Genomic DNA, 72,089 nt, shown 5'->3' with positions numbered 1-72,089 from the left:
TCAAGGAGAATAAACAAGAATGGAAATTTGGCCTAGTGATGCATTTTGTATCAGTCAGTGCCTCTGTATGAAACAAATAGCATATTTCAGGATACTTTGAAGATTTATTAACAAATAACCTTAGAAAAACAGACTATTTACAAATGCATCCACTGGGTTTAAAGAAACCACAAGAGACAGTGCAGTGACCCAGGTTAAGTAGCAGGGACTCTGTGGTAACAAAAGGATGAGAGGAGAAAGTAGTTCTTAGATGCAAGGTGGAAAGATCCATGTAGAAAAAGCTTCTTTGAGAAGAGTAGAACCCTTCTGTTGAAGAATACAGGCAGCCTTAGTAAACCTTGCTGCGAGGTAGCTGCAAGTATTAATTTTCCCACCTTCTTTTTTCCAGCTATGACTTCCAAACCATACAGGAACAAGAGAATTGCACCTGACAACTTCCCAAGGCAGAAAATAGAGTAGAGAAGAAAGAATAATACATCTGGAAAGTAACAGAAAACAACCAGAAGACCATATGTATGAAAACAATTATGCATATAATTACACATCACAACTGCCTAGCTTATTAAGGCTTATAAAAAGTGCTGTAAGAGGTTTGAATAAAATGTTATTAGAGCAGAAGCATGCTGTCCCTTTATTCAGATCCTTCTTAGAATGTCTTCTTACTAGAGAATTGGTTCCCCTGCAGTGCAAGAGAATTAGAGTAAGATCAGTTTCCAACTTGGCCAACCAAAAACTGACCGATATGCAGGTGAGCCAATGATACACAATGTTATGGATTGAATTATATTCCCCCAAATCCATATGTTGAAGCCCTAGGCTCCAAAGTGACTATATTTGGAGATAGGGTCTTTAGGAGGTAATTATAGCTAATGAGGTCATAAGGGTGGGACCCTAATCTGATAGGACTGGTGTCCTTATATGAAGAAGGGACACCAAATCTCTCTCTCTCTCTTTCTCCATAAGAGCACAGAGAAAAGACCATGTGAGGATATAGCAAATCAGAAATAGAGGTCTCACCATTACCCAAACCTCTAACACCTTATCTTGGACTTCTAGCCTCCATAACTGTGAGAAAGAAAGTGTCTGCTGGTTAAGCCTCCCAGACTGTGATATCTTGTTAAGGCAACCCGAGAAGATTAACACACACAGATCCTGAGATTTGTCATTATAATTTTAAAAAATTAAGTTTATTTATTTAGTCTGAGAGAGAGAGAGAGAGAGAGAGAGAGAGAGAGAAACAAGTAGGGAAAGAGCAGAGAGAAGGAGAGACAGAATTCCAAGCGGGCTCCACACCATCAGCACAGAGCCCGATGCAGTGCTTGAACTCACAAACGCAAGATCTGTCATTATAATTTTTGTCAGCCTTTGCCTGTTCCATTCAGCCCAGATCTGTAAGACTCTTGTCAGTGTGTTACACAGGTCCTCCATTGAAATAGCAAGTAACTTCACCCCTGATGCTCACCCCCGATTGCTTCTCCACTTTCATCCACAAACCAGAAAATGTAGAGGGCAATACCTTTCAGTCCTTGAGCACTGCACTGTCACCAGCTGGCCAAGAAGTAGGCCATAGAAAGAATGGATTTTGTTAGTCACAGCCTAACACATTATAATGTACAGTTTCTGTGTATCTTCTTGATCACCACAATATGGCCTTTTGGCTTCTATCCTCTGAAATTATCATTTGACTCCTTTAAACATACCCTGTAGATTATAATGTTATTAAGATCATAACTTTGGAATTTATAATGTAGTCTCATGATCCACTCTCCCTACCCTGCCATGACATTATAATCTGGAAATTGGCCTCTGACTGCTGCTTTGAACATGAAAATGAGGTCTCATGACCATTCTCCTTGGACATTATAATGCAGCCTCTAGGCCAGTGTCTTAGGACATTATGTTATGGCTTTCTGGTCACCAACTTAGACATTTTAATTCAGTCTACTGGCCATGGTCCCTGAAATTTAATTTTAATAAACAGATGAATACCTGGGGTTTAATTTTGCCTATTTCTGGCTTGCTCTCCTCTCTCTGTGCTCCCCCTTCTTGTCATTCCAGCAGACCTTGTGGCACAGCCTGCGTGAATTATGATAAGCTGCAAAATCTGAGACTTGAGCATGCTGGCAAGTTTGATTATGTTTTCTACAATTCCAACAAATGAGTAGAATAACAGAGTTATCTATCTGCAGGATATAGTTAGGAAATGTATTTCCTTAAAAAAAAATCAAAATGTCAGTGCAAGATAAAGCTTCTAGACTTTGTTCAATTCATCAAAATTCTCTTATTCTTTTAATTTAGAGGATGAAAATGCCAGTTGTGACCAGTGCCTCCTAGATCAATATTACACTTCAGAGCTCTATGAAGAGACGTACAGAGGCAAAATGTGACAATCCAGGGCACCTCCTTATTCTTGCACATGAGTCTCTGGTGCTGATGATCAAATCAGCAATGGTTAATAAGGAGAAGCCCATGGTGTTGCCACAAGGAGAGGACTCTACCTGGCTCCCAGGGTCTCTCCAGCCTTCACAACAACCAGGGGATGGGGAGAAGGCAGACACAACTGATCACCACTGCTCTATACCTTCAGTTAGAATTTCAGGCTTGACCGAGAAGTCTTAAAGCATAATGTCTCTGACCTTGAAGCTTCAATAAATGTCCAGGTTTTTATTTTCTAATTTCCCCATTCCAAGCATTAATTCAGGTGTCCTTGTTGAGATACAGTGGATGTCACAGAAAGGGAGCAAATCTGCATGCCCACTGCTGAAATTCAAGTATGCCTGAACATGCCATGTCATGCTCTGCTCAGGTGCTGGACTGGTTCATATAAATGGTATTTACCCTCCTTGTGAGAAAGCTATAAAAGAGCAGCTGAAGACCTGTCCTCATCCTGGGACTCTTGGACAAAGGGGATGAGACTAACCACCTTTCTCTGAACTGGAGACACTAAAGTAAACAAGAAACTACTCTCACCCCCTAACTTCCCTCCCCGGGGAGCAAGTCTTAGAAATAACAGTTTTGTCCATGATCAATAATTTGGGGCATTTTCTTTCATAGTGTCCTCAGTATTAAAGGAAGAGATTCCAGTGTCCCAGGGATAAACTGAAAGATTGAATCAGATGCTAATAATTCCTGGGTCTTCACTCTACCTTGTGGCCCAATAACAAAGCTTACCTTGTGGCCCAATAACAGAGGTGTATTCCTGGTGGAAGAGAGTATTGCTGGCCATCTCAGAAGGACAACAGACTAGCCCTTGGTAACAGAGAGCAAAAGGAGAGAGAGGGAGAGCAAGAGAGTAGGATGCTGGAGAAGAGCAATAAAAATCTCTCTAGGATAGCCGTGTGACATCAGCACAGAGTATGTGGAAGCCCCACCTGGAGTGAGAGACGGGGGTCTTTTCTTCTTGAACTTTAACCCAATTAAAAATGTGATATCAGGGGCCCCTGGGTGGCTCAGTCGGTTAAGCGTCCGACTTCGGCTCAGGTCATGATCTCACAGTTCATGAGTTCGAGCCCCACGTCGGGCTCTGTGCTGACAGTTCAGAGCCTGGAGCCTGTTTCAGATTCTGTGTCTCTCCATCTCTCGGCCCCTCCCCTGCTCATGCTCTGTGTCTGTCTCTCAATAATAAATAAATGTTAAAAAAAATTTTTTTTAATATGATATCAGATCACATCAATTTATTAGTGGTACAGTATCTATTGAAGGCCCATAGCAAATAATGCTGTATAGTAAGTGACCTTGTACTGAAACACCTTCAGGACTACAGTACAGCAGGAAGATACTAATTACCTCAATTAGAAACCATAACTGTGCTAGATCACCTGTTAGAAACAGCACCGTTTGCCTTCTTCTCTGCTGTCTCCTACATCACAAGGACCGCAAGGCTGGGGGCTGCATTTCCTAACCAGCCAGGCTCTGGTTTAGATTCTGTCCGTGAGAGGCAGTCATGTGAGAGACAGAAGGTAGAAGAGAAGCTGAAGTCATATCGTTTTTGTGGCGAATACAGGAGACACCTGGGTTTCAGCTGATGGTAGAGATGTGCCAGGGCTTTGGAATACATTTTAGCGAAACACCCACATTGGTGCTACATGCAGGTGAGGTAATTTGTGGTGGTTTCTGATTATTCTATCGTGTATTGATTTCCTAGAAGCCACTAGAAACTTTCCCTATCACTCCCCCAGTCTATCTAATGGTATAGTAATTTTCTATATGAAGTATTTCCCTGCCTGGAATCTCACAGTGTTTTCTGTTTTCCTGGCCAAAATCCCATGTGAGAAAAGGAGACTACTGGAATGAGGGTGAGGGGAATGGTTCAGGAAGAAGAAGCCATCAAGAGGAGGAAAAAACACATTTGGGGACTTTATCAACTCTTCTGGGGACATAGATCTGGAATCTTGTTGATACCCTACCCTTTCCACATATGACTTTGTGCTACTTGTCTGGGAAACTATCACTGTATTCTTGTAAAAATAATTGGTTCAACTGGTTTACATTTCTCCTCCCACCCCCTCCACCCCCCCATCCCTACTTTGTTCTTTATAGAAAGAAAGAAAGAAAGAAAGAAAGAAAGAAAGAAAGAAAGAAAGAGGAAGGAAGGAAAAAAGAAAGAAAGGGAAGGAGGGAGGGAACAAAGGAAAAAAGGAAGGAATGAAGGAGCGAAGGAGCAAAGGAACGAAGGAAGGAAGAAAACATCATTCTAGCAAAGAATCATTGTACCTTATTATCTTATAAATTAGTCCCTGTTCCTCTTTCCACCTTCACCTTTCTAAGGAATTATAATTACTTATATATCCCATCTTCATTTGGTTGTTTCCATTGATTATACTAGTTTGTTTTTTTTTTTTTCTGGAGGTTTCCAACTCTCTGGATCTATTGTAAATTATGGTAAACAGACAGGTATCATCCCAACATGAAGACACATAATAGGTATTCAATCAACGATTTGCTGAATTTAGATTTAATGACAGAAGTTGTTGGGAATCCCCCTCTTGACAATATTTCACATTTTACTGGCCTCTATGGCTAAATCAGCACATCAAACTAATGTTGCCACAAAGCACTCTATAATTCTGAGCTCCATAGCTCACTCTTGATTAAAACTAAAAGCTTTGAGCTCACTGTTTCATGCAGTTTAATCTGGGTGGTTGTGAGACACAACACTTCTACTCATCTACAATGAAGCTAATTTTTCCCTCTTCTCCCAACCAGAAGAGTCTCTAGAGAAGATAACATGTCCTGAAAACATCACAACTTCACTGAGGCCTCTCTCCTCCAGAGCACATATGGAAAAGTCCAGCTGGTCCACCTTGATGGAAGTTCCTACACACTATAAAATATACCCATTTCTCTTAGTATGCAAGGAGAGCAGATTTGTCATCAGTGAGTGGTGAATAAAGTCCTGTGGCAAACATAATCCAATGTACCAAAACATCATAATGAGTCCACACTTTCCACTTGAAGAACAGGAATTTTCTCAACTATGAAGTCTCATTTTTGTAATACTTTATGAAGGAAGCAATTTAAGTAATCTCTCTCATCTCACTTCATGATACAATGACAGAGTGGTGGACTAACTAACAAGAATCCACAACTCATTGACATTGGGATGTTTTGTCTTCTGATTATCATAATTTCCTAGAATAATGTGTTCATAATGCTCTCCATCAGTAAAATTATTTGAGCATTTTCCCAACATGTGTATGTGTGTATTTTCACACCTATGTATATCATGCATTTCTATACTAGTATGTTATGACTATTATAAAACATACACAAAAATGTAAATTTTAAAAGGTTAAGATGAAATAAAACGTATTTTTATTTTTTTAATGTTTATTTATTTTGAGAGAGAGAGAGTGCACACGTACAGGGGTGGGGCACAGAGAGAGAGGGAGAGAGAAAACCCCAAGCAGGTTCCTCAATGTCAGCAAAGAGTCTGACACGGGGTTCGATCCCACAGGGGTTGATCCCACAAACTGTGAGATGATGACCTAAGCCAAAATCAAGAGTCAGACACTTAACTGACTGAGCCACCCAGGTACCCTGAAAGAAACCATATTTTTAAATATTTTGTTTATCATGTAGGCTTTGTGCTGTCATTAGCTAATATGTAGCCAAAATATAGGCTTAGGGTAAAATTTCTCCACATCATGTTATTTTTAAAGATATTTAAGGGGTGCCTGGGTGGCTTGGTCAGTTAAGCATCTGATTCTAGGTTTTGGTTCAGGTCATGATTTCACGGTTTGTGAGTTCAAACCCTGTAGACACTGATGGTGCAGAGCCTGCTTGGGATCCTCTCTTTCCCTCTGTCTCTGCCTCTCTCTCTCAAAATAAATAAACAAACTTAAAAATAATAAGTAAATATATTTAAAATAACCTCCCAGATAATTTTTGATGTTTTTGCTTTGGCTGATTCTTCTCAGATCTTATTATATCATCACTGCTTTTGCCTTTTAATGTTGGTAACCAAGAGCCCATTCTTCAAGCGGCAATGTCCACACTGTCATCTTATCACCGTTGTCTTTTGCTTGCATGCAAGGTAGTACCTTCATCTTTACTCAACCTGCAGTTTCTTTGCAGGAATTTTTAAAGCCCTTTGTCCTTTATGGAAAGCTAGTTTGGTTAAAACTAGGTAAGTGGCAAATCCACTTAATTAGGCGCACAGAAACTGCAAAATATCACTGTATACCAAAGGTGAACAAAGGGTAAAGCTCGACTGTCAACTCTTTCCTATTTTGGAAGCCGAATAGTTCATTAGCTAAACTTGAGGTAGGATCATCTGACATGTGGACCTAGTAAAGACATCAGTGTCAGTCCATATATCAAATATTATTAAAGCTTCAGTTTTGTTTCTTTTTGATGAAATATGATGTATAATCCATTTTGGACACCACTGGTCAAGAACACTGCTTCTTACCAGGTGGTTCGTGGACCGACAAGACAATATTGTTTTGTCTTCCACCAACGGCTGACTTGGCTCACTGCCCCTTTCTGGCTCTTAAACAATGGCTGCATTTCCTCCATTCTTCCATGATATCCATTTTGAAATGTGTTCTGGCCTGAAAAATATGTTTGTAATGCACCTATGAGCCAGCATTCTATCTAGAAAATTTGTCTTTTCTTCTAAGTAGCATCTTTGAAAAATCCGAACCCAAAGGACTGTTTTGACTTCTGTGCTCAGAGGTCATTACTATGCGCCTTAGCAGAGTATGACAAGGAGAAGGTAAAAATGTGTCTTTGGGGTCAGCTGACCAACAGTGAGGAAACAGAGACAAGAGTACAAGATGGATGGCCAGCCTTGTTCTCAGAGCAGAGCCGGAAGGAGGGAATGCACACGCCTGATTCCAGGTTCCTTGGGACACTCAGACCCTCACGCTAACTGCCACAGAGTATCTGAAACTCCTCACAGGCCACTCTAATGAGCCAACCATAAGGACTTCACTCATTATGGCAGGTGAATAACACTCCTCTTCAGAACTCTCTCTTATAGTCACCGACCCTTCCATTTCCAGCTTCAGCTTTACATGGAGATCTTAAAGACCCAGAGAAGGTTAAGGGGAAATTGACACTGATACTTAACTCCCCTGTCTAGGGTGCTTGGAATTAACTCTGAGTGCATGAGTTTCACTAACATAAAAAAGAGATTTAAAACTTTATATTAAAGTCAATGAGCAGTTCAAGAAGGTTTGTGCACATGAGCATGACATAATCAGACCTATGTTTTAGAAACAACTCTGGCAGTGGCTTTCTTGAGAGAATGCCAAATGGTTAAAGTTCATTCTCTTGAAACACCCATATTTTCTGAGTCTTGCATCCCTGAGTTTAACTAAGTACCCCTTTGAAAGTAGAAGCTCTCTGGTCAGCAGTTTTAATCTTCTGTATAGCATTTGGTTTTATCTGTTGCCCATCTGTAAGGCCTTGGAGAATCACCCAGTCCTATACCATGGGCCCATATAGAGGCCCCAAGGAAAATAAGAGCTCAGGTCAAGACTCTGCGACTACATATTGAGTTCCCAGGCCTCTGGAGACTTCCCTACCACATGCCTCCTTTTATTTCCACAGGAAAGAGCCTGGGCCTGTTTTTCTACATTGACATCAGGCCTCCCAGTAATAGACTTAGAAATAGGTTCTCACAACAAATAAGGGCCTCCATGTGTGACAAGGAGGGGAAATGTGGTCAGGAAACATATTGCAGTTCCAAGAGCTTACCGTCAACAATCACAAGGGTGAAAATGAGCTGAAAAAATTTTGAAAGAGCCTGTCACTGTTATTTCAATGCATGAGTTTTGGTAGATAAAAATTCAACAGCTTGCTTGTGAAAACTCCTATCTAGATGGATATCTCTCTTAGCCATCAAAATAATCAAGGAAAGAAGAATCAAAAAGGAAGAAAGGAAGGAGAGAAGGGGAGAAAAGGAAGCATATTTTTCTGATTCCATATTATGCACCAGGTCCTGTACTGGGCACTTTCTCATATGTAATTTACTTATTCCCTACAATAACCCAGTGGAGTCAATATTCATACCTTACCAATTTTGGATAAATGTGATCATGTTAATCAAAATTGAAGAAGCTGAACATAATATGATCCAGAAAGGTAAAATTCCATTTTCCCTTTTAAGTCTTCATTGAAAAACTCTCTCCTTGCCTTATAATAGCCCAGATGATATATTCCTTCTATTTAGAAGTTGCTTCTGTTGTCTACCTCAAAATGTACCTTGATCCACTTAATGCTACTGTTCTGAAAACTGCAATCCTGAGCTACCTTCTCTCAAATAAGGCAAGACCCCCCTCTCCAGCAGTCTCTTTAGCTACACCAGGCTTTCTGGGGATATGTACTTCATTTCCCACACTCGTCTACCTTGTCTTCATGGTAAGATGCATGTTTTGATCCAAGGAGTACTGCCAAAGTAACCAAAACTGGAGAATGAAACACAGAAGGCTTTCTGATAGTCCACCCCCCCAGACACACACACACACACACACACACACACACACACACACACACACAGACATACTATTCAGGCATTACCTCCTGCTCTCCCTACACACAAATCCTAACTTCCAACTGCACTGAGCACAATGTCAGCCTTCATGCTTCCAGACTTTTCTCACAATGTTCCTGCCAGCTGAGATCCCTTACCTCATTTTTCCCTCTATCATTACAACAGCTCACACATGACTTCCCCTGGAAGCCCTCCTTAATTCCCCAGGATAGTCACACAGTACACTTCGATTGTGTTCTCACTGCATTTTTGTTGCTTTGTTCAGTAATTATTTATGTCCATGCTCATGAACAATGAGCTACTAAAGGACAGGGTACTTACTTATTTGTCTCCAGATCGTAAGGTGGCAGGACTCAGTAATATCCTCTCAATGCCTGAGGGAATGGAAAGCCACTGGGATCTCCACAGAAAGTATAGTACTGTGTACGTGAAACTGCATCCCGGGATCCAGAGCTTTTGGACACTCTCAGAGGAAGGTTTGCATTTGGTGACCTGGCTGTTGCTAAGGGAACTTCTGGCTCCCTATTATTATTCTCTGGGTAGCAATGGCAAATGGACATAAAATCCATTTCGTGGAACAGCAAACAGCAATAGGTACCTTGAGGGTCTGGTACCTCAGACCCATGACATAAATCTGACATTTTACACAACTATGTCACTGCCACAAACACCCCAACTGCCCACTTCTTTTTGAAACTCACTTCCTATTCCAAATTGTTCTCCACGATTAAGCGGACATGTAGGTTTGAATTCTAATAAACGCTCCTAAACTTAGAGAGGCCAGTAAGACTTAAAACATTTAATTTAAGAAGAAATGATGGAGAATTACCCTTTAGACTAATGACCTTCTAATAACTATGGTAAAGAAGATTAAGCAGTGCAAACTATACATAGCAGGTGGTCAATAAATTCCCATTATTCTTCTCTTATCCCCAAGAGTTTGTGGATAGTAGAAGCCATACCTGGCTATTCTAACAGGTGTCAATGCAGTTACCACAGTGACAGCAAAAAGCCATTGATGGAATCTTAGGAGTTCCAGAAATTTCCAGTGTACTCTCTGGAGAAGGGTATTTTTACTCCAGAGTAAGTGATTCAATTGTTAAAAAAATGAGAAGTCAATGTCGTTCACTTTATGATTTATAGCTCGTTTCACCATGAGCACATCCATCGATGGAAGCAAACCCTTGTCAGAAAGAAAAGAACCCCAGAACAATGGTTTTCTGGAAGGTTTTTATGGACACTGACATCAGGAATTGGGGTCTTTCTCTCAATCAGGTGTCCTGGCACCAGGCCCATGTGCATCCTGACTGCCCTCTGACTAGGTCATTAGGAAGGGAAAGGAGCGAACACTGAATATTCCACAGCTTGCATTGTGCCAAGTGTTCCCTATTATTTCTTTAAAAATTTTAACGTTTTCATTATTTTAATTTTTGAGAGAGAGAGAGAGAGACAGAGAGAGGGAGGAGGAGAGGCGGAGACACAGAATCTGAAGCAGGCTCCAGGCTCCGAGCTGTCAGCACAGAGCCTGACATGGAGCTCAAACTCACAAAGCACAAGATAATGACCGAGCTGAAGTCAGACACTCAACTGACTGAGTCACCCAGGTGCCCCCTCTATGCTTTTCCTCATCCAGGAACCCACAGCTTTGGAAATAGAAGCCCCTAAGCCATGTGTGTTTTCACTCTGGCCAATCCACTGGCTCCAGCCCAAAGGTATTTTCCCTTCTTGTGAGCACTCTAAAGTTGTTTGTGGTTCTTGTTTTGTGAAGAAGGCCACCCTCTCGTTTGGACTTCTCCGTGTAACGACGCGCTGACCTGCTCCTGCCTACACCTGAGGACTAGACAAAAGACCTCTGCGCTTATTTCTATCTCTTTGTAGTCCTGCTGTCTGCCTGTAATGGTGAGAAAGTCCTCTTGGAGGCGTTATTTGTGCAGGCCACCATCCTAAACTACCCCAGGAGCCACCACTCACATTAAAACTTCTATGAATGGTGTCCCCACTCTCTGGAGGGCTGTCACGGCAGTTCTATATTTGGGTCCCAGGACGTATAGTGATGCCTGATATTTGGACAGCACAGAGCACTAGATGCTCCTGTGCCCTCTGAAATATATCCGCCCTGAATTGTGAACAAGAATCAGGAACCAAGACTCAATAAAGACAACTGTCCCCGGGCAAGGTCTCCCTGAAAATCGCCCTCAGTTTCCTGTACCCATGTGCTCTAGAGCTATGTCATCAATCAAATCAATGTTTCCTTATTATTATATCATACATGTCACATCATACGGATGAGGAAGAAGGCAGCGTGGAGTCCTGGGAGAGGCACATGGATGGATCTTGGGAATCATCAACCCTATGGATGTCATACAAGCTGTTTTGCCTGTATGAATATATCTGAATTTTTTAAGAAAAGAAATTTCCACAGTTTTTATCAATTTCTCAGTGGGTTGTGAAACACAAAATGGTTAGTAACTAGGAGTCTAAAGGTAATTCAGCTCTCATAAGCACATTTGGACATTACAATTCATCACTGTTTGGTAGTTTATGGGGATTACCAGCTGCTTTTGTCCTCACAGGTTAGGAAGCCCCAACTATTTTTTTTTTTTTTTTTGTCTTTCTTTTACTACACTTGAATTTCTCTTTCCCCACTTCCTGTGTCCCTCTCCAGGCTTTCTATTTATCTATGTGCAAACACAGCTGCTGGCCCAAATTATCACGCAAACGAAACATTTCATTTCTCATTCTGGGAGTATTAATGGCAATAGAGTCTGTAAGCTTATCTTGTCTGTGTCCCAGGAATGTGAGACGCCTCCAACAAGGCAGGTTTTCTTTTTAAATAAAGCAACCGCACACTTGTCATATCCTTCCCTGATAGAACGGTTTATCTTCCCCAGCCTGTGTGCCCTTCATCCTCTGGAAGGCATTTGCAGCCAGGAGAAGATGCCCACAGCAGGGCCAGCCGTTGGAGTCCATGCTTCACACTGGTCTCTTTGTCACCCTTAGTAATTTACTGCAGTTTTCTGAGTACAGTAAGTGTCTAAATGGGAAGGCAAAGCCTTTACCAAGTCTCCTCACAAATGTGCACAGAATACTCTCCTGTAATAAATTTCCCAATCTGGGGCATAAAATAGTAGTATCGATAGGTGGTTTTCTTTTTTCAATTTTTTCTGCAGTCTAATTTTTTTTGTGCAGTGAGGATAGAGTAACTGTGGGCTACCAGTATAAACATTTCCCCATCAAGGCAGCAAAACCCACAAGTGATTAATTATGTAAAAAGGTTGATTAGTAAAGAATTACTAGCCCAACACTGTGATATTGCTGTATAATTTTTAGGTTTGCATAAACATTTTCAGTTGTTGATCTTCATAACAACCCAATCGGGGTGACAGAGAATAGGAAGTTAGTATCATATTATATAGGCAAAGACATCTTCAATGACGTGAAATTTACCTCCTAGGCTGATAGCTAAGAAAGACTGGATTTTCTTAAATAAAATTCCAGTGTTTATTCCATGATATGGCACTGTGTCTCAAATTTAAGAGTATACAAATTCAACATTAGTGGACCTACGATCACACTCTGACAAGAAGACTCAATTTAGTCTGCACATTTCAAAGATAAGAATGTAGGATTTGCAAGGGGCCCTGGGTGGTATAATTTTAGGATAGTTATATCATCCTAACAATCATCAGAATCTTATAAGATCTCTTTCTGAAGTCATGAATAATCAAAGTAGTTACACAAGTGAATCCATAGTCTCCTTTGCTTCTCTCAAAAGAACACAGAGAGGGGTCCAAGTAATATTTCACAGAGTTTCCTCTGATGACACTAGGGGACTCTGCACAGAAATCCCAGAACCCACAGCTACTCCACAGCAGCATCCACGTCAGGCTCCCAACATCCCTCCCTGAACTCAAGAGATGGCTCTCTTTACTTCCCTCCTTTAGACACCCTGCTTCCCCATTTTTTTCTTGTGTCCACTGACATAGACTTTCTGACTAAACACTTCTGACTTCTCTCCTAAATATCAACCCAAAGGCAACATAGAAGTAAATGGAGTGAGAAAAATAAACAAGAGAATTTTGCATTCTTTCTGGTGGCCTGTGCAATTACACTGCAGATACAGGTACGTTGCAGGGACACAACAACAAGAAAAAGAAGTATCTTTGCATGCTAATTAAAGCATTTCACTTCTCCCTCTTCTTCACCCCAAATATTCCTCAGTTCTCTATTACATATTTTATGAAATCATCTGATTCAACCAACGTTACTTAGATTGTGGTGGAAAAGAACTCTGTTTATTGAAACTAAAGTCATTTCATGGTTAATCATTTCATGTTTCATAGGTCCTTGTCCCTTCTCTATTCTAATATAAATGGCAGCACTCGTCAGTCCTCAGCACCCCAAGGACCTCAGTTCCCTCGTCTTTCTCACCCTCCAATTCCTTTGCTAATGAGTGTAAGAGAAGCTTCAACTGCCAGGACAAAGATTCTGCTGCCCTGGGTATTGATAGGCTTTAGGCTTCTGTGCAAATGCAGATGGAGAGGGAACTTGAGGGCACAGAGAGGGACAAAAAGCTACTATTCTTAGCAATTTGTAGAAAAGAACATTGAAATGGCCAAGAAACATACAAAAGATGCCCAATCTCACTGGTAATTAAAGAAATTACAATTTGAGCCACATACCACATACACACCAGCAAATCAGCAAAAATTATAAAGTATTACAATTCCAAGTAATGATGAAGGTGCAGAGATGTGGAGACATGAATTACACTGTGGACGGGAATGCGAACAGGTGCCACCACTTTAGAAACTATCGGGAAACGTTTAATAAAGGTCAAAAGTTAGATACCCTACCACCTAGCAACCCAACCAGCATATATATTCTATAGTTCATCTTAAAATGGTGTCATTAGGAGCTGTATGTAAAAATGTTCACAGCATAATAGGTAAGTAAATTGTAACATATTCACATAACAAAATACCATGTAGTACTGGAAGTAAATGACAGAGCCAGGAACATCAACATGAATAAATAAGAAGTCTTAAAAACAGAGTGTTGAAGAAAACAACAAGGCAAATTGTAAAAGAATGTTTTCAGTATAATACAATTCACATGAAGTTGGAAAACATGCAAATTAATACCACATATTCTTTATGGATACCCAGATGGGTAGTAACAGCATAAAGAAATGTATGAGTGTGACAACAGCAAATCAGTATACTGAGCACATTTTGGGGGGAAGACCTCCAAATATTGCCAACTGGTTAGGGGTATGCAGGAGCCCCAACTATGTATAAAGTTTCTCATGATTTGTTATTTTAAAACTCCCAGTGCCTTGACTGTACGTTGGACCTGACCACATTAATCACAGCTTGGCTCCTGTCACTCAGTTGGGTTCTGGAACTTGGGATCGTGGCCGTGCCACTGGTAGGATGGAGGTTGGAGTGGTCACTGCCAGAGGAAGCCAGGTGAAAAGGTCTATTAAGTTGGATATGTTCCGTTGGTCTGCCAAATAGAAGGTCAGCAATTCCTCTTAGAATGAAAAAGTCACGAATGGAAAAGGAAAAGAAGACAGGACACTCAATGTGGTTCAACATCCTCTCTGGAAGCTTAGTTGCACATCCCATTAAAGGGGAATTCACTCTGGCATAGAAACTAGTTTTCTGTGCAGATGTTTGGCTTTAATGTGCCACTTAGGCTGCAACAAGGGAGGCCACACCTAGAAGGCACAGCAGGATCCTCCTGGCTAATAGGTCCTACTCTCCATCTTAGGGGACCACAGAGTAGAAGGGGCTGTGACACTAGTTTCCAAGTCAACAATTTAGCAGTGCTTATTTCTCCACCACTACCCTTGGTAAAGAGAACTACAAATTGCATTTCTGGGGTCTTAGTGGCTCTGAAACAGGTACACATGGGCCCGGGACATGTCTCTCATCTCAAACAAGCTGCTCTTCAGCCGAGTATGAGATCCTGATCTGGAGATGAGCTACTACCTGTATAATTCAAGCAAAAGCTAGATGAAGAAAATGCACAGGAGATCACGTCAGGGAAATAGGGTGAAGGCAGAGAGGTGGGGGAAGGTTGGGGAAGCCATAGAGATACTCACCGGCTGGTGAAACACTTGTAGAGCAAAGTGTGATCATCAAGTGGTACAAGTGGAAAGGATGGCAACAGATCATTGGAGGACAAGATAAGGAACCCAAGTTTTGACTTACGGGCAGTGGCAAGTATGGGGTACTAAGCTGTGATTAAAAGGTACTATGATGAAATCATACGGTATTTGTCTTTTTCCATCTGACTTATTTGACTTAGTATAACACCCTCTAGGTCCATCCATGTTGTTGCAAATAGCAAGATCTCATTTCCTTTTTTGATGGCTGAGTAATATTCCTGTGTGTGTGTGTGTGTGATTGCGTGTGTGTTCTTTATCCATTCACCTATCAAGGAGTACACTTGGGTTGTTTCTTCCATATCTTGTACATTGATAATGTCACAATAAACAGGGATGCATATGTTTTTTTGTTTTTTTGTTTGTTTTTTTTTTTGATTTGGCATAAAAACAAAGCAAATGAACAAACAAAACAACTCTTAAATACAGAGAACAAACTGATGGTTGTCAGAAGGAAGGTGGATGGGGAATGGGTGAAGCAAATAAAGGGGATTAAGGAGTACAAAATTCCAATTATAAAATAAGTAAGTCACAGGCTTTGGGAAAGTACAGCTTTGGGAATATTATTAATAATATTGTAATAACGTTGTATGGTGACAGATGGCAGCTACACTTATTGGGGCAAGCACTGAGTAATGTATAGAATTGATGAGTCAGTATGTTGTACATCTGAAACTAATATTATATGTCAATCTAAAAAATAAAAAATAAATAAAAAGTAAAAAGGCACTACAATGAGCTAGAACTTAGAAAGATCTCCCTATGCTACATCTTTTGCTGTATTTTCCTATGCAATTCGTTTTCCTTACTTTGCCTTAACACACCTCATTAAACATCAGCATGGAACAAGTGAGCAGGGCCTAGGAATCTGCAGGGACAGCAGTCACTTAACACCCAGCGAGCAGGTCGAGGAACCAGCCATCAGGGTGGAAAGCAAAGTCACTTCCCTACAGAGGAAGACATCCATCTCCTCAGCCAATGAGTTGGATAAGCTTTGGGCAAATGACTTCCAACCACAGGGGGTTGCTGATCTGAAATGAAATGAGCCACCAAATCACTGGGGCTTTTATGATCCTGGCTAATTGGATAAACTCTCTTTAAAGGCTTTGGAAGATGCCAAGTAGTCTTCTGTTTTGTCACACTTTCAAAGAAGCAAGGACCTTCCAGCTGTTGAGAGTTGATCCCTGCTGCATCAAACCATGCCATGGTATCCTAGAGAGGTGGAACATTTCCTTCCCTAGGATAAAAGAGAAACCCAAGAGAAAAAGAAAACACAAACACTGAGTCTTCTAAATATTTAACCCAAGTCTTAGTATAAAGATTCTCAAGGGCACATTCAATATCTTCTCATCTCATCTTAGGTATTGAGGAGGGCACCTATTGGGAGGAACACTGGGTGGTGTATAGAAACCAATTTGACAATAAATTTCATATTAAAAAATAATAATAAAATAATAAAATAAAATAAAATAGAAATAGGGCTCTCATTCATTTGAATTCTGAGGAAAGAGAGAGAAATCTTCACATTCTTAACTGTAAGATTGATGTGAGTGCTTTCCCACGGAAAGCTTCTGGCTTTGAACCTCCCCAACTATAGACTGCTTTGACACAGGAGAGTAGAGAGTTTGGCACAAACTGCATAGGTTCTCAGCATGGTTCTGCCATGCTCCAATTCTATAATCCTGGACACATAACCTCCATATGACTCAGTTCCCTTATCTGTGAAATGGGGAAAGTTAATGATCCTACTTCCTTAGGGCTGAAGTAAAGATGGAATGAGTGCTGAGTGCTCAACAACAGTCTCCAAACAAACCCATTATCCAAATCATCAATGATCAGGGCGTGAGTATTTAAGGTGAAGAAAAGTGGCTTCCATTTCAAACCACAAAATAAGCAATTTAATAAACCTAACAGCAGATACGTCTGTTCCCCCTCAAATCCTTCTGTGGCTGCTAATGTTTGGAACCCCAGAGATTTGAAGTCCCAACCTTGCAAATCTAATTCTCATGCAGCTTGGGCCCATGCTGTGGTCTTCACTGTTCCTCCTCAACCCTTTCTTCCTTTGAGAAACTAAGCTCTTTCTAGCCCCCAATCCCAAGAGTCTACACCCATGGCTTCTGTTAACGTCCCCAGAAATAAAGGGAAATTAAACTAACACATTCTTTGTCTTGTTATTTTCCTACCGGGAAGCTGTTAGAATTTGGACGTTGCCCAGCTGCCTCATTTAATGTTTTGCTTTCAACCACCTGTTGCCTATTTATTTTTAAGCACTTGTTGTTTACCATTATTTGATTTTTGGTAAATTAGCTTGTTTTTCATGTTATTGTCATTATCTCATTTCCTTTGTGATTTAATATTTTTGCATCTCACAATACTTCACAATGCTATCGATTTTTAAAGAATTGTTTTCTTTTTCTTAGGCATGTTTCCTTTTTTTCTCATCTGGTGAGAGTATTGATTATAGCCTGAATCAGGACTTCCAGGATTAGCATAGAAGCAGGCATTGATTTTTGTTGTTTCAGTTTTTATTCTAAAAGTTTTCTCCTTTATATGCATTTTTCTGTTTGTTTGTTTGTTTGTTTGTTTGTAGTTTGGAAAGCTGTGACACAGAAAAAAAGTGTCCAGATTGAATTCATCCTCATTTATTATCAGTGTGAAAAGCAAACAGCCAGCATGTGTATCATCCAAACATGCACACCCTGGGCATTTGGGGAGCCTGTTCCCTTTCACTTAACTTTAACGATCAATACAAAATGTTATCTTGGACTGTTTTTCTTTTATATTTTCCTTTTAAAATTTTATCTAATTATTTCCTTTTATGCCATTTCATTATTTTAGTACTTTTCTTCAAATTTTTCATTAGCATATTCTGTATGGACCTAGTCTTTTCTTTAAATTTATTAGTAAATTTTTATTTTTAAGACATTTTCTGTTTAAGTACATTTAATTTTCTCTCTGTGTAAATATGTACCGTATTCTTTGTGTGAATATTTTCCTCTTATTTGTTTTAGCGTATCTTAACTCTTTAATATTTGAAGTCTCATAATCCTTAGAGTTTCTGTCATGTTTGTCTTACTTGCTCTTATCCTATTTTATAATTTTAATAGATTTTAATTATACATCTGCCTTTACGTGTTATTGTTACATTATATATTTCTGACCTTAGGCCATTTTATTCATTTGTATAGCAGTAACTTAAAAGAGATTTAATATTCCTACACACATAAAATATATTGAATGCTCAAAAATGTTAGTTCTCCAGGGGGCACCTGGGTGGCTCAACTGGTTAAGCATCCGACTTCAGCTCAGGTCATGATGTCGTGTTTGTGAGTTCAAGCCCCACATCGGGCTCTCTGCTGTCAGCACAGAGCCCTCTTCTGAACCTCCGTCCCCATCTCTCTTTACCCCTCCCCCGCTCATACGTGTATGCACTCTCTCTCTCTCTCTCACTCTCTCTAAAACATGTAAACATTTAAAAAGAAATGTTAGGGAGTTCCCAGGTGGTTCAGTGACTTGAGTGTCCAACTCTTGATTTTGGCTCACAAGTCATGATCTCACAGTTCGTGAGATGGAGTCCTGCATCGGTTCCATGCTGACACTGAGGAGTCTGCCTGGAATTCTCTCTCTCCCTCTCTCTGCCCATCCCCTGTGTGCATTCTGTCTCTCTCAAAAAAAAAAAAAAATTAAATTTTTTTAAATATTAGTTTTGTACTCATTCTCTCTAGCCATATAAGATCTATGTCATTGTGTCTACTTTTTACTTTTAAACCTTTAAATACTTGTATTATTTAATTTCAGTTTTATTACCTCATTTTTAAATTATATTCTATATGTACATATATTTCTTTTTCAGAACAGCCAAATCCAAATATGTCCTTTTGGTATATGCAAATATGTTAAATTGTACAAAGAATAAAAAGTTAGCTATGAGCTCTCTGCTCAGATAACCTCTGTTGACAAATAATTCATGCGGTATGAATATGAGAACATTCAAACAGTTTAGAAAACTAGAAAATAAAAAGCAAAATTATCTTCTGTCCATTTACACACCTCTTGTGAGAGCTGACCACACTCGTATCCTCTAAAACCACTTTTAACAGTAGGTTCCTATCACTCCAGACATTTATTTGCACAAATGTAGCTACAAAGACAAAGAATTTCTCTCTTACTTGAATTTAATAGGAAAAAAAACGCTAATGTGAAATTAAAGGCCTCGCCAAACTTTAAATAAATAGTTCTTCACTAAAAGAATATTACTTTTAAAAGTTTCTTTTTTAGTTTAAGAAGTAATATTATGGGGATGCCTAGATGGCTCAGTTGGTTAAGTGTCCGACTTCACTTCAGGTCACGATCTCACCATTCATGAGTCTGAGCCACAGGTCAGACTCTGTGCTGACAGCTCAGAATCTGGAGCCTCCTTCAGATTTTGTGTCTCCCTCTCTCTCTCTCTCTGCTCCACCTCCTCCCTACTGGTGCTCTGTCTCTTTCTCTCAAAAATAAATAAACATTAAAAGAAAGAGAGAGAAAGAAAGAAAGAAAGAAAGAAAGAAAGAAAGAAAGAAAGAAAGAAAGAAAGAATATTATGAAAAAAAATGAAGCTGAAGTCATCACTCATTTGTTAATAACATGTTTATGTTTGAGATTGTAGTATTTGTATCCCTAAAGATAAGGAAATTAGGTCCCCTATGCTTTTCTCCAAGGTCCTCCCAAGTTCCATGCATTAGATTATTAACCTTATTTTGTAATGATTTATAACACTTATTTCTCTTTTTGGTTCCCACTTTATTGAGATACAATTGCCAAATACAAACTGTATGTATTTAAGGTATACAATGTGATGCTTTGGTATACATACACATTGTGAAATATCATCACAAAGAATCTAATGAACATTTCCATCACCTCAAAGTTACTTTAGTGTATGTGTTGAGACTATTTAGGATCTATTCTCTTCTTAGTGCTCTCAGAAAACATTCCCACAGACAGCTGGCTCTGGACTCCTATTTGAGTCAATGCCCTAGATGCTTTTTTCTGTCAGTTTCTCTGTCCCTTCATTTTGACTCATCGAATAATTCATTAGTGCCCAAGCTTTTGTCTTGATTTCTTTCTTTAAAAGATTGTCTTTATTCAAGTTTTTTTTTACCAAAAGTTTTCTGTTCTACTTGTCTTTAATTTCTTACTGGATTAACACACTGAAAGATTTGACAGAATGTGGAAATAGGTATAGGAATGTTCCAAGTTCTTAGAAAAGGTGGGCAGTTTTTCTGGCTCTTATAGCATTTTTCAGTTCCTACTATATGTGACAATAAATGATGTGATCACCCTGTGAGGCAAAACATAACCGTAAAAGTATTTTCCCCTGGACAACCACATATCATGGGTTAAATCAACTACTAAAGTGTTAACATGATTTTCCAGAAGAGTCTCTTATGTCTGCATCTCCTCAATTCCTGTTTAGTTGCAAGAGACAAGGAAAACTAGCTAGAACTAGGTCATCTCACAAAGGACATTGAGAGTGATAATAGTGACATTTTGTAAAAATCAGTCTCAACGACAAAAGCAAAAACCTCCTTAGGCAAAACCTGCTTGCTTAGAATACCATATAACCATAGGAATTGGACACCAACTTCATCCCTGACTCTGGTCTCAATGCCACACTCAGCACTACCTGTTTACAAAAATGACAGATTTTTAATGACAGATTCTTGGATTCTATTTGCCCATATTCCAAAGTGTGAATTTGATCCCATTTGGGTTACAGTGGAGCCCTTTAAAATAAGCGTGACAGAAAAAAAATAAAAGAAACAAAATCACCTCTGATCAAGATTTGTTTAATTCACTTCCACTACGTGCAAGGTATTATGCTACATACTTGAATGTTCTTTATAACCACTAAATAATAAAATTATTTTATTACAATTATATAAGCTGCTGCAATAGATTCAGGATACTAAAAATTAGCTGCTGGGTATTAGTCTGGGGATTCAGTGAATCCCTTAGATTCCTTCCCTTAGAAGGTATTGATTTGAAAGCTGAAGAATAATTAAGGCATTGTTAGCAAAGGGTATGGGGGTGGTGAAAGGCATGTGTAGAGGAAAAAACTTATACACAGGGCCCAAGTCACAAAGAACTGTAGCCCCCTCAAATACTTGATTGTTCAAGCCAATTTGACTAGGTAACAGTGAAAAAAAATTAAAAAGTGACGTAGAAAATTGCTAGTAAGGTATATAAATCAGATACTCCGGGCTCAGTAACTTGTGTTACTAATCTTGCTTTGTAACCTGAGAGTATCAGGAAGACACTGAAAGGCCACAAGCAGGGGACTGACCTGTTGACCAGTAACCCTGTACCACACCGGCTGGGACTGAGAGCCTGGAGTGGAAGGGGCAAGAGCAGACACAAAACCATGGTAAGGACACTCATGCAGGTTGAGAGATAATGGTAGCTGGGAGGTTGTAGATGAAGAGCAGCAGAGTGATCTGAAAACTATTTGAGGTATGGAATCAAAAAGATTGGGGACTGATATCCATGAGGATTGAGATTTTAAGACTGATGAGTTTCCTGTTTGAATAACCAGATAAACTAGATGAACAATTCAGTAGATAATTCATTGAGAAGAAGGAAATTCAGCACCAGAAAGAAAATCATCTGTTTCATGCTGGTTAACCACAGATTAATGTTGATCTCATTATCTAAACATCCCACTCATTTCATCTGGTAGACCCTTGGGACTGTTCACCACCAACTGAATCTTCTCAGTTGACAGCTCTTTAATTGAGTTCTTTTCAAATTCCAGGTTGTTTCCTGGATATAATTAAAACTAAAAATGTGGATTTAGAGATCATTAGTACAGCTTAAGTTAAAGATTCTTAGTAGTACTAGAGAGGCATATTTATCTCAGAGTTGTATGAGTCCCAGGAAAATAGACTCCACTTATAAATTAGTTACCTCTTCAACCATAAATCTTCAGATCAAATATTTTAAATTAAATAAAACTTTTGGAACATATTCTTCTTCTACTGTCATTTTAAAAATGTATTTATTTATTTGTTTGTTTTTTTATTATTTATATTTCAGCTTGAGGTATAATTAACAAGTAAGATTGTAAGATAAAGTGTACACTGTGGCGATTTGATATATTATGGAAAGATCCTCCATATCAAGTTCATTTACCCATCTATCACCTTACATATTTATCTTTGGTTTTTGTTGAGAATGTTTAAGTTCTACTATCTTAGCAATTTCAATTAGGCAATACAATGATATCAACCAGTGTTACCATGTTTTACATTAGAACCTTAGACTTGATTCATCTTATAGCTGAAAGTTTGTACCCTCTTACCAGACTGTCCCTATTACCCCCACCCCCAGTCCCTGGCAACCATTTTTCTAGACTGTTTCTAAGAGCTCTTGTCCTATCTTATCTTATCTTATCTTATCTTATCTTATCTTATCTTATCAAAGTTCACCTATAAGTGATAAACCAGGTACTATTTGTCTTTCTCTGTATTTCACTTAGCAAAATGTCCTCAAGTTCTATCCATGTTGTCACAAATGGCAGTACGTTTTTCATTCTTTCTCATGACTGAATAATATTCATGTATATATTAATTCATACAAGCACTTAAGTTGCTTCCATAGCTTGGTTGTTGTGAATAATGCTGCAATGATCACAGGAGTGCAGATATCTCTTTGATATCCTGTTTTTTTTTTGTTTTTTTTAAATTTTTTTTTTTCAACGTTTATTTATTTTGGGGACAGAGAGAGACAGAGCATGAACGGGGGAGGGGCAGAGAGAGAGGGAGACACAGAATCGGAAACAGGCTCCAGGCTCTGAGCCATCAGCCCAGAGCCCGACGTGGGGCTCGAACTCACGGACCGCGAGATCGTGACCCGGCTGAAGTCGGACGCTTAACCGACTGCGCCACCCAGGCGCCCCTGATATCCTGTTTTTATTTTCTTTGGATATATCTCCAGAAGTGGATCGTGTATCATATGGTAGTTCTATTTTTCATTTTTTGAGGAACTTCCATACTGGTTTCCACAGAGGCTAAACCAATTTACAATCCCACCAGCATTACACAAAGTTTCCCTTTTCTCCACATCCACACCAGCACTTGTTGTCTTCTGTTTTGTTTGGGTTTGGGTTTTGGTTTATTTTGTTTATGTCAGCCATTCTGTTATAAGGTGATATCTCATTGTGGCTTTCATTTGCACTCCTTGATGATTAGTGATGTTGAGCACCTTTTCATGTACCTGCTGGTCATTTGTATGTCTTCTTTGGAAAAATGTCCATTCAGTTTCCCTCCCCATTTTTTAACCAGACTAAGTGGTTTGGGGTTTTTTTTGTTTTGTTTTGTTTTGTTTGTTTTTTGGGGTTTTTTTTGGGGGGGGTTGCTATTGAGTTACACAAGTCCTTTATATAATTGGATATTAACTACTTAACATACATATAAAAACTATATGGTATCATATTGAAAACAGACATATAGACCAATAGAACAGAATAAAGAGCCCAGAAATAAGTTCATGCATATATGGTCAATTAATTTACAACAAAAGAGCCAAGAATATACACTGGGGAAAGGATAGTCTTTTCAGTAAATGGTGCTGGGAAAATTGGACATTCAGATGCAAAAGAATGAAACTGGATCACTATCTTACACTATACACAAAAAATCAACTCAAAATGGATTAAGCACTTGAATGTAAGACCTGAAACAGGAAAACTCCTAGAAGAAAAGTAAGCTCCTTAACATTGGTCTCCCTAACATTGATTTTCTGGATTTGACACCAAAAGCAAAGGCAACAAAAAGCAAAAATAAACAAGTGAGACTATATCAAACTAAAAAGTTTCTGTGTAACAAAGGAAGCAATCAACAAAATGAAAAGGCAGACTATAGAATGGGAGAAAATATTTGCAAATCATATATTTGAAACAGAGTTAACTTCGTTGCCATTTTAAAGCCTTTCATGATTTAAATTGCTCTAATCCTTGCAAAATTATTTACATTTACTTACATATATATAGTAAAAAAATTCAGAAGGATATATTTTTCCAAAGGGAGACTTCTCCTCTCTCAAACCACATATCTGTCAAGTTGTGTCTACTTTTTTAGAAAGTGACATTTCTCCATACAATATTGCACATAGGAAACCGCCAAGTATCAAACAAAGATATTTTGCTACAACTCACTTTTATACAATTTATCAATTACCTAGCATTTGTAAAGAGTTTGTAAAACTCTCTGAAGTTTTTGTTGACCTCTCAATGGTTATTCATGAACAGGGAGTGGTCAGGGACAAAAAGTCATAAGTTCAAGACATTTGAGCTGTTGTCAGGTCAATGAAGGATGAGTAAAATTTTTCCAGGGCTACTGTAGGGTTACAGGGGTGCATTGCCTTATGAAGACTAATTTACACCATAAATTGTATTAGCAGTTGCTCAAATAATCAAAATCCAGGTATGGGTGTGTTTCTTTGGAAGGGATTTGTGTTTCCTAAAATAAAGTGTATTGGTCAGCTCAGGCTGAATAACAAAATACTATAGATTAAGTAGCTAAAACAATAGAAATTATTTTTCCAACAATTCTGGAGAATGGAAGCCCAAGATCATGGTGCCAGCATGGTCAGGTTCTGGTGAGGGTTCTCCTCTTGGCTTATAGTTAGTTACCTTCTTGCTGTGGGCTCACATGGCCTTTTCTTGGTATGTGCAGAGAGAGAGACAGAGAGAGAGAGAGAGATATTTCTCTCTTGCTCTTCTTATAAGTCTGCCAATGCTATTGGATTAGAATCCTACACTATGACCTCATTTAACTGCAATTATGTCCTAAATCCCTATCTCCAAATACAGTCACTGTGTGGGGGTTAAGTCTTCAACATACGAATTTTGGGGACACACACACACACAGTTAAATTCACAGAACAAGATAATATAATGAAAGGATTTCCAACGATGGTTTGAACATCTATAATTATTCAGAATTTCCACTTCCCTTGATGACAACAACAGATATGGATACTATCTAGTAAGAGGTGCTTAATTTGACTACTGACCACTAACTGTTGTTTCTCATGATCATACCATTCCTTAGCAGAAGTAAATGCATTTCTCTAGATTCTTACTAAATCTGGAATTGTTTCTTATTGGCAGTAATGACAATACAAATGAGGTATTCAAATATTCAGAAAATCATCAATTTTTTGGCTCTCTTATGTTTTTCTACCTGTAATGTGTTTAGTATTAAGGGTGACATAAGAATGTAGTTAGTTTCTGTCAGCATTTTAAAGCTGCTTTCCTGGCTTATCTTTAAAAAGGGGAGAGAGAGGGTTTAAATTTGGGGTGAGAAATCCCACATAATTTTATCATTGTGGTTCACTTATCTGTCCTGAAGCAAAACTTCTATGCAACTATACCACCTTCAAAACCAGTATTATAGGTGTACATGCATATACTAGAAACTATCATGTTCCCTTATCACTTACATTGTATTCAGTAAAATTTGTAAATGTTAGGCCCACATAATGAAGTGACCAATTCCAGTATGGACTGTTGTGACCCTCCAAAATAGGCAACTACCTTTGATTACTAAAGTGGGTTATTTAAAGTAGAAAGAAGAGAAAATTACTACTAAAATTGAATTTATTCATTAGAATATAAAGAATTTAAAATATGTGCTAGAAACTCTGCATAGGGTAAGGATGGGGTGGTAGTGGTATAAAGGTACAGACTTGGGTCTTTCTCAGAGAAATGTACCATTTCTTTTGTTCCTAAACAATCTACTCTGAGGAAGTCATAGGTAGAGTCTATGTACCAAGCTGATAGTCCTATAGAAACACTTTTTTAGGTGGGGAAACTAATGCTTTGACAGAGACAACTTCATTCCTGTCCTCATTCAATTCCAAGTCTAACTCAGAAGCAACTTAAACTCTGCATGTGTAAGGAATGTTTGTTTGTGTTTTTTCCTTTCCACACCAGAAAAATCTTACCTCTGAGGTCACAAAATATTCTATGCATGCCCCCACCAAATTGCTTCCATTTATTTAACTGCCTGACACTTCCTGCTAGATAATGTCTTTGACAACAAGGATTGTATCTTATCATTCTTTGCTATGGTGATAGGAGTCAGGATGTTAAGTCAGTTAGTAGGACTAATACCTACTGTATTAGTCTAAGCATGCCTAATTTTCTGAAGTTACATAATGGAGTTCAAAATTAGCATGCGTTTGATGCCATGAGCACAAGGTCAAAGGAGATAGAGATGTAAGGGGCTGACTTCTCAATTGAGACAAAAGTTTGACACTAGCTAATTCAGCACCCTGGATAGTACCACGGGGGTGGTTCTAACACCATCTGAGATAAGCTTTTATCTGTAAAGAGACCAGAATGATCTTCTGAAGTTCTGTGGTTGGTAAACACATGTTTATAATGAACTTTGTTCTTATGGCTCTTTGGATTTGTCCTCACCACTCCCCCCTCCCCTGCCTCCACCCTACATTACCAGCTTTTAGTAACATCTTTATCAGAAATTAAAGATCAGATCTTAGTGACCACTCCATTAAGATATCCACACCCTTGAAAGGATACAACTATTTGACAGAATGGTCTTTTACCTTTCACAGAAACATTTTTTCTCCTTTATGAGCTTTTATGTTGCTAATTTAGGAGTAGGGACCTCAGTCCTTACAGATATGAAATGGATAAACAAAGACTATTTGACTGAATTTCCATCATGCAGTCAGCCCATGAATGATCCTTCTATATGTTTCACAGGAAAGATAGTACTTGTTATTTCAATCCTATGTGCTGTCACAACCTTTGGGATTTCTAAATTGATTAAAGGAAATAACTCCAATTTTTTTCTCACTTCAAAACTTCTACTGTCTTTATAGATACTCCTCTTAGTTCCTTTCTGCTTCATAATACAGCTTTATTTCTGGTAAATCATAAGTGAGACATAGTAAATACATCATTAGGTAAGCAACTTGAGCTGAAAATTGGCTATATTTTTAAAATGCTGATGTATGGGATTTGGAGGTCTTACCTTACCTGACAGATGGCAAGGGAAAATTAAAGAAAATAGTCACAGCAGATCCCTTCCTCCACACTTCAGTGCTTTGTTAAATAAGAATAAGCTTATTTAATTAATATTGATTTAACACTGACTGTCCTTGAGATATATTACCCTTTGACACATTTTTACCTTCAAAACTGCCAAAATTGCAAAATGTATAATAACAAAATTCAAATCCATTTTTAAGCTCAGAGTTATTGTGGTTTGTTATCACCAATTTCCAGCTACTCCAGGAAGGAGCTACGTGTCTTAGCAAGTGGCAATGTCTTTATTTATGACCTCCAGTGATTAGTTAAGTTTGCCAGACATTTCTCAGAACATGGCCCAGGTCACCCAGGAGTAGGACTCTAGAGCAGGATAAAAGGTTCTGCTATACTTGGCTTATGATCCTGGCATTTGTTAGAACATGACAACCTCACTTTTATAGAAATATTAGGTAGTTATTTATTTCTAAGTAAATAAAACAAAGGAAGCGTTTGTTTATCAATGGAAAGAAGAGGGAACGTTTATTATTCTTGACACCTTCTATCTGGTCATTTGAACAATTGGTAAATAAACAGAAACTCTTGTCCACCAAACGTAAGACCTTTTTATTTGGAAAATTTGCTTATTCAGCTCTCACTCTTTTATTTCATCCAAATTTCAGAGAAAGCCTTGGGCAACAGTCTCTTCTAGTAAAACCCCACCCCTCTGTGAGGGTAGATGCATCATTAGATTCAGGAAGCTCCGCTGAGATCCCCTCCCCATTTTCAGTCTCAAGATAGTAGGCCAATCATTCTACACATAAGTTATGTTCAAATATCTTAAGTAACCAGCACCTTCCTTTGTGTCATGGTGCAGATCACAACATTTTTCCTAACTCCGACCCACCCCCCCCCCCACAATGAGTGAATGACAAGCAAGGAGGCCAAATATCCATTGAACATTTCAAGCAGACACTGATTGGAGAAGGAGACAGGAAACCACTAGTTTTAGCCCTCACCACCCTGGAAGTCATTTTCCCTTGGAAGTCCTCTGCCCAGGTCTGAGTAAAAGCCTTTGCAGCATGTTTTCAGAATAGCAGGATTAGAGGCTCTCTTCCTGGAAAAATGTGCAACCAAAAGTTAGAGCCCAAAAGTGAAAATCTCAGCTACATTCTCTTTGAATTTTCTTCTACTTTTATCTCTGGTAATAACAGGGTGCATTTGTAAATAATGACAGAAAACAGAGAAAAGTTTGGGACTATAGGAAGCCATTGCTTTATCTAGCTTAAAGGAAAATGCATGGTCACTCAGACTGCTAGGCTAAGTGATTGGGCATGAAAAGAGGTCAAGAAAAAAATCAGTTGACAGAAAAGAATGATTCTGAGTTGAAGTACAGAAGTCAGGGCTGGCAAAAATGAAAAGGCCATATCTGGAGCAAGTATCACTAGAAACAGCAGGGACAGTCCCCCTAATTAGTATTGCTGGGAGAGTGGGATTTTGTAGAAACTGCTGCCTTATTTTCCTTTCTGATAGTTTTGCTCTTTTTCTCTGCTTTAGTTTCTAGGGTAAGCCATGGCCCCTTTCTCTTGGTCACAACCCTGTTCTCCTTCTAGGCTTAACATCCATGGCCACAACTTATTTCCACACTCCCATGAAGTAAATTATCACAGAGACCCAGTGTTTTTGGTGTGTTGAGGACAGAGAAATCATGTTAAATACGCCTCTTCCTGAAAACCAATAAATTGCTCTAGCACATGGGATATTCATGTAATTATCCTAGGAAGTTACCATTTCCCATTCCAGTCTCTGTCTATTTGGCACTTTCCTCTAGGAACACAGAAAGCCACACCTCAGAAAAGTCTTCTTTACTGCAGCGATCACAAGGAAGGCTTTAGTGGAGTCTCTCACATGTGCATTGCCATCACCTTCTATCATAAAAAGGTAATTGTTATAATTCCATATGTGGGTATCTTCTAGAGATCCCTTGGGCAAATACCCGTCAGTTCTAAAACCTCTGACTCTCATCATATCTTCCCAATAAAAAAGGGCAAAATTCGGCTTTGGAAAAAATAGAAATCATGTTATGTCTGTTAACTATCTTCTCAAGTAAATCACCTCAAGATATGTGTGTTTCTTTTTTTTCCAGAAGATGTTTGATATTATTTCTACAAACATAACATGTCATGCTTGCAAAATTCACATTATAAATGTCTGCTTAAAGGTGTGCCAACATCTTGTTTAATATTTCTATGAAAGAACAGAAAGAAGGAGATGCACCTTGAATCTGCCTCAAGTGAATCTTGGAGTTTTGATTTCACATCATTGCTGCCAATCATTTCTGCTCCAGAGAAAACTATTAAAGGAGTTGGGAAAATCCCACTGTTGAAGCTTTCTATGCTTATAGCCAAACTTTTTATTTTGACTCTTCCTAAAAGACAAATATTTGAAACAGAGGAACCTTGCAAGTATTGGGAAAACTGAACCTGATGTTGGGTTATCAGAAATGGTAGTAATACTGATTGGATTGAAGAATGTAAAAGCAATCGTATAAGCTCTGAACTAAACTCTAATCTCTTTCTCTCATAAGGCCATCTCACTGTTTATTGCACACAAAGAAAAATTAGACCAAGGCTAAGAACTGGAGCCTTCCCTGATTTGAGCAAATATCTAAAAGAAGGAATAAATTCTAGGTCCTAAAAGAATCATGGGGCTTGGCACTCTGGAACCTGAGGACAAGCCTCATATTTCCCCACCTATTTGACAACCTGCAAATATCTTAGCTTTCTGAGACTTTCTACATATAAATTTTCATACTGGCCCCTTACACAACAAAAAAATGGTAAAATAAGAAACAAATACATGTGAACAATGCTCAGATGAGCTCAAGCATCTCCTGAGAGTTTCATTAGCCATCCCTGTGTTCAGATTGATTTATGGGCCTCAGGTCCATCATTTCCTCACCATTAGCCATCATTAGACCATTATGACTCCCCACAGTCCCTCAGCTTTCTGCTTCCAGGGAGGAGGTGTAATCTTACCCAGCTGTGTTGAGCTAGTTTTCACTACCACTAATTTTCTGACAGAATCTATGAGTAATGTCACATTTCATGCTGTTCCAATAAAAACATTTGCTTCTTGGCAGGGCTAGTAAAGAGCTTGATGTAGAAACTATAGAAAGTCCCCAAGGGGGTAAAAGGTGACTGAGAGACTTTGTCATGAGAAAAATTGAGTAGCTGTCTAGGCTGACACAGCAGATCAAAACAAAGAAAAAAGGAATGAGGTAATCAGGTCATGACCCAAAGACTTCTAGACATTTATTCATTTCCACAACAATATATTGTGAACACCTACAATGTGCCAGACACTGTGCAAATAGAATTGTCATGTCTCTTGGACACAATCCCTTGGAGCCAGAAGGTCTGGGATCTGCTCCATGTTTCCACTTGAAAGCAATTGAGCCATGCAACCTAATAAAAATTGCTTAACTTTGTGAAGTCCCTGGTTTCTAATCTTCTAATCTACATAATAGTCATTTATTTCATAATATATCTATGTAACCATTATAAAGTATAGTCTACATAATAAAAAGTCTTAACTTATTGATAGGAATTCATGGAGAATGGCATTATAATTGGAGACATTTAGAAAAACATATATATGGTGGGGGGGTGGAGAGGGAGAAGGAGAGGGAGAGGGAGAGAGGGAGAGAGACACACACACACACACACACAGAGAGAGAGAGAGAGAGAGAGAGAGAGAGAGAAGATGGACTCTTAAGAGGAGAACATTTTCCTAAGTACACACACATCTATCCTCTCTAGGAGAAAGGCAGGTCCTCACAGCATTCAGCTAACAAACCAGTGTCATCTCCACACTTCCATACTCATGAACCAAACACAAAAGTCAACTGGACACTAGTTAGAGTAATGAGATTACCCAGTTCTCTAGGGAGTAATTTTAAGTGTTATGCTCAGTTGATATTGAGACATCAGGAAATGTGCCTGAAGAATAGCTTCCAGAAGAAGGCACTATCAACAATAGAAGTCTCTTTGACCATCCTGTCAGTTTCTCTCTATTTACAGTCTCTGAGAATATTTGAATATGTTGACGCTTCACTGAAGTAACATTCCCCCTCTCTGCATTAGCCTCCATATGTTAATACTGCTGCTTTGAGACCTCAGACTCCATTTATATGAAAGTTGAAGGAACATCAGATAAAATCACCACAGTTCTTACCTAGTATACTTCATACAGGTAGCCCCACATTCCTTCATAGACCCCATTAGTTGAGACTCAAGGTAGAAATGGGATGCCTAGAACTCTAATTCCTCAATCCTCAAAGGGCTACATGAGGTAATCTACCTTCGGTAAATACCAAGAATACATACCACCGTGCAATGCCCCCTGTAGCCATTGACTAGAGCTCTGTTCCCAAGTCTCCAGTTTGCTCTCCCATCATGCTTCTAGATCTATATGACCTTCATTGTCCCTCTAATTCATGGCCTGGCCAAAAACTGTCCAAGGAGCTTGCTTAATGTTCCCTTTTCCCTGAGCCCCGTTCTGGTCATTTCTCAATGTTGGTTGTGGGTTCCTTTTGAGAGGGAGGCATCCTCAGACCCATTTCTTAGGGATACAAAAATATCCTTGATAAAGAGTAAATAGAAAAATATTTTCAGAATGAGTAGATCTAAAAATTAAGAGAGGAATAGTGGAGTCTCTCCAGCCCAGTTCCCCCAGCCATCTTCCACCAAAGCCCCTCTGTGAGCTCAAGAACTTCATCCTGTTCCTGAGATCATGTTATAACTCTCTTAGGAGTGAAGGATAAATGAAGGGTGAAATAAAATGAAGAATGAAGGGCAAAATGGGGCGAAGGTGGTCAAATGTATGAACTTGTCATTATCAGATAAATAATTCCTAGTGATGTAATGTCCAAGGTGGTGACTATAGTTAACAACACTTTATTGTGTATTGGAAAGTTGCTAAGAGAGTAGATCATTAAAGTTCTCATCATAAGAAAAAAATGTTTGTAACTATGTGTGGTGATGGATGCAAACTAAACTTACTGAAGTAATCATTTTGCAATATATACATAGACCAAATTACTGTTTCACACTTAAAATTATTACAATGTTATATGTCAGCTATAACTCACTTTTAAAAAAAAGAATGAGAGTCGAAAGTGATGGTATTTTAACTTTCCCCTTAAAATTTTCTACTGGGGCACCTGTTTGGTTAAGCATCTAACCTTTGATTTCAGCTCAGGTCATGATTTCATGGTCTGTGAGTTCAAGCTGAATTCAAGCAGCAGCACATAGCGTGCTTGGGATCCTCTCTCTCCCTCTTTCTCTGTCCCTCTCCTGCACTCTCTCTCTCTCCCTTTCTCTCTCAGTAAATAAACTTTAAAAAATTCTACTAATATTATCTACCTATGTCTCACCTCAGCATCCCACTTTTGCAAAGGGGAGGACTGATCATCATTTCTCCCCAGGGGATAATTAGAATTTAAAACAGAGAGAATTCAGATTGCTTTGGAACACTCCGTGTAGGGCAGGATATGTGAGCAGTGTTTTTGGTAACAGGCACTCACTGAGCCATCACAGCTGGTTTGGCTAGCTGGGTCCATTTTGATTTGTGAGGGTGAGTGAAGCCAAGGTAGAATTACTTACATATTATCTTGTTCTGTCCAATATTCCTGCCACCCTGCTCTGTACTTCCAATATGCACACACTTGTTTTCCTGACAAGATTTCACTTGTTTTTCAAAAAATCTACTGAGAAATGGCCTGAATTTGCAGAGCTCCTGCTTGCTCATGGTTTGCAATCATTAACTTCTTCCCATGGTTCAGCACTGCACACTCAACCTTCACCCCTCCAAACCTCCCACTAACTACCCCCCTCCCAGATCTGTCAGCTTCCTTCCACTTCTCCAGGCCTACAGTGAGCTAAACAACATATACCAGTGTGCCAGTCTTTCCTGAGACCCAGTAATGACATGGGTTCTCAGCCTCCTTGATTCCATGACCTTATCATGGCAGTATGATGTTCTTCGTGGCCATGATATTGACAAGGAAACAGTGTTTATGAAAGAAATTATCATTTTTAACCTCCATTTTATGTTCACCTCCAAAGGACCAAAGAACCATCTCCAAAGGACCATATACTCTGGCACATGAGGACCAAAGAATAAGCTAATTATTATCTAGTCAGGAATGAAACCCCACAAAGGGCAAAGCCTTACTTAGCCAAAAGACTGCCACTGGCAACACTGATTTGTTCTCATCCACATTAACTGTAGATTTTTGAGAGTGGTGACAGGTACATAGGTAACTAATGTATAGAGCTTGTTTGATAAATCTTCATACTTGCTACGTTTTCTGGACAACTGCACACTGATATGGTATGGAATATTCTTTATTTCTTTGGCTCAGATAGTTTTGTTGAGCCTGGTGTGAATGCACACATCTGGAGTTCCCATCTCCTTCATGGCAAATTTCCAGATCTCTTTGTGCCTAAGGGGCACACTTCTTGAAACTCACTTCATGGATGTGCTTGGTAATATTGATGGTGGATTCTCTGGTCACTACTTCATTGATGGCAGAAGGGCCCTTCTTCTTACCACACTTCTTTGTGGGAACCACTCTGCTGGGCCCTGGTTAGAAAGGAAGAGGGTACATCATTTTATAATGCCTTTCACTGTCTCTAGTGATTTTCTTTGCTTTGAACTCTGCTTTATCTGATACAGTATAGCCACTCCTGCTTTCTTTTGATTTATGTTTGTATGATATATCGTTTTCTATCCTCCGATTTTCAACCTGCCTATATCGCTGTATTTGAAGTGAGTTTCTTTGTAGATAGCATATAGTTGATTCATGTTCTTAATCCACTGTGCAAAATTATGTTTTAATTGGGTATTCACATAATTTGCAGTTAATGTAATTATGATTTCTTAGGACTTAAGTCTACCCTTTTATTTTATTTTAATTTTTTGTTTGTTTTATTTGTTATCTCTCTGCTTTTCATTTCTGTTTTCTTCTGTGATCACTTGAACATTTTTAGAATTCTATTTTGATTGGTCTTTAGTGTGTTTGAGTATATATTTTGTTCAATTCCTTTTAGTGATATTCTAGATAATTCTAGTATTACTAATATTTCTCTGTTGTGTGTGTGTGTGTGTGTATGTGTAGACATATATGTGTGTGGGTTTATACACTTATATTTGGATCAATGATTATTGACCCCAAGTTCTAACTGTTCAGTCTCCTTCCTGGGTTGCCTTCTGATGTGTTGGCTAAGTGTATCTTGTCATTGGAATTTATACCTAGGCTGTGACAGTCTTCCCACCTGCTCCCTCACACACACCTTTGAACAACCCCTCTTCATGAGTAATGCACACATCTCTCCTCTTGATGTTTCACTTCTTTAAAAGTACAATTTGAGGCATTTTAATCTTAGTTCCTTCATGAATCTGATTCCAGCAAACTTGATATTTTCATAGGAACTGGTTCCATTCCCCAGTGAAATGAAAGTCTCCTTACTTTGAAGTTGCAGTAAACTTTTTGTCTCCTTAGAAGTCCCCTCACCTCTTTGCTTCTGCATTTGCCTCTGACTTATCAAACTCCAAAGAACTACAAGTAAGTCACAATTGCATACATATTAACTTGGGTAACCCTGAAGCAAAAATAGCACCAAATGCGTGAATAATTCTGGTTAGTCAATAAATGGAAAGCCAGGTAGGAAGTAGAGTGGGAGAACTCTAGGTGGTTTAGAGGGAAAAGAGGTTTCAGGTGACATAAGGAGAATTCTAGAAAAGTGATTCAGTGAACAGAGGGATTGTATGAATTCATGTTAGAGGTCATTTCATTTCTAAACCAATACATTTTCACAATTTGACTGTTGATTTTGACTTGAACATAGACAATATTTGGAAAGGCAAATATCAGAGGAATGTGATTTAATTGCTCGTCAGATTAGGCCAGTCTCCAAAATGTCATTTGCTGCTCTATCCTGCCAACTAGACCTAGTTTCACACTCAGAGGACTTTAATGTCAAGGCCTAGGAAGATGGGCATCTCCCAAGATCTGAAGTGGCTCAAAGGGGATTTTCTCCTGGACATATGAACTTCATTAGGTTGCCTGGTTCTCTGTAGTTCTCGAATACAGATACCATGTGGGCCATTTGTCTTTCTGCTTCTTCTAGCCTCAGCCTCAGTGAAAAATCAAACAGATAAATAACGGTTTGAGTTGAATTTCAGCAGCATTTCCGGAGAAATCTTTCAGAATTTATTTGATACTGGCTGTGTTTATAATGTAACCTGTCATTTTTTTTTTCCTTCTCCTGTTTAGTTTCCAGGTAATCTTAGAGTTAAGTGTTGTCCTAGGGACTTAAAACCACCCCTACTCTTCATGTATAAATCACAGCCACAAGATCCCTCACTCTTCTGTTCTTCCTGCCCTGTAACAAGCTAAGAATGGGAAGAGATGCAATTTTCAGACTCTTTCATGCTGTGACACATCAGCTGAAAATGACATCCAGAGAAAGGTTGTGTTCTGATCATAATAAATGTGTTAGAAAAGGAAGATGAAGCTGCAGTCTCATGTATTGTTTGTGAAGTGTACTGAATAACTTTTCTCTACAATTTTTTAGCTTTCATTTGAATCTTTCTCTTTGATTAGCTCTACTGAGCAAAGAAAGCTGGAACACTTAAAGCCAAGTTAATGCAAAATGTTTAAGCAATGTTGCTAGGGGCCAGTGTCCTGAAGATATTGATCAAGTCATCACCACCAAGTATTCTTCCAGCACTGAGGCAGCAGCTTTGACTTTGGACATTTACAAGAAGCATTTATGATGTGGCCCCTTCCACCTGATAGGTTAAAGTCCAAGAGTTACAGTACTGGCATTATAACAATAAAATAGAGGAAATGTTAACTTGTTACATATGAATACAAGAGGAAGATAGATAGATGATAGATAGATAGATAGATAGATAGATAGATAGATAGATAATAGATAGATGATAGATAGGTATGTAGATAGATGATAGATAGATAGATAGATAGATAGATAGATAGATAGATAGATGATAGATAAATAGGCTGAACTTAGGTAGAATATATTCAAGTAACAAATATATTGTCAGTACACTCAATAAAATCTTGCAGAGTATGCAAAATGCAGGCCCATACTGATAAATAAGTAAAGAAGCCTTGAGCTGAATTTGCAGACCTAAAAACAGGTAGTTTTCATGCTTATCTTGACCAGTTCAGCAAGAATCCATGGAAGAACTATTTCAGGATTTTGTTTCAAGCATTGTAATACCATGGAAGACATATTTGGGATAAGTTGCCAAGTCAGAAGAGCATTACATGAATTCATTTATGAGATGTCAAAGGGTTGAGCTGAATTGTGGTTTAAGAGACATGCAGGATTAGGTGAAGATCTAACTCTGGGTCATAAAGGTACAGGACTCAATGGATTTCCAGACAATATGGTTAAAAATTTTGGAAAGCAACCCCAAAACAGGCTATTTTATGTCAGAAGAAGTTTTGAGACATAGCTCATCTAGCTCATGCCATTTAGAATGTCTAATTCTGGCTACTTCCAGAGCCCATCCTTCACAGAATGAAGGCACAGGAAGCTGAGTCTCTGGTTTACTGAGTTATTCATGATCTGACAAGCCTAGACGGACTTGCTTAGAAGACCAGAATCAGGGTCTAGGACTCTCCAAATCCAGGGATTAAGCACTGGAGTATCATTCAAGTCATTCATAGTCAGTTCAGAATCTTTAGAAGCACCATGGTGAAGACAAAGGACTTGACGTCTGAAGTCTAAATTCTAATCTCATTTCTGTGATTATCAGATGCACGCCCTGGGAGAACTCATTCCACATATATGCCTTGGTGTCTTAATCTAGGTAATGTGGAGTTTGTTCTACATTATTAGCATTTCATACACAGTCTTCCAAAAACTGTTCAGTGGCTTGTGGTAGATTACACTCAAAGATGGCCACAACAATTGCTCCTCCCATTCCATGTGCCCTTTTGCAGTGCAAGTGTCTGTACTCCCATCAAGAGTGGACATTAATTTATATGGCCCTTGAATATTGCCCAGCCTTGTGACTTGCTTTGTTTAATATTCTACAACAGATGTGATATTGTTTGTCTTTCAAGTCTAGGCCTTTAGAAGCCTTAGCTCTAGTGAAACATTGCCTGAGCCCACCTTGTAAGAAAGGCTTTAGGGTGACAAAAAACATTGAAGAGAGTGAGGGACCCCAGCACCAACTGCCGGGCCACCCTGTGCCTGCCAATATGGAAACCCACAGAATTGTAAAAAATAACTCATAATTGTTTTAAGCCACTAAATTTTGGAGGGACTCATCATGCAGCAATAGATAACTGAAATGGTATTCAATAGAAATGTGATTTTTACTATCAGATAAGTTTAGGTGAAGATCAACTGAACAATGTAAATAGGTTTCTCAGGCTGGGATGTCAGAGCTTTTAATATGCTAACATTGATTTAAAATGCCAAATTGTGAGAGAGATTTGTATGCCGTGTCTGCCAGACTTATTTAATCACAGAATATTGTTTTTTCCTAGAAAACTGTTTAATCACTTGTGAATCAGTTTGAGAAACGCTGATGTAGTTGAATTCCAAAGGCCCTGCCAGCTCTAACATTCTAAAAAATCTGCAAATGAAGCAAGGAGTGTTTGGATCACTATTTCTTCTTGATTATCTTGATGACAAGAAAACTCATTCTATAGTTGGTTGCTACCAAATTTCATTATTCACTTCTACTGAAACCATTTTTTAATCAATTAACAGAAGAAAGCAGTATCGGAATTATTAATGAGCAATTAAATAGAGATTAAAGAGCTATTAACCTGCAGCTTGGTGGTGGAGACTTGGCTGTCAGGTGGTGTGGGAGCCTGATGGATGTAGACCCATGAGAGACTGTCACAATGATGAAACAAGCAAAGAGCAGGCTAATAGATTTATCTATTTCTTCTTGGCAGATTGTAATAGGATATGAAATTGTCCTGCTGATCTAGGGATCTATAGAAAGCTCTTCATAAAAAGAATGTGATTAGAACAAGAAGAACTGTACTCTGTAAACTCCATATGCTCACAGACCAGTCACTTGATTAAAGTATGTGGATCTGATGCTTGTGTGCACATATGTGTGACAGCAGGTATATGGGTGAGTGTGTTTGTAAGGAATGTCTTTCATATTGATTAAATGTGGCCTCTCTGTATATAGTTATGTTTATCAGGGTGTTTCTGACTTGGTCTATGTATGTTTGTGTGGATGTCTGTCTATGCATTTTCTTGTGTATTCATGTGGTTTTGTCTGTGGAGACAAACATGCATGCACACACATATGCCTGGGCAGGATGTAACTGACAATGACCAATGGTTTTCCGCACCTAGAGGACATAATGCAAGGTGGCAGAAATATTCCATGGCCAGAGGGAAGGGAAAGGGGCCATCATGGTACATAGATTTGTTGAGGCCAGTATACTGCTTAAGTGGCTCCACTGAGGGGAAGCATTGCCTTTGTCTGGGGGCAAGTGAACTGGTCTCCTGTTTTGGCCAGTTTATCCTCCATCGTGGTGAGGAAGATCATAGCGACAGCAAATACAAATGGACCAATAAGGAAATGCAGGCCTGGGAATCAGATCAGCAAATTCAATCAACTCCTGGCTCTGACTGGTCCAATATCTCCTTTGAGATAGAAAATTGAGAACTATACATAAAGCATTTTTATAGCTTAAATAGAAAGAGAAAATTCATCCATTTTCTCCCTGCTTAATATTTGCCCCAGGAAAACTATTACTCATTTGGTTTCTTGTTGTTGTTGTTGTTGTTGTTGTTGTTGTTGTTGTTGTTTGATAAGTCAACCCAGTCCAAACTCATTTGGGTTGCTTTCATTAATTTCTAAACTCTGGAATTTACAATGTGGCATGGAGGTTCTCACTCCGAAGTAGTTTGCGGAATTTATTGAGTAGTGTTAAACCCTCCATTTGCATTTTACATGCACTGTCTTACTTAATTTTTATAACTGAATTAGTTATAAATTTTTATAATTGAATTAGTAGTATTTTTAAGCCCATTACATAGGAGGCAAGTAGAATATGGAATAGTTTGGAAGCTTAGCCATGGCCACACATCTGTGCAAACTTCAACTCATAGCTATGATGGCTTGACCCCAAAACTCTGCTTGTGATAACTGTATGACACTGGTTCTTTTAAAAGGAAAAGGGTCCAAGTGTTTTACCCATCATGTCCAACCCCTTAGGTCATGGGAAAGGAAGAACTTTAGTTTTGTTCCCTGGGGCTGGTGAAAAATCTTCTTGCTTCATTCCATCATTCCTGTTTCCCAAGAGCATTTTGAGAAAAACTGTGGGTACCTAATATGCACTCCTGGAAGTAAGGAGAGGTGGTCTCTCTGGCCTGAGTGGTTCCCTGAACCCTGCTTCAAGCCCATCTACCAGGGAAAGAGAACACGCCTTGCTCCACGAGCAATGACTAGGATGAGTCTGGAAAAGAGCAACAGGGAGCAGATCATTATCATTGTTCCATGACCCCAAGCAACAGTGTGTTGAGTCCTCTGGTAGCAAGGACAGGAGGTCATGACAATGACAATGACTCCATTTTAACCAAAAAAAAAAAAAAAATCACAGAAACATTCCTGCTAAGTAAACAATGTCCATGACTTTCCATGGGGCAAAGATCAGCCTCTATGATCTGAGGAACATGGAACAGGTACTACTACATTTATCTGAGAGCCTTGACCTTGTCAAATAGACAGGTAAGTAGGCTAGAAAGGCTCCATGAGCAATGTGGGATTATCAAAAATTCACTTCTGCAGAAAGTTTGGAATTAGCCTTTAATTGTCCTTTACCTTTTGGTTACAGAAAGTGATGAGGGGCACCTGGCTGGCTCAGTCAGTAGAGTATGCAACTCCTGATCTCAGGGTCATGAGTTCAAGCCCCATATGTGGCATAGAGTTTATTTAAAATAAAATTGAAAAAAATTGAAAACAAAAGTGATGAGATAATAAAATTTGCCTAAGCCTGTGGTTTTGAGTTCCTAGGATTCCTTCACATGAAACTGAACTCATAGCCAAATGGGGAAGTGCATTATTGGGTTAACTTTCAAGGGAGAAAAGAAAGGTGCCAGTGTGTATCAAACACCTATTTCATGCTAATTACTATGATTTGATCTCCATACATATTACCTTACTTAATGCTCATAACAGACCTAGGTGGTAGATATGATCACCTCTAATGTACAATTGAAGCTCCAAGGCATTAAGAAAACTTCCCAGTGCATTACAGCTGGTCTGAGGCAAAACCTGACACCAACATCAGATTATTCTTTTTTTCCCATTCTACATCTGCCTAATCTAAGTTATTGTTCAAATAAATGCTTTGTAAAGAGATTTCCCCCAAACACATACATGCCCACTACCTCACTACCAATTTGAAATTGGTAAAAGGCATGCTCAGGAGTAAGAGTTAGTCAAACAGGCTGGTCCAGTTTTCCTACTTTTGTGGGAAAAGCGAAATGACCCAAACCAGAACCAGGCTGCAGAAAATCCTCCTGTTTTTGTAAGGGGAAGGTCTTATCTTCTGCATCTGGTGAGTAAGATAAGATTCATGACTACTTTCAGCCATTGCTTTGGTATAGCCAAGGAGGAGCCAGGAAGGATCTTCAGAGAAAGCGTGTCTATGCAGCAAGCCTCTGAAGTATGCCTTCAAATGTCGATTCTTGGACTGAGACAACAGCTACTCTGGTTTATCCACATAAGGGACAATCAGGTCATGAAAGTAGGAGCCATGGGGCATTGGGAATTAGAGCTTCAGCTGGACATCAAGACTGTTGTCTCTGGCATTTCCCTATACATACATTCTGCCCCCATGATGGGGGCAGCGTCAGGACAGTGATCAAGTATTCAGACATCTAGATTCTAGCATCTCTCTCACCACAGATCTATAATCCTGCTTTACACAGGAAGAAATTGAGGGTTCTGAGAGTAAGTAAAACATGAAACCACTAAGTGATTGCACCAGCATTTTGCCCAGTCCGAATCCAAAGTCCATCATCTTTCTCACCACCCCCTCCACTTCAGTACAGGAAGCTGTTTGAGAAGGGCCTGTCAACAGGTTACCATTACTACTCTAAGACACGAACTGAACCATTATGTTCAGGGCTGACCCTGTGTTTGCACAGGGCAGGATACAAAATTAAGTATTGTCTCTGCCCTCCAGCAGCTCCCTATCTATTCCTACCGCTAGAGTAAAAAGCAAACCATGAGAAGGGGTATAATAAAGACTACTGCAGAGATTTATGAGCATGAAATGTATATTCTCCTGGGAAGCATAAAAGAACATTTTACTGTTAAAGCTGGTCTCTGAAGGCAGGGAAACTTCAGGAAATGGCAACATGTGGGACCTTTCAAGCAGGGAGAACAATATGAACCATGAAAGGGCTGGAAACCTGAAGGACACATTCAAGGATGAACAAGTTTTGGGGGGCCACAGCAGCAGAGGAAAAATAATGAGAATGGAGAGGAGTCGAGACAAGAAAAATAGCTTTGAATTTGAAACCACCATTAGCTGACTGTAGAGAGGCTTACATTCCAAGTAGTCTTAGAGTGTATTCTTTGCTTCGGACTATGATATTTGCGTAAAAGGGAGTCTCAAAAGTTCCTCAGGGAGGTTTGGAAATCTTCTCTGGTGTCCACATACAGGATGGAGGACCAGAGCCTGGGAGTTCAGGCAGAAGTGCTCACTTGCTTGAGGGTGAGAATAATGGGTCTGCTTCTAATTATCTTGCTCTGATCTTTATGTTTTTCTGACACCTTGTGAGATAGAAGCCCAAAGCCCCAGTGTGTGTCTTTTACAGGCAATGGTCCACAGCTGGGAGGTAGTGAATTTGCTAACCATCCCAATTAAATATTTAGGACAGGATTATTGGGAAATGTGTCAGAATTTAAAATATACAGTTGCACAAAGATATCTCTATGCATTCCAAGCCACAGTGAGGAATCAACAGAGGGCTCCTAAGGTAATGACTCTAGCAAAGCAAAAGGGACTGATTCTCTCCTCTCTCAGAATCCTAGAGAGAGAATCTTGATCATGGAATTCATTTTGAAGAAAGGAACACAACCATCAGGGCAGTGCCCAACTGGGGAAAAGCTCTGAAAAGAAAAGAAGCTCTGGGATCTATCTCACGGAGGCTCATGTACTGGCACTCATGGTCTACACAAACTGTTCCAATGCCAGGAGAACAGTTTTGAGTTTCAGATCTAACTGGTTCTAGTTAATTCCTAGGCAGGGCTGGTTGTCTGTTCAGAGACTCCTTCCCACTAGGAGGTAGACCAGGAATGGGTTGACTGTGGACCCAGAAGACAGGCAGTCTTCAAACCAGACACTCCTAGTGTGCCCAAGCCTGATTTGTGCCTAGTATTGGCTGAGCCTGGACACCTGCCGTGCACATTTGTACAAGTCTCCTGGTCCTGGCATCTACTGTTCTCCCCATCCCTCCAACCTACATGGAAGACATTCTGGGTCCATTTGCCCCCGACAGAAGCAGATTTAGTGGAGCCATGTTTTATACCTTTTTACCTATTACCCTCATACTCTTAGGATCCTGATATTTTGCCATAAGTGCCAGGTTAGACCCCTTGCTCACCACCACAACCCATGCTAGCCCAATGGATCATAAGCTTTTAAAAATAATGTATGTTAGGCTACAGTCTTTCCCAGTGGGTCTTGTTCTACCTTAGGATTTCATCCTACTCCTAACCCATTAGACCATTCATCATGCCACACCACCCCCAAACTTAAAGTCACTTGGAGGCAGTGTGATCTTGGGTAAGTTAATAAACTGCTCCCTGTCCTAGTTTATGGATAAGTATGGATAAATTATAACTCCTTCAGAGAACTGTCAGGATAATAGTATCAAGTCTATGAAACTGTTGAACACAATGCTGACCTACCACCAGCCATCCTCATATAATGAAGGATAGCACGGAGAATGGCACTTCTAGGGGAGATGATCAGAATGTGTGGAAGAGAGTGGAAAATATGAGGGCTATTTTTTTTTTCTTTTCAATATCTACCTCCTTACAAAATACTGAGCTTCAAGACTCCAGAGTGTGACCCACTATAGAGACTGTGTAGCCCAAGGTGGCCCACACCAGCTCAGCAGCTCACCTAACTCTGGATGGAGGGTGATAGTCTCTTTTACAGCTGCTTTTCATCCTTCCTGACACTACCTATCTCTGGAGAAAACCTGCTAAAAGTTAGGGTAGGAACTGTGCTCGTAAACCCAGGTGTCTTAATAATTTAGGCTGTGTCAGGTGTCCCTTCTATCCGCTCCCATAATGCCCTACACTTGCTTCATCATAGGATTTGCACTGCTGCATGAGATTCTTATGGTCTGTATCCCTGCAAGACTGGGATCTCCACGAGGGCAGAGAACATGTTGTCTGCCCTGCTGCACTATGTGGGAGAGAGCCTGGCACACAGTGGGGCTCACTGATCCCTTGTAGAAATGAAAGCATGACTGAATTAAAGCAAAGGGCCCAAGGGATTCCACAGGCAGGAGAATAAAAAACAGATGGAGGACAGAGTAACTACAAAGGCAATAATACAGCATCTGATGTCTTACCTCCAAGTTCCCAGAGAGCTGGTTAGGGTTTAGAGTAGACATGTTTTCTCAGTGTTTTCCACCAGGAAACTCTGAAGCCTTATTTTTACCCTCCCACAGTACCTGGGGAGCTACACGGGTCTTGCCCAAATAACCTCAGGTCTGCCTCTGCTCCATTTCTTTGCTCTGGATGAGCATTAGCAAGATATTTTAACCTCAGCCTCATTCCTGTGAAATGCAGCTAAGGGCACTCCTGTGTGCAGCCCCATGACCCTTGGGGGTAAAATTATGTAAGGCCTGGTGTGCAGATGAAGATAGAGACAGATAACAAGTAGTACTAAGAAGAGAGCACACATTGTATTCTTCTCCATCTGCCTGAATTCATTTTTAATAAAGCAAACAATGAATGTTTGAGTTTCCTCCTAAAATATTTTGACTAGCAATTGCATGAGTGGGAAGGTTTTAACCAGGCTGTCTCCCAAAGAGTAAGTAAAGAAAACGAAGTGAAACATGCTAATTTTGGAGAAAATTAAATTACAACATGGCTGACATCAAGCAATCGGGTAACATGTTATCCTGTAAGAGAGGGGAAATAGTTTCCCAAACTTGTACTATAAGGAGCCTACTCTACTATCCTAGGATTTGGCCCTATGTGATAGTCTGGGGTGCTAGATTGTACCCTGTAGAATAAGAGGTGTTTCGTTGACATCTTCACATAGCAAGACCAAGTGACTCCAAACCCAGAAAGCTCTGAACACACTGGACCTCAGCCTCACTTTCTCCCTCACTCAGCTGATCTGCACTGAACTTCTTCATTCCAAAAAGTCCTCAAATTCATTAGCAGTCCTCTGTGTCTGCTTCTATGCTCATTCCAGTCCTTTCCTTGTGCCTCATTGTATAAGGTACAAGATAGAGCTTTTTCTTTACCCCAAGCCTAGAGCTTAAAGAATCTGAGGACCCCTGTGGGTTCTGACTGCTGGAGGGAACACACTGCTTTTGATGTTCACGTTTCCTCTCTTCAAGCTTGAAGGGCCATGCTTATGCCGCATGTGGTTCAATGCATTCCATGCTCTTCCTGAGCAAAGCAGGATATTGTCCTTTAAAGTTCTTTTGTTCTGTGTGAAGGTTTCAGTTAATATATGTATATAGAGGCAAGGATGCTGATCTTACAATTAATTTTTCCTCAGCTTCTCTCTGAGAATTAAAATATTAAAATGTAAACTTTTACAACAGTGTATATAACACGGCACAACTGTAAGCTTCCTCTCCCTCCGATAAGCCTTGTGTTTCCATGCACTTTCCAGAAACCCTAGCACTCCTGAGTGGACAATCCCAGACCAGCATTCTGGAAAACAGATAGGTGACCCAATTGTCCCCACACTTCACCCAACAGACAGCTAACCATCAGAAATGAGCATGAGGTGGGGCATCTGGGTGGCTCAGTCGGTTAAAAGTCTGACTCTTCATCTTGACTCAGGTCATGATCTCATGGTTCGTGAGACCAAGCCCGGTGTCAGGCTCTGCATTGGCAGCATGGAGCCTGCTTGGGATTCTCTCTCCCTTTCCTTCTGCCCTTCTTTCTCTTTCTCTCTCTCTCTCTCTCTCTCTCAATAAATAAACATTAAAAAAAATGAAATGAGCGTGAAGGCATCCTAGATCAGCCAATCTTTTGCCAGTCCACCCTGATGAAGGCACTTAAGGAAGATCAACAAGCATTGGGGGAGCCCAGTCCAGATCAAAAGAGGTGCTCATGCATAGGTCTGTGCTCAATACTAAACACATTGTTTTAAGCCACTAAGTGCCATGGTGGCTTGTTATGCAGCAACAGATAAACAATACACTAAAATTTATGACCATCTCATCTCTTGTCCTGCATCTGTGTCTGCCTCAGTTGTTCAGAGAATTCATGAGTGTGTTAACTCCAGCATGGAAGAGCCTGGGTGAACAGCTCTGCAAGTTCAGAGAGACCACTTTGGAACACAAATGGTACTATAACACAGATTTGTTTGTTTTTTGGTCACTCTCTGTGCCCCCAAATACTTGTTGAGGTTGTCATGAATACCACGTACAATCCCCTTCTCCATTTTCTTAATAAATGTGATCATTTATAATGTGTTTTTTTTTTCCATCTATAATGTTTAGTTTCAGGAAATGTAATAGCCAGGCTGGACAAGAATCATCAGAAAGGCTTCTTGGAGGATGTGGAAAAGTACCTATGTTCTGAAAATGGGTTAGACTTAGTTAGATATTGAAAGGAAATTTCCTGTCCAGGGAAGGGAGAATCGTGCAAAGAAAGGCATTGATTAATTCACCCAACATGATTGAGCAGCTACTCAGGGTCAAGTCCTATTCTAAGGAATATAGATAAATCAGTGAACAAAACAGACAAAAGTCCTTTAGGGGGACAGGCAGTGAGTAAATAAGTAAAATATTGTCAGATGGTGATAAGAGCTGGAGAAAAATAAAAAGAGGGATTTCTAGGGGTTGGAGAGTGGGTTGCAATTTTAAATAGGGTGGTTAGAGAAGGGCTCACTCAGATGACATTTGATTTATGTCCTAAAGGAGATGAGATTGTAAGTTTTGCAGATATCCAAGGAAATAGCATTCCAGGCAGAGAAAAGAGCATATGCACAGGCCCCAGTAGATGAGCACATCTGGGGTTTTCAGGGAAAAGCAAGGAAGTGAGTATAGCTGAAAAAGGTTGGCTTGGGGGTGCTGGGGGTGCGGGGGTGGAAGGCAGTAGAAGATGAGGTCAGAGAGGAAATGGGAGGAGGGCTTTGAGCAAAGGATGGTATACTATAAGCTTGGTTTCAGAATAATAACACTGGCTGCTGTATTGAGCATAGACTTTTGGGGCGCAAGGGTGGAAAATGAGAACCCCATCAGGAGATCATTAGCCTAATCTAAAAGAGAAGTGACGGTGGCCTGTGCTACAACGCTAGCTGTAAAAGTGATACAGAATACAGCACTGGGAACTAAGGTAAATTTTGAAGGTAATGCTGAAAGAATCTGCTTATGTATTGGATGTATTCTGTGACATCAATAGAGGAATGAGAACAGGTCTATTGTTTCTTAATTTGCTATTTAGAAGGAGGCACAATCAGATTTAGATGAAAAGATGAGGAGTTTGGATCAGGACAGGAAAACATGGCTTGTGATGCAGTCTGGGTACCACAATTTGGTCAGTGTGCCTGGGCAATGTGTCATAGGCATGAAAGCAGGGGGATGCGATTCTAGGGAGTTTGGGTCAAGGTAATGGAAGGCTCCTGAAGGTCTGAAATAATAGAGTCAAGAATTTGAACACTTTCCTGACTCTGGGAATGGGGTCATAGAGAGCCAGGAAAATTCTTGGAAACCAGTTGTCTACTAGTGCCATTGAGACGATGGTTGTGGAGGGAGCAGATGATAAAAATCAGGGGCTACCCACTCCAATACTCACGGCAGCTGGGAAGGAAATAAATGAGGGAAGCAGGATATCAGAAAAGCAAAAGCAAAAGGTCTCTGGTAAATGCAGACTCTCAAACTCCATGGCCAGGGAACAACAGCTCAGGTGGTGACTGAGATTGCCAGCAAAGGAAGTCCGGGCCCTCTCCGTGGAGGGGAGTCACTATGTACCTCCTAGGTATTGTGGCCACATATGAAAGCCGCCCCCGCATTGCCAGATCTTCCAGTAATTTTTTTTTTTCATGGAAGCTAGAACTCTGGATTTTTATGTGAACTCTCTATAAATTTGGAAACCAATTTATGTAAACACAAGCATAGACTCTGTGGGCAAGCAAAATGCACCTCGAGGAAGAAGCAGCCCGTGGGCCGCTTGGTTGTAGCCTCTGACACGGCCGGACATTGTAGCATCCCTGCTTTCCGGGAAATCTGATTCGGACTTCTAGTCCTGTAGCCAGGCCCCTTGGGGCATCGTGCTCCTCCTTACCTTTCCTTTTCCATTAATCACCCTCAGATGATAAACAGTTGGCCCATTCCTGGGCCAAGGTCCTTGTAACTCTGATGAGATGATATGGCCCCGAGGTCCAATGACATCACCAGATCTTTCTCTTCTCCTCTCATTAGAATTAGAGCTCCTGGCAATAAGGTTGGTAGCCTTTCCACTGACCCTCTTCACACACTATTTCCTACTGCAAGCACTGTACTTTTCTGTTGCAAAGCTTCCTGTGTGCGCAAAAGGGTGCATGGCTAGAAGTCCAGAGAATCTGAACCCCTGGGAACAGGGTTCCCCGTGTCAATGAGTATATCAGGTTCGGTGCTTTTGGGGTAGGACAACTTGGAGGCACGTTCTACACCATCCCCAGAGGTCCCAGCCAGAGTGAGCCCCAACTGCCAACAGTGGCAGCATACTCACTAACACACCCTACATTGACTTCCTGCCCTTCCTTATCTTATTTTCTCACTCCCTTACTGGTATATCCTGGCACAAGTACTCACACTGAAGTCCTTGTCCCAGGGTCTGTGGGACAAAGCAGCCTGTGCTTCCCTTCCCTGGGTGGCCAGAGCAGGAGTGTTATTAGGATGAGTCCCACCGACATTTGAAAGCTCCTCAGCTGGGATTGGACCCTTAAGCATGTGGGGACTCTGTGACAAACAAGCTGATTTTTGCCCTTTCCAAGCCCAGTTTTATTGACAAATGCATAAAACTCTGCTTGAAACAAAATGTTTTTAACTCCGTTGTAAACAAGCTAATCCTTGAACAAAGCACTCCCTCTGTTTCCTCTCCCCTCAACCCCCCACACACAATTTGTTCAGGATCCTTGGTTGACCTTTTAATTGTATTTCAGGGGTGGATGGAGAGAAAAAAAATCAAAAGTCACACATCTGCATTCATACAAGCAAACGGCTACAGCTTAGGACAAAATCTGTGATCAAGAAAGGGACAGGGCTCTACCAGCTGTCTAGATAAGCCAGCAACCTTTCGAGCCCAGCAGAAGCCAACCTCTGCTCCCCAAGCATGCTCCCCAAGCACAGAGCTTTTGGGGGAATCCCTTCAGCTGGCCTAATTGAGGACTGCTTGCATCCGTTCAGCTGACTTAAGGAAAAAGAAATAGGAGACAGACAGCTTAGACAAGCAATGGACTCAACACAGCCCCGGTCCTGATGTCTGGGGCTTTGTGTGTCTTTCCCCCACAGAACCAAATTTCTCCTTCATCTTTCCCTGTCTCTCTTATTATTTTTTTAAATGTTTATTTATTTTTGAGAGCACAGGTGGAGAAGGGGCAAAAGGAGAGGGGGACAGAGGATCCAAAGCAGGCTCTGTGCTGACAGCAGAGAGCCTGATGTGGGGCTCTAATGCAGGAACTGCCAGATCATGACCTGAGTTGAAGTCAGACACTTAACCAACAGAGCCACCCAGGCACCCCTATCTTATTCTTTCCCTGATGTTTAGATGTTGAATTTCTCCTAATAGTGTAGCAGGTGCAGTCAAAAGAAGGCTAGATTATTATCTAGATTGTGATGGCAAAGAATGTGTGTCTTCTGTTTTCTGATGTGTCCTCAGTGCCTCACACAAGGTCTGCACATAGGAGGCACCTAATCACTGAGTGGGGAATAAGTAAGCAAGGAAATAAATAAGTCCTATGGAGTTTCAATATAAAAAGAAAAATATTATTTATAATAGCAAAACAAACTAATTGTTATAACCTTAATCATTAATACATTTAAACCAACAACAACACACACACACCAGTTCCTGGTGCAGGAAACACACAGCAATGTTCCAGATTCTGAAGGAAGGTTTAAGCAATGTGTGTTCAGTGTAGCAGGGATATTGTTGCTCTGCACCTTTTTTTCAGCTTATTCTCCACAGTTGTAAACAAGTTCCCAGCATTTAAAACCCATGGTAAAACCATTTTTCTCTTTGTTAACTTGTTAAGCCCCATTTGCTTCAGATTTGCTGGCTCAGTGATTGCTTAAGCCTTCTCTCATTCAGTTTTCTCACCCATAAAAGTAGTTATAATCATAATACCCACCTTACCAGGTTCTTATGAGGGTTACATGAATTATTCTAGGAAAAATACAGAGAACAGTATCTGGCACATGGTAAACCCTTGAAACTGTTAGCCATTGGATTGATCTGACTTCCAAACAATGGTAGCGTGAACAAGATAACAGGAAGCTTTGTCTGCTCTAAATCCCCTCAAATTCTTTACGCCTTCCCCCAAAATGTCATTTCCCAGCATTAGGTATGACTAAAACTGGTGACAACTTTACACATTTCATAGAAACCAAACTAATAAGCATCTCTCCTCTTCTTCACTGGCCTACCCATGCTTGACCAGCACCACCTCGCCAGTTTCTATCTCAGAAATAAACTCTCTGAGAGTAAGACTGAAAGAAAAGCCAGCCCTGACACCAGCCCCCTTTGCTGTCCCTTGTGGGTCTGACAGGCTCCAGCCCTCATCCCCCGTAGCACTGGGAGAAAGCTGTTTCAAGCACCACCCTCTCAGACATACCCCTTGGCCTCAGAAGTTCCTCAGAGGACAGCCTCCAACCTCCAAATCTTGGGCGTGGAGGGCAGGCCTCTGCAAAGAAAGAGAGCTGTGAAGGAATAGATGGAAGGAAGGATGTCCAAGGCCCAGGATTCCCAATCAGTCCTTAAGAATGTACCTTCAGCCCCTATGCACACAACTGTGTGCTTCAAATGTATTGAAGCCCAGAAATAAGACTTAGGAGGCAGGTAGATTCAACAGAGACCAAAGAAGTCCACTCAGTCCCTCACAGAGGATACAAATGCTTGAGTTTTGGCTTTGAGGAAACATATAGATGGGTGGGAAATGGAGAGATGTAATGAAAAGCTTTCTAAGGCTGCAACGTGCCTTTTGTGACCTGATTATCGGACGGGCTATGCTCTAACTGAAGCTTCACTTATGGCCCATACCGATGGACTCTTGTTAAAAGCAATCCCGTCTCTGCCATGTTCTGCCATGACTTTCTTGTTACAGTTCTCCGAGAAAGAAAGAGAGGGAGAGAGAAGGAGAGAGAGACACGAAATGACAGAGAGAAAGACAGACAGAGACAAAGAAACATAAAGACAGAGAAAGAGAAGTTTAGACACGTTAGCAAGACAGCCTGCCAAATTAAACATGGGAATAGCTACTCAGGAATTCATGCATTTAAAATTTAAATATAAACAAAAATCCAGACAGACCGAAACTTGATTCAAACTAATTCCAAAGGGAAGTCTTGGCATTAGCCTTTAGGAGGAATGACTAAGAAGACCTGAGAGTGTAGCTGCCCATGATACGGTTCGGTGAAACAGCCGTGATAAATAAATCCTCACTGATACCTGTGTATTCATTTCCCACGGCCGACCAAACCAAGTCACAAGCTCAGCGGCCTGAACAACAGAAGTGCATTGTCTCAAAGTTCTGAAGGCTGGAAATCTGAGATCAAAGTGTCGATGGAATTGATTTTTTCTAAGGACTGTGAGGAAGAATCTGTTGCCTGTGCCTCTCCTTGCTTCTGGTGTTTTGTTGGCAGCCTTTGGTGTCCTTGACCACTGCGGCATAACCATGGTCTCGGCCTCCATCTTCACATGCATTATCCTTCATGTTCATGTCTGCCTCTGTATCCAAATTCCCCCTTCTTATGAGGACAACAGTCCTACTGGATTTGAATGCCCCCTTTATGACCCCACCTTAGCCTGATCATCCGTAATGACCCTGTTTCCAAATATGGTCCCATTCACAGGTCCTGTGGGTTAGGACTTCAACATCATTTTGGTAGACACGATTCAACCCATAAGAAGGTGAAGGCTTCCGTTCTTATTTTTCAACACAAAAAACTTCCTCAAGTGAGCAGAACTTTAGTTCACTCAGTTTTATTTTGCTTAGACACATTTAGTTCTTCCAGGAACTCATTTAATTGGGTACTGCACACTGAGCAAAATTTTGTGATGATTTTTTGGCAGGACAGAGTAGTCCAATCTATAGGTCAATTTAGAAACTCACCAACTTTCTCAGGTACTAGTTGCGTAGGCTGCTGTAAAAAATTACCATAAACTTGGTGGCTTAAAACAACATAAACGTATTCTCTTACAGCTCTGAAGACTAGATGTGTCAAATAGGTTTCACTAAGGCTGAGATCAGGGTTTCAGCAGGGCGGCATGCTCTCTAGAGGGTGTAGGGAAGAATCTGTTTCCTTGCCTTTCACAGCTTCTGGTAGCCACCTGTATTCCTTGTCTAACCTTCTTCCATATTCAAATCGCATTGCTCCAATCCCTGCTTCATTCATCAATTGCCTCCTTCTCTTCTGTAGTAAGTAATTATATATCCACTTCTGCCTTCCTTTCCTGAGGACACTTGGAATTTCATTTAGGGCATACCCAGATAATCCAAGACAATCTCCCCATCTTAAAAGCCTTCATTTAATCATATCTGTAAAGTCCTTTTGCTAACTAAGATAACATCCTCAGGTTCCAGGGATAAGGATCTAAATATATTTGGGGAATATTCTGCAGCTTACCACACCAACCGTCCTAGATTGACTCATCCTAGTACACCTTATTTTCACAACCATAAATCTTTCCCATAAAAGAGCACTAGTTTGCTAGATATTTCCTCAATTTCCAGTTTCCTTCTCAGATGAAGTTTCTTCTATTCAAAATCTTATCAAAGAAGAGACTGATTTCAAGCACTGTGACACCCCATTGATCAGAGCATGAAGAGATCTGAACTATAAGAATATTTATAACTGTTATTAACCTTCAATCCTACAGACACACCATAATTTCTCATGCATTACCATTTTGACAAAATCTGCACTATATGTTTTCTTCAGGATGCTAGGAATGCAGCAGAATCTTTCTGGCAAATCAAATAATTTCAAGTATTATAAATTGGGGATGTTTAGTATCTCTTCCTTTAAATTTACTCCCTAATAATTTTAAGCCATTATTTTACATGAACTCAGAGCATGCTCCTGTCAAAATGAATACAAGGACAAATGTGCCACATTTGCCACTTGTAGAGATAAGACTACTGTTCAGAAAATATTCTCTCTTCCTCTCCCCATCCCAGCCTCTATGGAGAAAGTCTACTTTCTATCCATTGATGTTGAACTTAACTCTGTCACCTGTTTTCAATATGGATATGGGCACAAGTGAGAGTGTTTATCAGTTTCGAGTTTCAGCCTTTAAATGTTTGTTGCAAACCCCTGAGTATGTGTTTGCACAGCATTTTATACCAATGGTAGAGAGACATGGCCACTGTTTTATTTAATCATCGTAAACCAAAAGTAGCTTCAAAAAGCAATTGACCCTGATACTTGATTTTTAATTAACATATGGATAAGAAATATAACACCATACACCCACCTTTAATTTCAATCAGCAGATTTATTATTCCTCAAGTTATGTTTTTATTAATATCAGTTATTCTTAAGTTAAACTATCAAGTAAACAGCAGGATATGAAACTATACATACAGTGTGATCTTAAGTGTGTCAAAAAATCCATAAAACTATGATAGTGTATTATTTGGGGAAAAGTTTATTTATTATTTGACCACACTGTTGCTCACCAAATATGACTTACCCTAAAGGATTTATATATTTACCACATGGTATTCTATATTATGTTTGTGATGTAGCTGAAATACATTAACAATTTTTGTTCTTGAGGAAAAGAAGCCAGAAATTCATTTAGGAAGTTGAACCATGGATAAAATTATGAAGTTATGATAAGGATGATTATGGACAGCAAAGAGGTATGTGTCCATGATGAGTATTAATTTTGAATGGACATTTCAGGTGAAGTTTCTAATGTCCTTCTCTGCAATATGTTAGTTGGAACATTGTGTTTTTCTTTCTTAAAATCAAATGTTATATTTTTTCTTTCTCAGCTAAAAGATGATGGTGTGCAATACATTTTCAAATAATAGAAATAAAAGCTTCAGAGATATTGTCCTCCCATATTGTACTATGACTTAGCTTATATTTTTAAATAACTATTTTTTTAACATTTATGATATCATACCCACAAAAGGTATTAATATAAAAAAGAGATGACTCTTAAATCATGATGAATTATATGAGTTTTCCCTTTTCTTGCTTAGAAGCCGGGAGTAAAAAAATCCCCACTTACTTATACAAAGAAGATGAAGGCATCTGAAGTTGTCATGTCATATATTTTTCAAATTCATAAAAGAAGGGTTTATATTTTCTGAATATTGAGGAGCAGGAGACCATTAAGGGAATCGGGAGATAAATGATGTCAAGCCACAACTTTCTAAAATTATCTCATTAAATAATAATTTTCATTTATTAAGGTGTATATGTATTCATTCAGCAAGACTGAGTTGTACCACACATTGTTTTAAACAGGGAAGACCAGAGATAAACAAGAAATTAGGGTCCCTACCCTTGTAAAGTTTAATTGTTCAGTGATTTAAAAACTGTTTGAGGTGTGCCTGGGTGGCTCAGTCAGTTAGACTTCCAACTCTTGATTTGGGCTCAGATCGTGATCTCACTTTTCCTGGAATCCAGCCCCTCCTCTCCCTCTGTGCCAACAGTGGGGAACCTGCTTGGGATTCTCTGCCCCTTGCAGCTGGTGCTCTTTCTCTCCTCTCTCTTTCTCAAAATAAATACATAAGCTTTAAAGAAAAATAAAAAATAAAATGCTGCTTGACTTTTTGAAGAAGGAGAAGGCAAAGCAGAATTCTGATTCTAATGTTGCTGAGGATTTTTTCCCATTTAAAATAAAAAAAACACTAGTAAAAATAAACAAACAAACAAAAACACCCACAAAAACGAAACAAAACAAAAAGCAACAGCTGACATATTCAGAAGCCATTTAAAAGTAAAATTTTTCTAAGCATGGACAGTCATTTACTTAAAATCCATACTTTATGACATTTTGTTAAAACTGTAGATTCCTAGGGCCCACTCAGGGCAACTAAACTAGAATCTCAGAGAGGAGAGGCCAGGAATTTCCATTCCTAGCAAGCTCATCAATGAGTATAACATCACGCCAATGTTTGAGAATTTTCAAATGTAAAACTTGGCATTCCACTAAAAGGTTAAATCTAAATTCACGAATTGCAGATTGATTTTGGTGAATCTTAAAAACATAAACGTTTAGGGGCGCCTGGGTGGCGCAGTCGGTTAAGCGTCCGACTTCAGCCAGGTCACGATCTCGCGGTCCGTGAGTTCGAGCCCCGCGTCAGGCTCTGGGCTGATGGCTCAGAGCCTGGAGCCTGTTTCCGATTCTGTGTCTCCCTCTCTCTCTGCCCCTCCCCCATTCATGCTCTGTCTCTCTCTGTCCCAAAAATAAATAAAAAACGTTGAAAAAAAAAATTAAAAAAAAAAAACATAAACGTTTAAAACTAACACCCCTTTCGGTTTTGGGAAAAGAAAAATGTTCAGGAGCTGTAAGAAAAAATCTGCACAACTGCACAGAAAGAAAAGTAATAAGACAAATAAATAGCGACATGTTCCTCCATAGAAACATTCAATACTGTAAAAAATGCAATTCTGCCCTGATTAATCTGCACCTTTAGTGTACTTCCAGTCCAATCAAAATATACTTGTAATTCTATCTGTATGTGCTTTGAATTTCCTAGATCTAACCCGCATCCTGCACCCCTTATCTTTAAATTTCTACCTTTTTCTCTTATTCTGAAGTTTAGAGTGATTATCAAGTTTTCTGAATAAGTGCTCTTAGGCTCAGTTTTATAAAGATAACAATCCCAGGGGCACCTGGGTGGCTCAGTCCATTGACAGTCTGACTTTGGCTCAGGTCATGATCTCACTGTTTATGAGTTTGAGCCCCATAATGGCTCCCTGCTCTCAGGAGTGGAGCCACTTCGGATCCTCTGTCTCCTTCTCTCTCTGACCCTCCCCCACTCCTGCATTCTCTCTATCAGAAATAAAGACATATTTTTAAAAAATTACCAATCCCAATTACTTTAGAGTTTATAACAAGAAAGGATTCATTTTCTCATTCTTTTTGGGCATCACAGTTAGGCTGAGACTGTGCTCCAACTTATCTTTAGGAAAGGACCAGGGTTGAAGGGACAGCCCCACCTAGGACATCTCCATCTTGAGACAGAAGGTAAGACAGGATGGTGAGCCACATTAGGTTCTGGAAGCACTGGTTCAGGAGTGACAATTCTTCACATTTCACTACCCAAAGAAAATCAAATGTCCAAGCCTCATGACAGAGGGTTGAAGCATAATCTAGTTGCAAGAAATGTCATCCTCAGGGGGCCCCACAGACAGGGAAAGAGGTTTTTTTCTGGGGGGGGGCGGAGTTGGGGGTGGGTAGGAAAGTTGTAACATATTATCTTAGACTTATAGCTATCAGATTTATGTCTTTGTTTTGTTTTGTTATGCAATATCTACTACCTCTGCTGAAATTTTAGTTTCATTTAATGATTGTTTTTAAATTTTTTAACATTTATTTATTTTTGGGAGACAGAGACAGAGCATGAGCTTGGGAGGGGCAAAAAGAGGGGGAGACACAGAATCCGAAGCAAGCTCCAGGCTCTGAGCTGTCAGCACAGAGCCCATCGCAGGGCTTGAACTCAAAACCGTGAGATCATGACCTAAGCCGGACCCTTAACCGACTGAGCCACCCAGGCGCCCCTTTAATGATTGTTTTTAACCTATAAGATATTATTTTCTTGTTCTAAGTTTTTTTTATGGTGCTCTGATCTTTAAAACGTTCTAATACCATTTTTTAAAATTCTATTCTCTTAAGGGTTATTCATTGCACAAACTGATAGTCGATGTGATCCATTGACAGCTTAAATACACTCATTCAGAAAACATTTATGTCATGGTTTAATTAATTCACTCTCTGACCCGTATTAGTGGAGGTGAAATGGGACAGAATAGAATTCTTTTCCTTACTCTCTATTGGGCTTTTCTACCCACCTACCCAACTCCCCACTTCCCTCCCTTGCCAAAGAATCCCTTTACTGTAATATACCCAATTTATTGCTGAATTTCTTACATATTTTCAGGTGTGTTAACTATTATTCTTTTTGTATTTTATTGACCATTTAGGATTTTTCCCTGTTACATTGATAAGGTCATTTTAGCAGGACACTGGAAGTAGGAGGGAGACAAAAGTGTGAGCCGTGGTCACAATAATGACCATCATCTTACAGAATCAGTGAAGTGAATATTCAATCCAAGAAGCCAAAAATAAAAGTCCTCAAAGTGAAACAAAGGAAGTAGGAGAAAACATTATAATTGATACATAATATTGGCTTTTAATTTGAAAAGACCAACAAAATGTATAAAGTCAAACAAGTCTGATCAAGGAGAAATAAAAGGAAACAGAAATACACATTTTCTTAATAATAAAATAAGCATATTCTCATATATGGAGAAAAACTCTATGCTATTTAAAATAAAATTTAAAATTTTAGAAAAAATTTTTTAAAAATTTTTGACTTGATTTATTAAAGCAAAATTTGTCAAACAGAGCTCTAAGAAATAATCAACAGACCAATCATTCCACTAAATATAGAGACACATAAAATGATTAAAACTGTAGGCTTGGGAGATAAATAAACCTACAATTAAATACTTGCTATTTTAAAGAAATATTTTATGACTTGGACACTTAATTATTCTTTTTTTATTTTTAAGTGTATTTTATTTTATTTTATTTCATTTTATTTGAGGGGGAGAGAGAGAATGAACCGGAGAGAGGCAGAGAGAGGGAGAGAGAGAGAAACCCAAGCAGGTTCCACACTGTCCACCCAGTGAGCCCACGAACCATGAGATCATGACCTGAGCCAAAATCAAGAGGCAGACACTTAACCAACTGAGCCACCCAGGCGCCCCATGGACACTTAATTATTCTATATGCTTTCTCTAAGGTGGCATTATAATACCTACCTTAAGAATAACTGTGAGGGTTGTACACTTTACATATTTTAGAATTTTACTTGCCATTTATTACCCCCCAATAAAGCTGAAAAAATAAATTAAAAAAAAGAATAATCATGAAGAATGAAAAGTGACGAAAATAAGTTATAAAATATTGTATGCATTTATGGCTGATAATGCCTGTTAATGCATGGCAATGAAAATGGTGGTGGTAGTCGTGATGGTAGTCATGGTGTGGTGGCCGAGGCGGTGGCCGAGGCGGTGGAATTGCTGAGACATCAAAATTAAAATACAGGAAACTGAATCCTGGCGTATATTATGTGATAGATTCAAAGAAATGTATGTAGTTTATTCTAAGAATGTAAAGAGAGTTCAACATTAGAAGTACATTTATTTAATTCACTGCATTATAGGTAAAAGGAGAAAAAAATCCATAAACATCACAATAAATGCTGGAAAGCATTTGATAAATTTCAACATTTGCTTCTAATTTAAAAAAAAAAAAACTAGAAAAATTCTGAATAGAATGCTACTTTACTATGACTTAAAAATAGCTCTCTGTGGGGCGCCTGGGTGGCGCAGTCGGTTAAGCGTCCGACTTCAGCCAGGTCACGATCTCGCGGTCCGGGAGTTCGAGCCCCGCGTCAGGCTCTGGGCTGATGGCTCAGAGCCTGGAGCCTGTTTCCGATTCTGTGTCTCCCTCTCTCTCTGCCCCTCCCCCATTCATGCTCTGTCTCTCTCTGTCCCAAAAAAAATAAATAAAAGTTGAAAAAAAAATTAAAAAAAAAAAATAGCTCTCTGAAATCAATGGAAAATATTGCCCAGACCTTGAAGCATTTTCACTAAAATCAGTGGGGTGCGGGGCGGGGGGAGGGGGGAGAGGAAACCTAGTATCACTGTAATTATTTTATATTTTTCTACAGCTTGTAGTTAATGCCACAAAGTAAAAAAATGTACTAATAAAATGGAAAGGTCAAAACCATCATGGTTTTCAAATATGATTGCTTATATAGAAGAAGTTGAAAATATCAGATTGGGAGGTATTAGAATAGATAAGGATATTATATTAGGAAGTATTTGGACAAATTCACAAAGATACATGTATATGTTTAAGAGACTCATTGTAAAATTTAGCAAGTAACAAAATAAGATTTCCGACCTAAAAGCCTACTAATAAAGGACTGGCCAAATAAAATACAGCCATACCATTAATGCTAGCATGCCTTAAAAATAATGGTGCAGAGGGGCACCTGGGTGACTCAGTCGTTTAAAAGCAACTGACCTCGCTCAGGTCATGAGTTTGAGGCCCCCAAGGGCTCTGTGCTGACAGCCTGCAGCCTGGAGCCTGCTTCAAATTCTGTGTCTGCCCCTCTCCCCTGCTCACACTCTCTCTCTCTCTCAAAAATAAATAAACATTTAAAAAGTTTTAAATAATAATGGCGCAAAGCTAATTTTGTCAAAAAAACATACTTGCTTTTTCAGAATTTCCAGATGATTTTGCAATAAACATGTATATATTACTTTTAGAAACATAAAACCAGAACTTAGTCATTTATTTTTACTAATTTTGGCAAAAACATAGGAAAGCATATCATCTCACTAAAGGGTAAATTTGTTAAATCATTCTGAGGGCAGCTTCATCAAAAGTCTTAAAAATTTCCACACTTAAAAAGATAATTGCACCTCTAAGAAATTTTCTTAAGGAAAGATATTTAAAAACGACATCAGAGATGCTCAGTATTTACTGAGAAAAATTGGAAATACGGAGAATAGCTTACATGCCCTGAGCTCTTACCTCTAGGAGGCGCTGTGCCAGGCACGGCTAGGCAGTGTGCCCTGCTCTGGTAAGAGCTGGACTGTTTCCGTGTAGTCCCGAGCCTGTCCTTTTGTCTACCACCAGCCCTCTGGGAGTACAGGACCTGGGCGATCCTGAGTGTTCCTGTCTGCCGAACAGAATGTCGTTCACACTGGATGGATTACAGAGCATGGGTGCTGCTGGGGAGGAAGCGGTCTCAGGCTTAAAGAGACAAGTAGACTCAAGGCCTGTGAGTGCTTTGTTGTGCATCATTATTTGCTTATCCTCACTTTATAGCCATGCAGAAAACAGGTGGTCCCTGAGGCTACTCTGCCAAGGTGACTGGTGCTGGATGGCTCCTCCCCTCCTTTTCCTTTTTAACCCAAGTTATGTTTCACCCAGTTTAGAGGCAGGGGCAATTATTTTGCAAGTATATATACAGATTTGTCTTTCTTTTACTTAGACTGGGAACTGAGACTTTAATTTCCACGTATTTGCGATCTTTCTTTTCTGGTTCCAATGTGACTGAGGTGTGTCAATCACTCTGAGGTGGGAGGGACCACTGTGGAATGACAGCCAGGACACTCAATGAGGGCAGGGGACAGAATGGAGGGTAGGCTTATGATTATGACTCGAAATACTACCCCGCTGCACAACCATTATTTTATCTTCACAAAAGCCCTAAATAGACAGTAGATAGTTTTCTTTTCTTATCAACCAGATATAGAGTGTAGATTTCACTTCCATTTTGCAGACCAGGAAAATGAAGCATAAGGAAGTCATGATACCCTTGTCTGGAGTCACACACTCAGTAAATAATAGATACAGGATTTCAAACTCAGGCTTTCAAATATCAAAGCCTATGAATTTAACCCCTAACCCATACTGAAAGATTATAAAGGTCAAAACATAGGTTATTGGAGATATTGTTTATAAATAAAAATTATTTAGGTTATTAAATCTCACCTAGCCACTACAGAGGACTGCTTAGAAGATAATTTAATTGCATAGGGGTATGTCATAATAAATAAAATTTAAAATTAGATCAATATTAAAAAAATAAATTACTATATATATATATATATATATATATATATATATATATATGCACTGTAAAAATAGTGGTAACATACTGAGAAAAGCTAATACTAATGGGATTGGGGGTGATTTTTATGTGCTTTCCTCTATATTTTTAAATGTCTACAATACACAGTAATATTTGTGTAAGTGGAAGACAATTATAAAAGATCTGCCCACATTACTTCTGTGCTAGCTACTATAAAAATGTCAGTATAAGGCAGAGTTAAGTTAGACCTTTCACTTCAGAGCATGCATTTTCAAGTGGTAAAGAGCTGAGCTGTAAGAATAAGATCAGAATTACTATAAGTGAGATCTTGAAGGAACCACTGCTTCGGTCTCTTCATTTCTCAGATGAGGACACTGAGAGGGAAGTTTAGGAGAACAAAGTCAGCATTCTTGACCCAATAAATCACCCTCTTAACAGAATTGAGAATGGACATTAATTCCCTAAAAGGTTTTCTATCTCTTGCCCTCCAAAAAGAATCAATGTCTGATAAAAATGTGATCTTTAGCCTCTGCCCTGGGTGCAAAATTTAACTAGCACAGAAGAAATGGGTGTTTTGCAGCATTCTCCTTCCCTTTAAAGGGGATTAAAAAAAAAAAAAAAAGCTCTCCCATCCCCTCCATCAATGCTGTGTTGTGCTTGCTTCCCTGAACTGAAGAAAAAGACTCCTTCCATGGAGGACATTTTATTTCTTTCATGCATGTGTGTATGTGTGTGTGTGTGTGTGTGTGTGTGTGTGTGTGATTTCTTATTGTGAAAACATTAGATATCCATTGTTGAAAGCATGGAAAATGCTGAAAATGATACAGAAAATCCTAATCACATATTTTGTATTGTCACTCCAAAACAGTGATAGTTCCAGATAGTTCCAGACAGTTCTAGATTTCTCCCTTTTCTCTTTCCCCTTTTTTCTCTTCCCTTTCAACAGTTTGTTATTGTTGCTGGTTTTAATCAGTTGTTAGCCCACTAAAAAAGAAGCCATTCCCTAATACACCTGCCTAAATCTGACCAATCTGGTTATCACCCTGTACACCCAGGCAAGATCTTGTAGGAACTGAGGTGATTTCACCTGTTCAAAAACATCCACTTCCTGGTCCCAACACAAAACCTACAGGAGCGTGAACCCCCTCATGTGCAGCTCAGCACATGACTTGCTTTGACTAATGAGGTGTTAGCAGATGTGATGCAAACAAAGACTCAAGAGGTGCCTGCACAGGTAGGCTTGTCCTCCCTAAAGAGAACAGAGATGAAGAGTTCCCACAGCAGAACCTGAGAGAAACAGTTAATAATTGTTGCTCTAAGCCACTGAGCATTGGCATTGAGGGACCACACACAGAAAGGTACCTCAAGGCAGAGTGCTGGTTACAGATGCTAACCAGTGTCCGTACTGGTAGGTAACTTCAAGACAAGAAGAAAGTTTTCTTCTCTTAAAGTCTCCCTGACTTCTTTTCAATGCGTGGAATTCATCTCAACAGACAACGTGCTCCCTGCTGGAGTGGACTAGTTAGGGCTATTTTCTTCCACCAGTCATATTCCTGTTTTCCCTGGAACACCATGGCAGTCTAAGAAAGTTTAATTCTTCATAGTAGGAACTTCTTTTAGCTTGACTTTCCTCAGGTCATTTATCCCTTCTGCTGAGACAGTTTATAATACATCTTCATCTTTTTACTCTGCTTTGATTTATTACTGTCTCATGTGTCCATTTAGAGACGCGCACTTGAATTCTAACAGGCAAGACTGGTGTGCAGGAAACGTAGTGGCAGAGACCATGAGCCCTGAAGGAAAAGGAGTCCCGTGAACAGACAGGGCGGAGAGGAAAGCAGGCTGAGCCCCTAGTGCCCGAGGGAAGGAAGAAAAAGTCAAATGTATATAGACCGAGAAGTTGGTGTCCCATCAGAGGATCCAGGCCTTAGCAGACTCTTAGCCTTCATGAGCCTGTGCATGGACGTTTGGTGTTTTTTTGTTTTTTTGTTTTTTTTTAACTTTCCAGACTGTCTACCCCTTTCTTTTAGTCAATGCACCGCAATCTCTTTTAGGAAGCAATCCCCCTTCCCTATCACATTGAATCTTGGCAGGACTGAACAAAGTCCAGCCTCCTCTGGCCAAGTGTTGAGCCTGTGACCCAAAGTTGGACAGATGGACAATCCCACTTAAGACTTTGAATCTTGCCCACGGTGACCCCAAGAAAGAAAACTCTCAGAGATGATTCATCCTGAGGTGCTGGGAACTTGTTCATTAATTTCCATTTCCTAGACTTTCAGAGCTGTGATGCCCTTATTCTTCCCAACAACTAATGTAAAGATTTCCCCCTGCAACTCAGAATATCCTAATTAATTCTCTGGTTTTTCTTGTTAGCTTTCCAGTTTCTGGTGTTTCTCATCAAAGAAATTTAACCCACATAGCACAGATTTGCAAAAGACCTGGGCTGATACTTGAGCTGGAATTACTCTATTGTATTTTCCTTTTTCTTTTTTTTTTTAATTTGTCATGAAAAGGAAATTATCCTGTCTTTTTATGATCATATGACATATTCTGAATTTTGCATAATTTGTAGGATGTAAAAGTGAAAATGAAGTCTTTTGAAATCTTGCCCAACATCAAGGGTACCAGTGACATTGCTTTGGCCATCGCTTCATGCATCTCTTTACACAGCTCTGTGCAATTTACCATGAATGGGATTGTGTTGTATGTGCTGTTTCTATGGTGAATAACATCCAAATGCAGTCTTTCTCATTTGTTTTTGCCTATCTCTCCTTTTCCTCTCATCTACCACTGCCAATATAACTCAATTGATATCTTTTCATAGTTTCCCTCTATCTAGATAATCATGTACATGTAAATTGTACATTCAACTGCATACGGAGGCTTTTTCTGTTGTTTTAGAAAATGAGATCACATTACTGTATTCTGCTTTTCTCACTTCACCCTTCATAGTTGAAATCTATCCAAGTTAAGTTATTTCCACAGTCAGTGAGCATTCAATTTTGTGAACAAACCGACGTTTACTCAACCATTCCCATACCGATAGGTATTTTTTTTATACTTGTTGTTTGGCTGCTATATTAATGAAGTAATAAACATCAGTTTGAAATTTAGGAGGAAATTATAAAATTATTTTTTCATCATTTAGAAAAGCATTTTAATTTTAGAGGAAAAGAATAAAAATTGTTTCTGCTGATAATATGCTTGTATGCCTGGAAAATCTAGGAGATTTAGCAAAAAATTAATGAAATGAATAAGGGTAGCTGATCAGGTGACTGGGTGCAAGTCAGGTATACAGTCAAGTGTCTTTCTGTGCTAGACATATATGGAGGAAAAGTAATCAGTTCAAAGAAGGAACTAGGTGAAATAGATTTCTTAGGAAAAAATTGATAATAAAAAGTATTATATCTATAATACAAAAACTATTAGATCTTAAAGGACATCAAATATTATAGGAATAAATGAAACACTGTATATTTTTTGATGTAAGACTTGATATCATAAAAGCATGGTTTCCCCATAATTAATATAAAATATATAAATATATTTAATTCACTTCCAGTTAAGATTCCAATTTTTTTGTTATTGTTGTTCTTTTGAAATAAGATAAAACAATATTTGGGAAAACATGGAGGGAAAAGCTAGAAGTATTCAAGAAATGTATAGAGGACTAAAGAGAGGGACCTTGCTTAGAAGATGTCAGAAGGCATCATAAAGCTGATGTACACAAAGCAAGACACTTACATATGTTCCCCAATCCTTTGCCAAGTACCGCTAAAAATGGTGGCCATTATAAGCAAAACAAACATAAGAAGGCTATGAAAGGAGAAAAGAAGCCAGGCAGATTAGGGGATCGCAGCATCCAAAGAATAATACATTAGAGTTTTCTGTATTTTCTTTTTGCTTCACATACCCCAGATGTAGGGTTGAAAGAGCCAGCAATCCTGAAATTCCAAAAAGCACAGACAACTGCCTCTGCCCCCTCCCCCACCTGCTCTTTCTAGTCAAAGGAGAGGGAAAGGAGAAGCCTGGCAAAGCAAAAGGTATTAGACAATAACAGCTCTACTCCCACCAAACACTACAGAGAAAACACAACCCTTGCCAAGGAAAGTAGACACACTAGATTTCCACACTTGCCAGGCTATAGAGGACATTCCCCTAACCCCCACAACAACCATCTCCACAGTTATTAGAAAAGGATAAGGAGGCTAGCAGTGACCCTCCCCAATCCCCACTGTGGTGTCAGTGGAGACCTTGTGGGAAGACTGGACTTGCACCCCTCAAATGGCATAAAGAAACATCTCTCCTACTTCCCACTGGGAGGTCAACTGGGGGGTCAGGACTTTCATCACTGCTGAGTGATCATGAGGCCACTGCCTGTGATGTCCGTGGAGGACATTCAGGAGGCATTTCTACCCCTCTCAGCCAGGATGAAATGATCCAAGACCTCGTGAGGAGCTGGAGCCCCAGTCTCACATAGGAGTCATGCAGAGTCCCACCACCCCCATGTTGGGTGTTAACAGAGGCTGAGTGGAGAACTTGGACTTCTACTCCAACCTGGCAGCAATTACAGATTGCACTGCCTGTAAAGTAGAAGACACACAGACAAACTGGAGAAACATCAGACTGGAGAAACATCAGACAAACCCAACTGCTGGAGAAACATCAGACAAACCCAACCTAAAACAGGAAGTTTAACTAACACAGTGTCTCATAACATAATACTCAAAATGTCCTGGTTTCAATTGAAAACCACTTATTGGGGTGCCTGGGTGGCTCATTCGGTTAAGCATCTGACTTCAGCTCAGGTCATGATCTCGCGGTTTGTGAGTTTGGCCCCGCATCAGGCTCTGAACTGGAGCCTGCTTCAGATTCAGATTCCCCCGCTCTCACCCTGTCTCTCTCACTATCTCTCAAAAATAAATAAATATTGGGGCGCCTGTGTGGCTCAGTCGGTTAAGCGTCCGACTTCAGCTCAGGTCATGATCTCACGGTCCGTGAGTTCGAACCCCGCATGAGGCTGTGTGCTGACAGCTCAGAGCCTAGAGCCCGTTTCAGATTCTGTGTCTCCCTCTCTCTCTGCCCCTCCCCTGTTCATGCTCTGTCTGTCTCAAAAATAAATAAACGTTAAAAAAAAATTTTTTTTAAATAAATAAATAAATAAACATTAAAAAAATTTTTTAATAAAAAGAAAAAAGAAAATCACCTTTCATATGAAGAACCAGGAAAATCCCAAAATGAATGAAAACAGGCAATCAACACCAAGATGGCAGAGATACTAAAATGATAACGATTGTAAAACAGCCATCAAAAGATGCTTCAGTGCGCAATTATGAACAAGCTTCAGAGAAAATGAAGGAAACAAAGTCTTAGAGAAGAAACAGAAGAGGTAAAGTATCACCATAGAGAAATTTGGAACAGAATAATACAATAATTGAAATTAAAAACTCTATGGATGGGCTCAACAGAAGAATGAAGGGAATGGGGGAAACAATTGGTAAACGGCAATGGAAGAGAGAGCAGTCAAAACTACCCAGTCTGAAGAACAGAGAGAAAATTGACTGAAATAAAAAAGAAGCAGAACTTCAGTGACGCCAGAACAAAAGATCTAACATTCCTGTTATCATAAGCTCCAATGGAAAGAGAAGGGCAGGCCTATAAAAATGCTAGATAGAATAATGGCTGAAAAATTCCTAAATGTGGTAAAAGACCTACAACTACAGATTCAGGAGGCTGCGAAAACCCGAGATAGAATAAACTCAAAAGTCCACGGCAAGACGCATCATAGTCAACCTTCTGAAAACTGAAAATGAAGAAAAGAACCTTGAAAGCAGCAGGAGATACGACATCTTAGCTGTAGGGGAAAATCACCTCAAATGACAGTGGATTAATCATCAGAAAGTATGGAGGCTAAAGGAGGTGGCACTTTTTCAAGTGCAGAAAGAAAGGAACAGTCAACAAAACCCTACAGGCACCGAAAATATCTTTTTGGAATGGAGAGAAAATCATGACATTCACCAATGAAGGAAAACTAAGAGAATTTGTCACTGGCAGAACTACACAAAAGAATGGCTAATGGAAGTTCTCTGAACAGAAAGGGAAATAATAAAATAAGGAATATTGGAAAATCAAGAGAAAAAAAAGAACATGGTAAGCAAAAAATATAGGTAAATAAATACATGATGTTTGACCACTGAAGCAAAAATTATGACACTTCTTGATGTGGCTCTAAGTGTCAGTAGAAGAAATATTTAATACAATTATATTATAAAGAAAGGAAGAATAAAAAGCCATAAAAAGAGGTAAAGATTTTCCAACTGGTAAAATGGTGAAGTAAGTAGACTATGATATGTATATGTAAAGTAATACCCAGAGTGATCACTGAAAAAGGTATACAAAGACATATGCTAAAAAAAAAATGCTATAGATAAAAATGGAATGCTAAAATGTTCCTGAAATTCACAAGAAGTCAAACACATGGAAGGATGTCCAACATTATTAGCCATTAGAGACATACAAAATAAAACCATAGTATGTCATTAGACAACATCAAATTGCTAAAATAAAAAATAGCTGACAACACCAAATGCTGGTGAAGATATGGAAAACCTGGACAACTCAGGGAGGGAATGTAAAATGGTACAGATGCTTTGGAATAGTTTAGCAATTTAAAGAAAAAAATAAAGATGTGGCGACTACACAACTTAACAATCACACTCCTGAGCATTTATCCCAAAGAAAGTGAAAAACCATGGAGCGCCTGGGTGGCTCAGTCAGTTGAGTGTCTGACTTTGGCTCAGGTCATGATCTCACAGCTCGTGGGTTCGAGCCCCACATCAGACTTTGTGCTGACAGCTCAGAGCCTGGAGCCTGCTTCGGATTCTGTGGCTCCCTGTCTCTCTGTCCATCCCCCACTTGTACTCTGTCTCTCAAAAAATAAATATTTAAAAATTAAAAAAAAAAAAAAAAAAAGAAAGTGAAAACCCAAAGAAAATAAAAGGCTATTCATGAATGTTTATGGCATTCTTTATTCACTAGAGTCCCAAACTGGAAACTACTCTCTTCCTTCAAAGGGTGAATTGTTAAACTGTGGTATATCCACATCACAGACACTACACAGCAATGAAAATGAACGAACTATTGTTACACAAGAACCTGGATGATGGGGCGCCTGGGTGGCGCAGTCGGTTAAGCGTCCGACTTCAGCCAGGTCACGATCTCGCGGTCCGGGAGTTCGAGCCCCGCGTCGGGCTCTGGGCTGATGGCTCAGAGCCTGGAGCCTGTTTCCGATTCTGTGTCTCCCTCTCTCTCTGCCCCTCCCCCGTTCATGCTCTGTCTCTCTCTGTCGCAAAAATAAATAAACGTTGAAAAAAAAAAAAAAAAAAAAAAAAAAAAAAAAGAGCCTGGATGAGTCTCCAGGGAATTATGTTGAATTAAAAAACCAAACCCCAAAGGTTTTATACCATATAATTTCACCTATGTAACAATCTCAAAATAACACAGTTATACAAATGGAGAACAGATTAGTGGTGGCCAAGGGTAAAGAAGGAGGTTGGAAAGGGAGGTGAGTGTGGCTACAAAAGAACCACAGGAGTAATCCTTGTGATGATAGTGTCTTGATTGTATCTGTGTCAATTTCCTGGTTGTGATATTATATCACAATTTTGCGAGATGTTACCATTGGAGGAAAGTGAAGAAAGGGCATGGGGAGTCTCTAGATCATTTCTTACAACTGAATGTGAACCTATTATTACCTCAAAATAAAAATTTTTATTAAAAAAAACTTAAAAGAAAAAAATTTAAAAATAAAAAAATTAAAATTAAATTTAAAAGATCTTAAAAGGCTATATGGTCTTATGGTCTTCCCCTATGAATTTACCTGCTTTCTAGGACTGACAAGGCCCTGTGAAAACATGACGACCCAGGGGCTTGAATGCAGAGGAGGGCAATTTCCAGAACAAAGGGAGTGCAGGATACACAATAAAACACATTTCTTCCCTCATGCCCTTTTCCTCATACTCTCCTCCTCACTGGGTACAGTCAAATCTTTTGATGTTTGTTTTTAATGCTGTCCATGCAATAGGAAATCCATGATGCCACACTGTTGTTTTAATTTGCATTTTTACTAGTAAAGTCGACATTTTTTTCAAATGTGTTTTAGCCATTTGCTGTTCTTCTGCTTACATAACATGTTCATCTTTTACCTTTCATTCTGTCAAGGTCTACTTTTTACTAATTTATAAGAACCCATTATATATCAGGAATGTTAATCAGGAGTGTCTAATATTTGTGTGGCAAATATTTTCTTTAAGACAATTAATTTTGTTGTCAGTAATTTTTGTTGTCCAAGTAATTTAAATAAGATATAGTCCATCAAATATGTAGATGTTTATCCTTGCAGCTTTGAAGTTCTGGGTTTAGATCAAGAAAACTTTGGGGCGCCTGGGTGGCGCAGTCGGTTTAGCGTCCGACTTCAGCCAGGTCACGATCTCGCAGTCCGTGAGTTCGAGCCCCGCGTCGGGCTCTGGGCTGATGGCTCCGAGCCTGGAGCCTGTTTCCGATTCTGTGTCTCCCTCTCTCTCTGCCCCTCTCCCGTTCATGCTCTGTCTCTCTCTGTCCCAAAAATAAATTAAAAAAAAAAGAGAGAGAGAAAAAAAAAGAAAACTTTGCCCATCACCAAATTATCAAAATATTTTCTTGATTTTTTTTCATTGTAGAATTTTATTTAGTCATTTTATTCTTTTTTTTAAGTTTCTTTATTTTGAGAGGGAGAGCACATGTGTGCACACACGCATGAGAATGGGGGAGGGGTAGAGAGAGAATTACAAGCAGGCTCCGCGCTGCCAACACAGAGCCCGACATGGGGCGCGATCCCACAAACCGCAAAAGCACAACCTAAGCCCAAATCAATAGCTGGATGCTCAACTGACTGTGCCACTCAGGCATCCCAAGTGCTTTAATTCTTGATACATATAATTAAATAATCTCTGAGATTGAGATAAAAATTTATTTGGCCTTTAAACTTGGCCTAATCCCATTTATTTTAGAATAGTCTATCATCATTCACTGATTAAAATGCCATGATTTTCCAAAACCAATACCCCAAATATCTAAGAGTCTCTTCCATTTTGTCAGTTTATCTTTCTGGTCATAGGCCAGTACTGTTTATACCTTGTAGCTTTAGAAGTCATTATAATTTGGACAATAGCTGAACATATTGTACCCTTACCATCTTTCAGGCATTTGCTTCTGCTTTTTCATTTTCCTATGCTGTTAAAACCTATATGCCCAAATCTTCTCCATCTTTAATGTGCAAATCAAATGCTGCCTTCATGAAAAAAAAAAAAAAAAAAAAAGTCTCATAGCCCAGGGTCTAGTATGAGATACTCTTGGGTTTAATCTCTGCTTCCTGAGTCAATTAAGAAACTCACTTCACCATTTTTTTGTTTTTATTTGTTTTTGTTTTGTTTTTATTTTACCTTCATGAAAAAGGAAACATAAAAGCACCTACCTCTACACATTGGTTGCAAAAATCAATCAAGACAATGCATGGCACATGGTAAGTACTTAACAAATACTGACTCCTAATAATATTGCTGCTACTATTACTCATAGAAGCGTTATTTCCTTAGTTATGGTTAAACTCTCCTTACTTCCCATAGTACTTAGTGCTTCTATTTGCTAATTATATTCTGCCTTGAGCTATTTTGTGTTTTGAAATTGTCTTCCTCTCACACTAGGCTTCAAGGTTTTTCTTTACCTAAAGACAGATTAAGTTCTTCAGCACCTAGCACAGGTCTTAATATAAACAGTAGCTTAATAAATGATAGAGTAAACTACATTGACGGTATGGTTAGGTAATGACTATTTTATCCATCTTGGGAAAATATGCTTAGCAATTATAATAAATGTAATTCATTTCCTCTCTAAGCCACTGAACACAACCCTGTCTTCTAGGTGCCTGAGATTAAAGTTAGACTGTAATGAAGCAGGAGGCAGGGGGTGGGGCAGGGGTTAGGGAGATGGATGGAATCAAAATTTTGTTCTCTGAGGGAGGCTCCAACTCTTCATTGAAGAAATGCCTTCCTCAGAGGAAAAGGATGTGAGGGTCATCCAATATCCTTGTTGTCCCCAAATTTTGCAGTGTAAAGAGGGCACGCTGCCTGAAGAATAAGGGGCCAGGGTCTTTGACAGACAAAACAGGAGCTGGGCTCCATTGTAGGGCAGTCCCAAGGCTGGCCTGATCTCAGATCATCCTTGAATCCAAGGCTCATGAGGCTTCCACTCAAGGAAGGAAATAGACATAGATGTAACAAGAACAACAGGAGATAAGATAAGGAGGAGGCGGGAGAGAGAAGAATGAGATGGAATGACAGAGAGTGAGGGCAATGATTGGACCAGGAAGTAGAGTCAAACACTGGGCTCCTCTCAGCTCAGACCTTTCCCACTAGCCCAACATACTCACTCTCTGTATTTTGCCAAGCTAAATTGTGGTTATAAGACAACACACAATGATGCCTACTATCTCCTTCTGACTCATGCCTACCCTTTGGGATTCTCTCTTTGATTCTAGAGGCCATTAAGAGCCTAGGCATAAGCAAAAAATAATTACATCCTCGTTATAACACTGGATGTCTCAAACCAGCAAATTTTCATTTTCCTTTTAAAAAAAAAAATTCTACTAGCATTTACTGAGCATCAACTTTGGACCTGATGTGGCACTGTGGTCCGGGAGGATTCCAAACTGTCGCAAAAACTCTTTGGGAGTTCCCAGCCTGTGCAACATTAGGGTGGCCAGAACATATTAGGGATAAATTTTTTAAAAAATGCAAGAACCCAAAAGTTACTTTAAAACATCAATACTTTTAATTACTATATATTTAATAGAAAATTATATGATTATTATAGTCAATAGATAAAGGACAGATTAGGAAACTACTAAAACACACGTATGTGATAAAGGGTTAATACCTATAATATGATAAAACCTATCTCAAATTTACAACAGAAAGACAAGTATCCAATAGAAACATAAATGAAGGGGCACCTGGGTGGCTTAGTCAGTTAAGCATCTGACTCTTAGTTTCAGCTCAGGTCATGTTCGTGAGTTCGAGCCCCACGTCCAGCTCTCTGCTGGCAGTGCAGAGCCTGCTTGGGGTTCTCTCTCTGCTCCTCCCCCACTTGCTCTGTCTCTGTCACTCTCAAAATAAATAAATAAACTTTAAAAAAAAGAAACATACATGAAAGACATGAAGAAGAAATGCGTGAAGAGAAAATGCAAACAATCAATAACCACATACCACATTAGGATACATGACTGCTCTACAAATAAAGGAAAGACAATTTAAAATAACAGTCTCTCACCATTTTCATCTAGGCTTGAGCAGTCACAGGCCAAGTGTGGAGGAACTTGAGTTTCTTTATCAGGAGAGCTCTTTTATTTATTTTTTTAATGTTTCTTATGTATTTTAGGAGAGAGAGGATAGACAGCGAGCAAGGGAGGGGCAGAGAGAGGGAG

General features: G+C 39.5%; 1 pseudogene; it reads right to left on the bottom strand.

The window, feature by feature from the left end:
• Positions 1-26,212: 26,212 nt before the first annotated feature.
• Positions 26,213-51,427, bottom strand: LOC147576029 (uncharacterized; annotated as a pseudogene).
• Positions 51,428-72,089: the final 20,662 nt, after the last annotated feature.

Source organism: Puma concolor, chromosome D2 (genome assembly GCF_028749965.1).
Source record: "Puma concolor isolate L17-30 chromosome D2, mPumCon1.1.hap2, whole genome shotgun sequence".
NCBI classification, from domain to species: domain Eukaryota; kingdom Metazoa; phylum Chordata; class Mammalia; order Carnivora; family Felidae; genus Puma; species Puma concolor.
Note: the sequence above shows the minus strand (reverse complement) of the source record. Positions and strands in the feature narration are given on the sequence as shown.